The following is a 72,089-nucleotide window of genomic DNA, read 5'->3' as shown; positions in this document are numbered from 1 at the left end:
AACGCTTCATAACACTAAAAAACAACACCCTTTGCAAACGCTTCATAACACTAGAAAACAACACCCTTTGCGAACGCTACATAACACTTGAACAACACCCTTTGCGAACACTACATAACACTAGAACACCCTTTGCGAACGCTACATAACACTAAAACAACATCCTTTGCGAATGCTTTATAACACTCAAACAACACCGTTTGCGAACGCCACATAACACTTAAACAGCACCCTTTGCGAACGCTTTATAACACTTAAACAACACCATTTGCGAACGCTACATAACACTTAAACAACACCCTTTACGAACGCTATATAACATTTGAACAACACCCTTTGCGAACGCCACATAACACTTAAACAGCACCCTTTGCGAACGCTTTATAACACTTAAACAACACCATTTGCGAACGTTACATTACACTCAAACAACACCCTTTGTGAACGCTTCATAACACTTAAACAGCACCCTTGGGAACGCTTTATAACACTAAAACAGCACTCTTTGCGAACGCTTCATAACACTTAAACAACACCCTTTGGGAACGCTTTATTACAACACCCTTTGCGAACGCTTCATAACATTTAAACAGCACTCTTTGCGAACGCTTCATAACACTTAAACAGCACCCTTTGCGAACGCTTCATCACATTTAAACAACACCCTTTGCGAACGCTTTATAACACTAAAAACACCCTTTGCGATAGCTTCATAACACTAATACAATACCCTTTGCGAAAGCTTCACAACACTAAAACAACACCATTTGCAAACGCTTCATAACTATTAAACAACACCCTTTGCGAACGCTTCATAATATTTAAAACAACACCCTATGCGAACGCTTCATCACACTAAAACAAACCCCTTTGCGAACGCTTTATAACACTAAAACAACATCCTTTGCGAACGCTTCATAACACTAAAACACCCTCTGCGAACGCTTCATAACACTAAAACACCCTTTGCGAACGCTTCATCACACTTAAACAACAACCTTTGCGAACGCTTCATCACACTTAAACAGCACCCTTTGCGAAAGCTTAATAACACTAAAACAACACCTTTGCAAACGCTTCATAACACAAGAAAACAACACCCTTTGCGAACACTTCATAACATTAAAAAACAACACAATTTGCAAACGCTTCATAACACTAGAAAACAACACCCTTTGCGAACGCTTCATAACACAAGAAAAAAAACACCCTTTGCGAACACTTCATAACACTAAAAAACAACACCCTTTGCAAACGCTTCATAACACTAGAAAACAACACCCTTTGCGAACGCTTCATAACACTTGAACAACACCCTTTGAGAACGATTCATAACACTTGAACAACACCCTTTGAGAACGATTCATAACACTTAAACAAAACCTTTTGCGAACGCTTTATCACACTAAAACAACACCCTTTGCGAACGCTTTATCACACTTGAACAGCACCCTTTGCGAACGCCACATAACACTAAAACAACAACCTTTGCGAACGCTTCATCACACTTAAAGAACACCCTTTGCGAACGCTTCATCACACTTAAACAGCACCCTTCGCGAAAGCTTAATAACACTAAAACAACCCCTTTGCGAACGCTTCATTACACTAGAAAAAAACACCCTTTGCGAACGCTTCATAACACTAGAAAACAACACCCTTTGCGAACGCTTCATAACACTAAAAAACAACACCCTTTGCAAACGCTTCATAACACTAGAAAACAACACCCTTTGCGAACGCTACATAACACTTGAACAACACCCTTTGCGAACACTACATAACACTAGAACACCCTTTGCGAACGCTACATAACACTAAAACAACATCCTTTGCGAATGCTTTATAACACTCAAACAACACCGTTTGCGAACGCCACATAACACTTAAACAGCACCCTTTGCGAACGCTTTATAACACTTAAACAACACCATTTGCGAACGCTACATAACACTTAAACAACACCCTTTACGAACGCTATATAACATTTGAACAACACCCTTTGCGAACGCCACATAACACTTAAACAGCACCCTTTGCGAACGCTTTATAACACTTAAACAACACCATTTGCGAACGCTACATTACACTCAAACAACACCCTTTGTGAACGCTTCATAACACTTAAACAGCACCCTTGGGAACGCTTTATAACACTAAAACAGCACTCTTTGCGAACGCTTCATAACACTTAAACAACACCCTTTGGGAACGCTTTATTACAACACCCTTTGCGAACGCTTCATAACATCTAAACAGCACTCTTTGCGAACGCTTCATAACACTTAAACAGCACCCTTTGCGAACGCTTCATCACATTTAAACAACACCCTTTGCGAACGCTTTATAACACTAAAAACACCCTTTGTGATAGCTTCATAACACTAATACAATACCCTTTGCGAAAGCTTCACAACACTAAAACAACACCATTTGCAAACGCTTCATAACTATTAAACAGCACCCTTTGCGAACGCTTCATAATATTTAAAACAACACCCTATGCGAACGCTTCATCACACTAAAACAAACCCCTTTGCGAACGCTTTATAACACTAAAACAACATCCTTTGCGAACGCTTCATAACACTAAAACACCCTCTGCGAACGCTTCATAACACTAAAACACCCTTTGCGAACGCTTCATAACACTTAAACAACTCCCTTTGCGAATGCTTCATAACACTTAAACTACACCCTTTGCGAACGCTTCATAACACTTAAACAACTCCCTTTGCGAACGCTTCATAGCACTAAAACACCTTTTGTGAACGCAACATAACACTTAAACAGCACCCTTTGCGAACGCTTCATCACACTAAAACAACACCCTTTGCGAACACTTCATAACACTTAAACAACACCTTTTGCGAACGCTTCATAACACTTAAACAGCACCATTTGAGAGCGCTTCATCACACTAACACAACACTCTTTATGAACGCTTCATTACACTTAAACAATACCTTTTACGAACGCTTCATAACACTTTAACATTACCTTTTGCGAACGCTTCATTACACTTAAACAACTCCCTTTAAGAATGCTTCATTACAATAACACAACACTCTGTAAGAACGCTTCATAACACTAAGACAACACCCTTTGAGAACGCTTCATTACACTAACTCAACACTCTTTAAGAACGCTTCATTACACTTAAACAATACCTTTTGCGAACGCTTCATAACACTTAAACAACACCTTTTGCGAACGCTTCATAACACTTAAACAACTCCCTTTGAGAACTCTTCATAACACTAACACAACACTCTTTAAGAACGCTTCATAACACTAAGACAACACCCTTTGAGAACGCTTCATTACACTTACACAACACTCTTTAAGAACGCTTCATAACACTAAGACAACACCCTTTGAGAACTCTTCATTACACTAACACATCACTCTTTAAGAACGCTTCATAACACTAAGACAACACCCTTTGAGAACTCTTCATTACACTAACACAACACTCTGTAAGAACGCTTCATAACACTTAGACAACACCCTTTGAGAACGCTTCATTACACTTACACAACACTCTTTAAGAACGCTTCATAACACTTAAACAATACCTTTCGCGAACGCTTCATAACACTTAAACAACACCTTTTGCGAACGCTTCATAACACTTAAACAACTCCCTTTGAGAACTCTTCATTACACTAACACAACACTCTTTAAGAACGCTTCATAACACTTAAACAATACCCTTTGCGAACGCTTCATAACACATAAACAACACCTTTTGCGAACGCTTCATTACACTTAAACAATACCCTTTGAAAACGCTTTATAACGCTTAAATAACAACCACTGAAATCTAACAATTATGGAAAGCCTTACTATACTTCAAACGTTATTTCAAGGCGAATTAGTATTTGGATGTCCCGTTTGTAACTTCGGGTAGTATACTTGAAATTGACACTTTTTGTGACCTTAAAAATAAAATTAAAATTCTATAAAAAAAACTTTAAATCAGTACAGTTTTTACAACGTAGGTATAAATGAATACATGAATTTATTGTTTAGTTTGTAGTTAGTTTTAGTATGAGAACAACAGCTGTTGCACAATAATTACCAACGTAAATTAGACAACATAGTATTTATACTGCTTAAGCAAGCAGTGAATGAACAAAAATCATGACAACAAAAAACAAGAAAACGTGATGTTATAAACGAATATAAGGAAGTTTGACATTTAAATCCGCTGTTTTCTGCACAAATGACATTTTGATTTCAAACGGTACCATCTTTAGAAGAGATAAATCGTATAAAACAGAATCGTGTACAAAATATAATGGAAACGTGAAAGACATTGTTTACCATTACGTTCAGCTAAATGCTTAATAGCGAGATCGCAAAGTACAGTTTTGACTTATTTTAGCTGCAAACAAGTTATAAAGATTAACCGAATTATGTCGGACTTTTTAAAAACTGCATACAATGTATTTCGTTTCAGTTCAATTTGCTCCTGTTTGCATGCCATGTGATTGTATAGTTTTCATACGAGCCGGTGTTTCCAGATCTGCTAAACAACACAATAGCCACATTTCGTGTTATAAATAATTAGAAATGATTTGTTTAATTCATAAGTTCATAACTGCTCGAATTTTTTGTCAATGTTAGTGCTTCCAATTATTAAACGCTGTTTTGAATGATAAAATGAAAACTAGCACATTCAACCATTCAAAGGTTAACCCGGTTTAGGAACAAGGTAAGGGCGCAAACGACACTGAGCTAGAGACATAACCATATACACACGACCAACAGACACACACACGCATCACAACAGCTTTTCTAATAAATGATGGTAGTATCGCCTTGGAACGGTCAGTGATACTGGAACATGTGTCAAATCATTACGGTCTTTCACAAACGTCCACGACGTCCTTCACAGCAAATAAACAGATGTGCCTGTTAATTGCGATGCGGGTTGTATTAAAATGAAGTGTGAGTAGTTCCAGAGTTCGCCTGAGTCCCAGCTACATCCTAAATCATCGTTAACGATTTTTGCTCCTATCCAGTAACATTGCCCCCATGCCCTCTTGTTAAATTCTTTTGAGACAAAATCATCTCTAGAAAATACATAACAATAAGCCCGAAAGGGAGTCCATGTTCACTCTGATGGAAATGATATATTGCCAAGCCTGGTGTTGCTGACCACCTTCCAGCGCCCTTCTCGTTCGGAACAAACAAACCAGACGATCACTGTAATAGCGTATGGTCGCATCACACTGAGTAGAATTTGTAAAGGCTTAAGCAGCTTACAATTGAACGTGCTGGTACAGTTGTTATGTCCATTTCCGACAACACCGATGATTCTTTGAGTTTCTTGTATTTGGTGAAAGGAAGGCATGTTGCAGTTTCCATACAATATTATGCAAATATTGCACTGAGCCAGGCAAAATTCAATGTACTATAAAACCAACGTCTCTCCTCGTGAGTGTTACAAGGGTTAATGCTGACTTCAGTTGTTATGTAATCCGCCGATAATATTCGCACGAAATATTTATGGAAATTGTTTTTCATTAAGTGCTAAGATATATTCCTCGCTGGTGACATTCTATATTTTCTCAAAATGTCAATTTATGCTAATGAATTGCGAGTATAGTCCTTGCGGGCTGATGCAATCACTTGAGATGAGGGTGAATATGGTTGTGAATGGGTGATTTGTTAAGCACGTTCAAATGATTAAGTAATCAGTTTCTAGAATGTAAAATTGGGCTTGTGTTTCTTTTGTCCAGGGTTAGCAATGTAGATTGTTATACAATTACTTTCAAATTCAAAAAAATAATATTCCAACATGTTGGCAAATATGGGAACAAATTGTGTTTATTTCAAATGTACTACAAGTTTTGCATTGTTTACGAAATTTGTTTAAAAATATCGTGCATTTCAAATATTTCTATCTTTAGTTTATTTACAATAGCAGGTGTTGATTTAGTTTGTACATGTGCAATAGAGTGTGTTTGTTATTACAAATAATTCAGTGTTCCGTTTCAAAATAGATTAATAATTTTCGAGGGGAAATATTGATTTTCGACGTAACATTTATGACGTAATTTATCACCTGGTATACACACACTGTCATTTTCGGAGTTAATGTATATACTTAACGAAAGAAAAACAATTTTAAGCATGGTACAAACGGTTAAAATGATGAATGTTTGAATAAACGCTGAATATATTTTAGTTAATTAGATTATTGTCTAATCCATGCCCTGTAACATTAACAATTGATCAAATTGTAGAACTTAAGTCTCATCCGTCTTTCAATTCTTTAAAAAGTACCGGATTCATCCGCTTTCTAAAGTCCAATATTTGTATATATGAACCCGTAATGCCAGTATCAGTTACTTGAATATTTTGTGCGCTTGCTTTCTCAGAACTTGTACCATATTTACTATGGTTATACTTTGAATTTTGTTTCAGAAATTTGCGTACAGTAATTATAAATATGTATATGAAAACTACAGAATCAAGGTAGGTAGCCAAACGTTTTAAGAAAAACAACGTTTAATGGTTCACGGTAAACGTCAAAGACATAGAACTTCATCTTCAACCATTACCCCAACATAGGCATTATACTGATATACCTCTATAGTTCAACAGGGTAATTCAATTTTACTATTAGTGACGATTTGACAAGCATTTCATTTATTTTCATTTACAATTTATAATTAGAAATAAATGAAATTTAATAAAGCATCGTACAACACAACATGTGTCTTGAATAACTAAATTATAGAAAAAAAGTCATTGAAGTGAAATTGAAGTATCTATTATAGCTTATGTTTAAAATGACACTCTTATTCAAAATCAATACATACACATGTATAACAAACATCAATTTTGACTGATGATCCTTTAACTACTTTCTAAATAATGCATTTATGGAAAATATTAATTACTGATAACAAGATTGTAACTGTGTATTTAATAGAAGAAAGCGCAAAAATATTAAATGATTGGTGAATGCTAAAAGATTTACTGTGGTGTACTATTGTCTCATAAGGTAGAAATACCGTGTTTTATGCTCATTTCTTTCAAATTAAACTCGGTATCCTTTATAAGAACCATTGTTTTCGACATTTATTAATCCTGTTTGGCATATTAAAACAAAATTATTAATTGTAGTAAATCTTATTTGGGAGTAAGAGTGCATCTTTAACATATTGTCAATATGGTGACGAATTGAATTGTTGTGTTCGTTCAATTTGTTATACCTGATCTAAAACTGACCTATATTTTGAACGTTAAAACTCGGGTAAATATTTCAGTATAAGTAAACGGTGAGAGCACAGTTCATCTCATAAATCGACTAAGTCAAAAACACTTATAACCGAAATGAAGTACACAAATACATAGCTCTGATTGTAAGCTGATCTGGGTTTTGAAGAACAATAGTTGAGGTATGGTCGTAAATTGGTTTCATTGTCGTCGTCAGTGTTGTAGTGCAAAGCTTTAACAAGGTCCATAAGTCGTGCAATGTTCAATATTTATGCGAAAAACTAGGGTTAGGGTTAAGGTTAGATGGATGGATGGATGGATGGATGGATGGATAAATGGATGGATGATCAATAGATGGATAGATCGATGGATGGATATGTAGATCAGTACCAATCAGTGGGTATCATCATCATCATACAGCAGTATATTATTTGTGTAACAATTTAAACATGACAGACAGTCACTAATAAATTGGTACGATATCAGTAAACCTCTTATTGTCATTGATGTCAAGCAGTGGTGCTAAAGGTGCACCCATGAGTTTCATAGTAAACATTGATTCGTCTAATCGAATAGTTTCTGATAGAAACGCAATGCCGAAGCACGAAATAGCAGACACATATTAATTCCGCAATGTAGATGTTGCTGCACATTCATTGATAAGGTGATCATTTTTTCCGTGATTTGGACATGGAAGTTTTGACAAAGTGTTATAATCTAGTAAATCTAGTCGGCAGCTGAGAAACCATTGTTTTGCAACCTCGTACATAATGATTCTCTGAGAAGCACGACCACACGTCATGTTCACAAAATTCTTAAACGACCAAGGGTCAGAGTCTGTCATAATTCTGTTTCTCAACATTTCAATCTCGTGTGCATATACTAATTGCTTGACAGATCTTTTCCATACATATTATGCAACAGTCAGTTGTAACTATGCCCCCCCCCCCCAGGTCCGGCGGTATACCGGGGATAGCCGGGGAAATGGGCCATGTTTTTACCTTCCAGGTGGCCCCGCAGTGCTGGGTGAATGCGATGGTTTTGTCTTGGTGCCAAAAATAGCGGGGAATGGGCCTTACCTAGGGTCCCTGCGGAGCGGGGGCATTTGGCGGGGATTTTACAATCAATTTGTCCCCGCATCACGGGGATTTTGCCTGGGCTTGGCTGGACCGAAAGTCAAAGTCCCCGCTATTCCCCGGACCTGGGGGTGGGGCGTGGTTACATTTGATTGGTGCATTAACTCGGCAATATAGTCAGGTCGACTACAACATTGTGTATAACAGAATGAAGATCATATTTACAGAGTGTGTTACAAATATCTGGAATAAAACCGCACTTTATGGTTGTGTTGCAAGATTTGAATGACAGGTATCTACGTATAAAAATATTTCGACAAGTACTTTTACAAACAAGGCTCAATATCCTGTGTAAAAACACTAGTTTCCTAACAATCATATCGCAGCTAAGCTTTTGCAGTCCAACAATTGCTTCACACATATCATATCTTGTCGAAATATTAGTGGCCATCAGTCGTGCAAAGTTCAAGTCATGCCATCAACCAAGGCGCAAAATGCTGGCATATATATATGTAGGGTTATGCACATTTATCAGCTTAAACATGACATAAATAATAAATATGATGCAATTTCAACGTAATTTTCTCTTACAAACGCGTTTTATTCAAATCAATTTGACTACTAATTAATAAATCATTTAACCAAACCTCAATGTTTGTGTTCATGTATGTAATAAAAGGTTTTATTCTTTATAACGCCTACAGCTAAAGGGGAAATTTTGACTAAGAAAACGTTCTAAATCAAGAGTTCATGTAAGGTGGTGGACTCCTTTTTGGCGTTTTCTGTCTTGCTTGGGCATGCTCATCAATAACTTGTTTCAATAGTCGTTCTTAAGCCCAATATATATCACCCATGTCCTTAAACGGGGAAACCATTCCTCTCCATTTTCAAACGAGAAAATTCAGCTAATATGACAGCTGTGGGGTCCGACATTATTTTGCGTTTATTATTTGAATCTTGTAAAAAGATATACTAGCTCGTATCGACAAATCTAGGCTTGTTTTGAGGAAATGCTGTATATGCCGATTTTGGGACCATCTGGCGTCTAGTCCCTTTAACTTAATACGGAAATGTAGGTTTGCTTAGAATGTTCAGTGCATTTGGCTTTATTCATTGATCTGTGCATTGTCATTATCATGGATGGATGTCAAAACCAGCGAGGTCAACCAGAGCGACACGAGCGAGTAACAAATCATTCATCAATATGTTTCACATTTTCACCCAAATGCATGAACTTAATGCTGTTCTTTCGTAAAAAAAATAAACAGTGGGCCGATGGCGTAATAATTTGTTAACGTCGTTATCTACATCGATGTTAACATTTAAAGGTTTACTACACTGAAAGTTTCAGGGAAGCACTTCTCTGCAGGTCTCTAAACCTATTTGTCAAACCTTTTTCAACTGTTCTAAATTGATTTAAAGATATGAAGACATCATGTATATGTGTACTTTATTACAAATGCCAAACAGGTTGAAGATACTCATTTGTTCTATAGTTCGTTAATTATTGATGAAAACGAAAACGTTAATGCTGATTGATTGTGTCAGATATCAACTATATAAGATATATGACGAGTCATTAATCATAGTGGCTCATTAAAAACGCATAATAAAATTAATTCAATAGTCAAGATAATGAGATCAAATTGCTTTTTAATGTCCTAGTAAGTTTGAAATATAAGACAATCTATTTTAATAAATATGAAATACGAAACAAATAATGGTCTGCGAAGAAAAATTACGAGAACACTTTAAAAATTGAAACAAAAAATATTACAACACTGTATCATTGAGGCTACCAAATATTTACAGGAATCGCATCACACCTTCCAGGCAAACTTAAGCTACAAACATATTTAACTCAACTCATCTCATTACATAATGTAACATCATTAATTACAAAACAGTGGCTCCATTGCTGAATACAATTTTGGTATACAAATTTTGATCTCAATATTCAAACTTTAACAAATTAAAAAAGTTAAGAATTACCACTTGTCTGAATACAAAACTTACTGATACTGAAGGAATCTGTAAAAGGCATAAAAGTCAGAACGACAAGTTACCTAAATATAGAAATCTTATATGTATATAAGGATAATTTTAATTACATTCTCTATACAGAATCTATAGCTCAATATTGTTGCTGTACCTGCTAGTTACGAGCTGGTAAAAGGTGCGGTAACGAGGCCTGTGTTGATCCTCATATTAAAGGCATAAACACAGCGCGACTCGCGTTTAGTGGAATGGAATATTACGAAAATAGATTACGAACCTAAGATACAAATCTCATGCAGATGATTCCTGAGGGGTACGAATTGGCTAAAACCGTTTTTATGGTACTTGACTCGTGGATATTCTTTATGGTAATAAGCGAAAACTCGTAGTTTCACGCTTCAACGGTTTTACTTCAGGTCGCGTTGGTAGCCAATTGTTCCAAACGCTTTAATGTAGATCGATAGAAGTATATTTTTTTATTCTCTTCAACGGGCCCCATCAAACGGAACATGTACCTACCGAGTCCGTAGGAACGAGCTGAGGAAATAATGAAGTCACATATGATCGGATCTTAAATTTTCAGCATCACCCAAAAATATCAAATGCTTTAAAATTGATAAAATGTTGTCAGTGAATTAACACATCATTTTGAGTATTAAATAAAGACGATACAAAAACAACTCACGCTTTAACAAGGGGGAGGGCGTAATTTCGTTTCATGCAAACATTAAGTGAGAAAAATGTTTCATGGCAAACAAAATGGCGGATTTAGAATGAAATGTACCGATTCAGGTACCAACTTCTACCTGATAAGTGGACTTTTTTTCAAATAAATATAATGAAAATAAATAAAATATGTAATTATTAAGAGTTTGTCACACTCATACGGTGTGACACTTTGCGATTTCAAATGAAACATCTGTTGGTGAAGAAACTTAACTAAAATAGATGCGCTTTATAGAGTCTTATTATTTAGTTTGTAACCAAGCGTTTTGGCTGTTGCATAATAAAGTACTGATATTTAGAAAAGACGCACTTTATAGTCAGTTTGTGACTTAACGTTTAAGTGGAAGCATCTACAATTCTCATTGGTTGGTTTCAAAACATGTTCGAACTCACAGCTGTTGATTTGTTTCCGACTAACACCACCTCGACGCCGCTCCATTAGGTTCAGGACTCCGACGAGCTAAGTTTAACTTTTTTTATCATTTTATTCTGACGAATGCGTTGTTAAAGAGTCTTGTCTATCTGATGTCACCAATGCGTTCTTTCACAATGACTCGAAAAACAACACACGTTGAGCAATACATAAAATTACTTGTGAAACACGTAAGGTAGAACTCGTTTCCGCCTAAAGCATCCATTATGATCGAAGTTTTTTTCGAAAATTCCGACCGAATTTTTTTTTATTCTCAGTGGGTTGTGATGTTTTACGTCTGCGAATGTGCAGAGTTAGAGGTAAAGAGGGACTATTACTACAATCCCAATGATTATTATTTGAATTTTAAGTTGAACTAATTAAATATGTATTGCTTCCTGGGGAAGGTTTATATACTACAGTTATCGTACATATTTTGAATTTTATGGAATAAACACAAGTGACTAAGCGAGCACCGTAATATGCTTAATAGAATTCAAAATATGAACTATAATATTTTTACAGTTTGACTTTTTTCGTCACGCACGTAATTAAATCACAAACTCACTCAATTTGATCATGTTGAAAGCATTTAGGAAAAGCAAGTATTTTTTATCTATATCAAGATATTTGGTTACTTTAGGAGAAATGGGTTTTAAATTTCAAACGTAAAACAGCGATTTCATTGTCGAACAAAGAAGGGCAAATTGTGAAATAATTTTATAGGCTCCGTCCTTCCGTATGTCCGTTGACAACGTGTCTGAACTTTCATCTTCTATATCGAATAACGACTAAACTTGACATAACAAGGCCATTCCATTTTTAGCTCTTAAGTGCTTAAGGTGAGCTATTGTGATCGGTCTTTGTCCGTCGTCCGTTCGTCAGTCAGTCCGTCCGTCCGTCCTTCCGTCAACAATTGCTTAAAAAACATCTCCTTTGAAACTGCCTGGCCAAATTCAATGAAACTTGAACAACAACAACATCAACAAAATGGCAACTTTCTGTTTTGCTTAAAAAACCACATCTCCTCTAACACTATCAGTCCAAATTCAATTAAACTTTGCAAGAGCTTCCTTGGGTGACCCTCTACAAAAATACAATAAGGGGTCACAATTGATCAACAACAGCAAAATAGCCAACTTCCTGTTTTGCTTTAAAAAAATATCTTTTCTAAAACAACCAGTCCAAATTCAATGAAACTTTACAGGAAGGTTCCTTGGGTGACCCTCTGTAAAAATACAATAAGGGGTCACGATTGATCAACAACAACAACAACAAAAAATGGCCGACTTACTGTTTTGCTTTAAAAAAAAATCTCCTCTCAAACTATCAGGCCAAATCTTTACAAAAAGCTTCCTTGGGTGACCCTCTACAAAAATACAACGAGTCACGATTGATGAACAACAACAACAACATCAACGAAATGGCTGACTTCCTGTTTCGCTTTAAAAAAACATCTCCTCTAAAACTACCACTCCAAATTCAATGAAACTTTACAGGAAGCTTCCTTGGGTGACCCTCTACAAAAATACAACAAGTGATCAGGATTGATAAACAACAACAACATAAAGCAATCTCCTGTTCTGCTTTAAAAAACTCATCTCCTCTCAAACAACCAGTCCAAATTCAATGAAACTTTTCAGGAAGCATGCTTGGGTGACCCTCTACATAAATACAATAAGGGATCACGATTGATAAACAACAACAACAACAACAACAACAAAAAGCCAACTTCCTGTTTTGCTTTAAAAAAGCATCTCCTGTTGAACAACCAGTCCAAATTCAATGAAACTTTACAGGAAGCTTCCTTGGGTAACCTTCTTCAAAAACACAACAAGGGGTCGCGATTGATAGACAACAACAACAATCTGGCCAACTTCCTGTTTTGCTTTAAAAAACATCTCCTATGAAACTGCCAGGCCAAATTCACTGAAACTTTACAGGAAGCTTCATTGCATGATCCTCTACAAAATACAACATGGCATTAATATTGATTATCAACAACAACAACAACAAAATGGCCGACTAACTGTTTTGTTTTAAAAAAATCTCTGAAATTGCCAAATTTAATGAAACTTTACTGGTAGCTTCATTGCATGGCCCTTTACAAATTTAAAACAAGGCATCGTCATCAGAAAAGATATGTTCAAACTGCAACATTTTTATTAATGCTTTATCACAGAGTTTTGCCCTTTGCTTAGGTGAGCGTTTGAGTCATCATGGCCCTCTTGTGTAATGTTTATAAGCATCCGCCTGGTTTTGAGATGTATGTGCAAAAGACAATACATTTTTGTAAGCGTAAACAAATGCTATTTTTCCAAGGTCTAATGATTTGATAACGATATATTTTAAATTAGTTGATCCGATAACGATATTATAACAAACATAATTTACACCATACTGCTATCAAACAGACGATTGAATGAACACGTAAGCGTCATGCGACACTGTATTTCTCTTTTTGTGGTTGTTTAACAATACTATACAAGCATTAGAAATCTCCAGTGTGGATTTTGGAAAACCAAGGTATAGTTAAATAATAAGAAAGTTCATGTCGCCTGTGTCGGCCTCGGTTGATACTTTTTTCTAGGCTCGACAATGTATCCCAACCTTAAAGTTGCACTCTCACAGAAAAACAATTTTTGATTTTGATATACACTTAATTTTTTATAATAAATTATTATACCAATAACTGCCAAACTGTTGACTTTTAGTTTAGATCACTGAATGAAATTTAATGCAGTAGCCTCGTTTTCCATGATTCCACCGGTATTTGTAACTGACAACACAAAAAGATGGCGATCACGGTTGGTAATTAAGACATTTAAAATCGATTGAGGTGTTCCCTGGTATATTAAAGCTGCACTTTAACAGATTTACCATTTTTACACCTTTTTTATTTTTTGTCTGGTTTTTATTTTATTAACGCAATCATAACAAACATTGAAAATTGTAATAGGACATGAGGTCCTGGGCCCCGTTTTACTAACAGTTCGTAAGTTGTGCGTAAGTTTTTACGTACATTTTCAACTTACGTAAATAATACGAATTGCGTACGTGCGTTTTACTAAAATTTCGTAAGTGTAAATATTTGCGTAGGAATAAATTATGCGTAACTCTCCGATTGGAGGTAGAAAGCTCTCTTGGCGCGCACCTGTCAAAAAAGATAAACAATGGCGACGCCGCAAAAGATTAAAAGGAAAGAGAATTGGTCCAGAGCAGAGCATGAAATGCTGAGGTATTCATTCCTTGATGAAAGCCATGCCATTGAAAGCAAATCCAACCATTACTCATGTCGATGAAGAAAAATCGTGAAAGAGGAATGAAGAGAGGTGGGGTATTTTTTTTAAAATATTGTTTTGGAACTTTGACTATGACAGATGACGACAATAATCAGATACTATGTTACAGTTTTATACTGATTTTTGATATAGGTATAGTTGTTTTATGTTTTATTCAAATATTGTAACGATTTGTTTCACAAAGGTAGCCATATATGTTAATTTGTAAGTTACACATGTATTTGTAGTGTCAGCCATTCGAGCACACACTCTTTCTTTCACAATTTATTGTTAGTATGTTTTGACCATAGCCCCCGCCCGCCCCTGATATTCTCCAAGAAGCTTTAATAATAAAATTTAAAGATTTTTTTTTTGACTTTCAGACTGATTCTTTTTATGCCCAGGGTGTTTGCATTAGAACTCTTGATGAGTTTAATAAGAAATTAACCAACATCAAAATGGACATGAAGAGGATGCATCAGATGGCAGCGCAGACAGGTGGTGTGACTCTGTATCTGTTCTGATACTAGAAGGGCCACTTCTGGCATATATCTACGGGGTGACTCCTCCAAAGTTCAATGAGCAGGAGGTGAAGGTAAATTATTACTTATTTGCAACTTATCTTTCATCTTTAATTATTTCAGGAATCGTACAATTATAGTTAAAATCACGTTAAAATTATTGTTTTGTTAATACATATTTAAAGCTGCGCTCTCACAGATTGAGCGTTTTGACAACTTATTTATTTTATTGTCTTGAAACGAGCCAATTTTTGCGAAAATCCTTAGAAACCTGTTATATAAGACAGCTGACAAAATATTAGATCTCAGATTTTTATAGTCAAGTTCCAAAATTGATGTTTTATGCATTTTTCATTAACCGTTAGTAACGGTCTAAGCCATAAAATATTAATTTTCGGAAGAATGAAAATCTACGATCTGTTTTTTTTTCAGCAATCTTCTATCATTGGTTTACATATATCTATGCAAAACATTGCCCTTTCCAAGACAAAAAATAAAAAAAAGTTGCCAAAATGGTAAATCTGTGAGAGTGCATCTTTAAAATTCCATTACAAGATGCTTTTTTTTGGAAATTTGGTAAAATTGTTTTACAGATGATTCAGCTGATTGGTGATTTAGCCATAGTTTTTTTTCTGGGGTTGACACTTTTGCTTAAAATAGTAAGATTTCTTACCTGCCTCAAATGAATTTCATGGATGTATCTGTCAATATTTTTTATTATAGGTGTTATTAAATTTGAATAAAAATGAGTATATAATGATGTCATTCTAAAAGAATTGGTGATTCTCAGGTCATTTATATATATCTTATTTTATTTTCAATAACACTAATGTATTTATATATATATATATATATATATATATATATATATATTTTACTGCAGAAACAAGTCCATCATCTTTGGTGCTGCACCATACTGCCAAAACAGCTACATGTGCATCGCTTGCAGTGGAGTTATGTCAATTTACCTCCAAAGTGTTTCCTGGAATGTCCCAGGGGGCTGCCATGATTCCAAAAAGGTAGAACACAAAATATGACTAAGTAAACATACAAACTTGAGACAGACTGTGTTATGGCAGTGTATTCATGCCAAAAGAGTCATGCAATGGATACAAAAGGTTAAACAGTTACTATCAAAACCCCAAAACTGTGAAAAATATGTATTAAAATGAAACTTTAAGCCACACCAAAGTGGTCACTGGAGCAAGTACTCAGATTTTTCTACATGCTATTAAGATATTTATGCATAAAATTATAGGTCAGACAGTACCTTTCTGTCTAAATATTTTTACATTTGAAATTCTTTTTAAAGACTTTAGTAAGACTTTTAAAAAAGTACATATAAATGTGTGTATTTTTATATTTCAGTACAACACCAACTGCAGCAAAAGTGACAAGAGTCTCCACGATTCCATCTACAAGCAACTTGAAAAGACTTCTTAAATGCCAAAGTGAGCTCTATGAGCAAATATTACATCAACAAAAACTGACAATTGACTGTCTCCTTTATTACAACTTATTTCATGAATGATAACTTAAATAAAATCTGACTCAGCAACTGTTTTAAATCAACAAACATTCTTACATAAACCTTTAAAGTCTTATAATAGAATCATATACCTGGAAGTCTTTGATTATTTTATCTACTTAAAAAAACTCACAATCCACTTAAATATTGCTGACACTTGAAGCTTTGCATATTTTATTCAGTATTGTATTTCATAAATCATTATTTACCTGTCAACCTATTCATATTCATGTAATTTTATATTAAAATACATATGGAAAAGCACTTTAAAGTGTCATTTAAAGTGACATCTATCAAACATGGTATTCACAAAAAAGGGGCTCATAATCATACATTTTATTTGTTTACTAATAGCTGAATTGGTTATTGTTAAGAGAGATAATATGTCAATTCATTTGTTTTGTAAATGTGTTTTTAAATTGTTATTTGTACTGTCAAAACTATTTTAACATATTTATGATTGTCAGCCTTCATGTACTGTTTTGTTCATTGCTATAATCATCTTCTCCATAAGTAATGTCAGTCATTATCAAAATGATACAGCATCAAATTCATGTATAATCATTTTTAAAGGGACTCGTTCATGTTTTATATGGTTAGACATCGATTTTTTTTATGTCCTATGAAATGTGAACAAAATGCTTGTAGCAATGATAAAACACTACAAAAGTTCAAATAAGCTCAGAAAATATGGCATAAAATGCTTTATTTTGCCAAAGTCAGGCTATTTAAAATTAAATCATTTTAGGCTTAGATTTACTATAAAAATGTTGTTTATATGATTATAGCAGTTGCTTTTTGGTCTTTCTTCATAAAAATTAGTAAAATAATTAAATTTCAACAATTTGAAAATTAATAATCTAACAGTCCCTTTCTGATAATGACTGCTACTATTGTGTTGTTGTTTTTCAAGTTGAACTTTATGTAAAATGTCAATTTTAAATTCACACAAATAAAGTGTTCACTTATTTCACAGATAGATATGTTTTACCTTTGTCTTTTTCACTTTGTTGAAATGATAATAATGATAACTCTATGGAATTCAAATATTAGCACAAACACTTCATGTTATTGAGATATTGAGATGCACACTTTCTATTTTGTATTGAATAATTAATCAAATCCCTAGAATGACAGTTTATTCCTCTTGATTGCTTTTACTTCAATACATACTGCAAAAATGGTGCCATCATCAATGCCAAAAAACTAAGTGCAACCACTACCCTTGACAGTATTATGAGTTTTTGTTGTTTGCCATATACAGAGGAACATTGCCTGCCTACAAACTATGAGATCTTTGATTCAATCCTAAACTACTTTTGTGATTTTCCACATCAACACTTAGTAATGTTGACTTGGGAAACAAGACAGTTTATAAACCAAACATATACCTTATGTCCATAAGTATTTTACTGTATATAAACATATCAAATTAATAAATTCACAAGTGGACAAGAAATCAGAACAAAAATCACATTACATAAATACCGTAAGAGAAACATCATTCAACAGATTACAAAATCAGAGTATTTTTTAAGTTAACAATGTTTAAAAAAAGAACCTTAAATGTCTATTCATTACAATTCAAACAATTGAAATTGTTCAAAATATTTATAAAAGAAAAATATAACAGTATTTAATAACAAAATGTTCATTAAAAATGGAATGGTAAGCATTTTGACACTTGTGAAGACAAAAATAACAATAAATGTTTAAATAACAATAAATGTTTTGTATGACTAACTAACACATCCAGGGTATTTATATTGAAATCTGGCAATGGGGGCTGCTCTTGCCCTCTGGGCATTGGGGTCAACTGGCCACAAGTATGGTGGTGCATTTCCTGGTGTAACTTGAATCTGTCCATCAAACTGCACCCCTCCATCAATGCACAATAATGTTGTGCAGCAAACTTCTCTGGGGTGATCTGCAAAAATCCTCCTGTTTTATGAAGGCATCTGTTTCAAAATAAATGATGTTATTTAAATATAGAAAACAATGTTCATTGGAAAATAACATATAACAGATGAAATGCCTTATGGCTTTCTATAATATGCTTCCAGGTGAACTAAAGAATTTTATCAAAGAAATATATTTTTATATTTGGATGTTTATAACACAATTCCACTACATTACATAAGCATTAAAACTATTGGTAAAAAATTTCAAGGGAGCAGTAAAATTATAATATTCAACAGACTTGCTAACTAGCTTTCCATTATGATTAAGTTACATTGAACAGGAATGGTTTATAAAAAAAACCTGTTGAACATAAAAATAGCCTGCTTGATTATTCCACAAGTTTTAATGTAATTCATTGAAAGACTGTATGTCAACTTTTAACTGAAAAAGGTGATTTAATTCATTTCATGAATAAGAATGTTCCTAATTGTCTAAATTGGCTTTGCTTTTATAGGTATAACAACTATTTAGTAAGCCTGTCATAAAGTTGAATACATTTCTGAAAGAAGACAATGGAATGCGCACATTAACATTGTCATTGTTGCTCACAAAACAGTATCACCAACTTCAAAGTGGAACCCATCCAGGCTATTTATATTAACTTAAATTATTATTTTCTATGAAATATTTATGATTAACAATTACACTGCCCATGCTTAGAGCCTATATTTTCTTGATGAGAAAGAACATAATTAGTAGGAAAATGTATAGGATTTTTCAAGATCCCATATCACATATTAAATTTATTTATATATATTTCAAATGTCTGTTAAAAAAATGTTTGAACATGAATTTTTACTTACTTGCCAAACAGATAGTATCATACACATACAGAGCTTCTGGAGATGCCATGAACAAGTCCACCCTCACTTTAGAATTACCCTTTCGCCAAGAACTGCGGTGTTATGAGGAGCTTCCGGTACAACAAAGAACCAAACAATTTGATATAATATTACACTTCTTTTTGAAACATACATATATAAAATGAAGGAAATATGTATTTATCAAAATTTTGAACTAGACATACAGTATTGTTTGTTTCAGTTAAAGACATCCAATAAGTTCCACCGAGTCAGCACCAAAAGAAATGTTTCATGAGTGGCTTGCTACAAGTGTAATATTTATCTTTTGTTGTCACAAGATGATTTATATTGCAATCTTACACTGAAAAAAACAACAAGTTTTATGTTTATCGATAGCTTACCTGACCACAGCTAACCACATTAAATTTTAGCCAAATGACATCATACTGCAAACTAAACTAAATGACATCGTTGCGTTTCCTTCCCGGCATTAAATGTTTGTATTAATGTATCATTGTATGCATTTTTAAAATGAAACGGTAGAATTTGGAATGAAAGGAGAATATGAGGTTGATTACAGAAGAGGTTGGAAGTAATCAAGGCACCAACGGTTGTGTAGCAACAAAATTTTTGGAAGAAAAGCGCAATAATAAGCGAAAACCCTACCTGAGTGACTCCATTTGTATCAATTACCGGTCAAATGATGTTTACCTATGTGCCATTGCGGCAAGAGCCAAGACTACAATATTTCCAGTACACAGCACATTTCAGTTTGTAGATTATAAGTTGCAAATAAATGAATGTCATGCAATATCACATATTGGGGATTAAATGCCACCCAAAAGAAATAAAGCACAAACACTATTACAAACAACTTTTTTTTAAATCTCAGACACTCGTTTCCTTCCATCCGGGTTACTCTTAATACCGAATAATACCGGATAATACCGAATAATACCGAATAACTACCGAATAATACATTTATTTTGCAAATAAAACTTATATTAGTATAAATTTATGTGAAGTATATATAAATATGACGTAAAAAGGTACATTTTTATTGTTTTTATTGCTTTTTTCAACATTTTATTTTATCCAAGATTTGCCTCCCTTTGTATTTTCCCGCTCTCAGTTCATGAATAATAATATCATATTATCAAGATGGAAGTCCGCGATCCTTGTTTCAACATTCAATAAATATAATTATACTCAATTGCAAAAGAAAGTGTTCATTTTTATTTTTTAAGTATCTCCGAATTGAAACACGTACCAGTTTGAAATTAGGTGTAATATATGTATGCAGCATTTCTTATCGCTTAAGCCAGAGCCATATAATACATATCTTTATTTTATGTCTCTGCATAAGCGTATCAATTCCGATATTAATCGTAGAACATTCAATTGTAAAGCGATGATGGTATTTACAATATACTTTTACCATGGCATAGTAAAGCCAACGTCAAGTTATGATACCGTAAATAATGGCAACATCGTGCGTAACGGCTTAATGACGTAACGTCACACAAGCTTCCTCCTAGCCCCACACGAAAAGACACAAAGAAGTTGTGAGCAGAGTTGTTTGACTAAGACCTTAGACCTAAGTGGGGTCAATGGGAGCCTGGTGTTTGACCTTCTTGGATGTTCTTGTTTTGATGTTGACCTTGCGCTTTCGCGCTCCAGGCTTTTTTCCATTGGTGCGGGGTTCAACAATTATACAACGTCCATCAGTAGAGTTAACCAAGGACTTGTTTGTCCTATGTGACCTAAACTTCTTATACAAATTTGACCGCTGAGTAACTGTCATGGCCAGTCACTCAGTCTTAGTAACCTTGAATTTGCTATGGGACGGGGCAAGACGAAACTCGCCAGTTCCTAACAGGGCACGTTTGACCTCTTTGAACTGACCAATTACTAGATCATGAGCTAACTGGGCAAATTCGGTTAAACCTTTTGACTTCCAATTTACAGTTTGCTTCAACAAATGGTTGATGGATTCACAATTGTTGTTCATCCACTTTTGGCATAATGGTGCTTTCCAAGAGGGTTCGTTGACCTTGGTTTGCAAATTTGCTTTTAACTGTTTCCTAAAATACTCCAATAAGGGCCCTGATGTGGAGGAGTATTGTTGGGCAAATTCGTCACAGCGCTCCTCAAAGCAAACTGTGTCATCTGCACTCACTATGCCATCATGACCAAAGATGTTTTTCATCATAGTTTTCCTATCGTTCCTACCTAACCCTACATCAGTCATTTTTGCTTAGCATTTTGTTCTAAATGCCGGGTACAAAGTATATGGGTGGACTCAGGGAAAGTTGTCGTTATTGCCTTTACCAGTGCCCTTTCATCATCTGACCCAATAACCAATTTTCCTAAGTTGGCACCTGGTATCTTTAGCCTAAGATGGTGGAAAATTGGGCGTATGTTTCATAATCACTGCAATCGTGAATGAACATAGGTCCTATGCAGATGGGGGGGTTCTCCTGTTAGAGATCTGGTGACTGTTAATTGCTTGTAACACATCACTGTGACATGCATTTTGCAGAGCATAAATGTCTTATCGACACCGAGAACAGTTTGACCTGAACAGCAGAAAGTCTTTATATCTGCCAACTGCTCATCGGTGTAGAGGAGGATTGAAGGGGGCTTTCCACTATTTCTGATGATGGTCTTAATAAAGGGATGACCTTCAGAGACCATGTTCTCTAACTCAAGAATTTGGTCCGCCATGTTATTTGAGTGACCATTAGACTTCTTACTTTTGACTCGTTTATAATACTGCCTATTGTAGATCTGTTTACGATCTGACGGACCAGTGACCTCATCAAAATTGTTCTTCAGATGGTTGTAAATTTGGTGGGGCTTGACCTTATCTGGCATTTCATCAATATTTGTGAACACCTCTTTGTCGCTTCTTACATACTCACTAGACTTACTAGATGCCTTTCCGTGTGGGGCAAGACATGGTAATTTCCCCAAGTACTCGACAACAGCTAAGGAACTTTGAAGACCCCTATCACCAAGCCAAGTGACCCTTTTTTGTATTTGTTATGAAGTTTAGAAGCTGTGTAGTACCTGTGAACCACGACAACATTAGCCTTTTCTGGCTGCGGGTTCACAGGTACGTACACAACCTTTTTCTGGACAACTTTTCGGACACAGTACTGTTCCTGGCGCAGGAAGACGGTACTTAGCGAACCATCCGAAGCTAACAGATAGTAGAACTTGATGGTATTATGACAAAATGGCAAATTGACGTAATTTGTAACAGGGGTATCCATACTTTTCAACCCCTACACTTCTCAACCCCACCGTCACTCCCCCCAGTCCTTTCACTTCATATTCGAAGTCGGCTGTACTATCGTTATACATTATATATATATATATCGATGAAAGGAAAGATGTAACACATACCTGTTGTAATCGAAGAAAGCCGACAAAGAAGTCAAACCGCTTTCCGTCAACTGTGCGGCAAGTGGTACATATGTAGCCAAGTTCAATGTTTTTCCACTTGCTATAGTCAGTCACTGATACATCCTCACAGACACGATGGAACGCATTATCACAAGAGGCACACTGAATACTGTCACTTAAACACTTAATTCCACATTCACCACAAGGTAATTTCCCAGCGCGTCTACTTCTGAATTCCATCGTTATGATTAACAGATAGAACAAAACAATAGTAGCAATGATGAATTAACAGGCGTGTATTCGATAAACGAATGAATTGATGATGAATGTTCGGACATTATATAGATACATATTACTTCAAAAATATGGGGGTTCAAATGCCACAACGTTGTGTGGAGATGTCTTGTAAAAACATGCCAAACTACACATGTTCGAGCCCCAACGTTGAGGTACTGTCAGTTTGCTTATTGGCACTGGCATGGCCCGAGTCTTGATACCAGATACCTGCCTTTGTGTATTTCCCCCATTGTTTTATAAGAGCAGGTATCTAGGGCCGGGTATATAGTGTAAAGGAAACATGTGAGGGCCTAGCCCCTCGGTGGCAGGTAAGGACCAAGCTCTTTTGTGGCATGTTGAGCCCCAACCAATAGGTAATGACACCAGTGTCACCATATCAAAAATGTTGTTACAAGATGACGCCATATTGTCTACTGGATATATATGACAAACTCCAGAACTTGTTGTAGTGATAAGAATTTGATTAACTACTTATGTATTGTCTTCAAAACATCGGATGATCTTACATTATAATATAAAAGTCTTCATGGAAATAATGTTAAGATTTTCAGACTCCGCCGATCTTTCCCGCTGTTTTATTAGTTATACGATGTTACATTATACATTCCTCAATATTGCCTTTGTTGAATAGAGATTAAAATCCGATAATTTCTGTTTTTCGTGTCGGGGCGTTCAATTTGGACTAAACCCAAAAAAGATTTACCGCCTACGGAATTGTACACGTGTACCACGTGCCAAATGGTGAAAATCGGGTTTACCTTACCGCATGTCAACCATGAAGAGATCGTGGTTTTTTCTCTGTAAAATAGATAGCGTTCTATGTATAAAACTAGCACATCAAATATTAAATCGATACGTTAAACCGTTCTTTAAAAAAATGTAATTTAAACAATGGACGTTTAGAAATTTTGCTCAGTGTATACGAATGCTACGCTGATACCACTTCTCTATTACTATATTTCATTTAAGATGTTAAAGGCATGTTTGGTATTGAGGCTTAAATTTACGAATTAGTTGATAAAAAATATGCGTATTTAGTATTTTTCCATTAATCGAAACTTAAAAACATTCTTTTCATGGTCCAGCCTCCAGCTGATCTGGTCATACAGCGTGCTCCCTGATTGGATGAACGAATAGGGGTTAGCAGAACTTTTGAACAGTACGATTGGCTAAGACACGCCCATCAATATTCCTCTTAATCCGGGTATCAGTAACGCGCAGAAATAGGATATTTCAACGATCAGATAAGGGGTATTAGTGGGGGGGTCAATACACAGTTTATTGAGTGGGTCCAATAAGTCACACACTTTTTATCGTCGTGTTAAAGAATTCATAACGATTTATACCATATATGTTCTATTCACAATTATTTTACCATTTAGTAAAGCAATAGCATATACACATAAAATAAATGCAATGGACAAAGTCATTAATATTTTCAAATAATTTATAAAGGGTAAATTTTACATGAACAATACTGCTGACATTTCGTGTTCGCCTCCGTCCAGGTAGGATTCTTCTTTTTTGCCTGGAAATGTTCAATTAGTCTCACGTGTTGAGTTTATAACATTTTCAATTATAAATACAATGTTATATTAACACTATTCGTCACTGGCATAATTATTGGATAAAAAAGTATCAATATCTGATTCGATTTTATATTATGTACAAGTCCTCAGAAGTTCGACAATGCTTTATTAACGCATATTGTTCACGTAGCATTATAGCTCCGTTGAACGAGAATGACGTTAACATGTCAAATAGAAAAAAAATAGTTTGTGCATTAAATAAATAAACTTCGTAATATTTCTTCAAACTAAAGGACACAGTTTCATAATGGTATAAATTAGCCAAATTTATTATCTCTATGGATTGCATTCGTCACTTTTTAACCCTTCAATGACACAAATCTGACGTATTCTTCATTGGTGGTTAAACTGTTAATCAATAATAAACAGTGTTAATCAATGGACATAATGTTTAAACATATGGCTTATATTTGTGGATGATATTTTTTGTACAATATGATTTTAGTTCGTGTCTGAATTTGAGCTGTTCCACGTTTCATGTGTTGCTTATGTCCCATGCGTTCCACGCGCACTGCTATACGCAATCTGAGTACGTAACCTCATGAAATCATATTTACATTTACACTCAAACTCGTGAGTTTCAAATGATATGTAAACAAGAAGCTTACCAATGAACTGAAACATTTTGCTTTTTACGGGTCATTTCGACGCTCATTATATCATATCCTTTAAAAACAAGTCATCATTTCAATTTAATTTATATTTTTACATGTATGTCGTATGCTTATTCTTTAATGGAGACCCCTTTTCTATGAACAATCTCTGATATGACAACCAACCTGTCATCGAAGATTCTCATGAACAGTGTTTCTAAAAATGCGCAAATAAATAGAACAATTCCAGAATTGAATTCCTTTCTAAATTTATTTTTAGATATTGTCATAATCATTTAGATCACTACATAATCATTTCATACGTGCTAATACCTTAAACAACTTCTTAGTAGTTTATTTTGCAATGTTGTTACATGCTTATATTCAAACGAAACCTTTTACATATGACTTCAATATGTTTTATTTTTCTTTCACAATTATTTTATATAACTTGATACACAACTTAAAATAAACACTTTGAATCTAAAGACTTCTTGATGGACTGAACAAATGGAAACACTCTTATACATCTAAAGGGAGAACACTCAAAAATATATGAAACAGACATTTTGAACAATAGGCCTATATGCTCAAAAAAGGGTTTTTTTACCAAATATTTAAACTATTTATATATATTTCACCTAAATTTATACTAATATAAGTTTTATTTGCAAAATAAATGTATTATTCGGTAGTTATTTGGTATTATCCGGTATTATTCGGTATTATCCGGTATTATTCGGTATTAAGAGTAACCGCTCCCATCCGGATAGAGCGAATATTCGGATAAAAATTTAAATTTCACATTACGTTGATACAAACAATCCACACTACCACAGTCTTTCTAAACACGTTTAAACCATGATTTAATATCTACGATGTGCCCCTCCGATGCCTTTGTTTTCAAATCAGTTGGAAAAGCAAGTTATGTGAAAGTTTGTAAAACAACAGTTACAAGCGTTGACACATCCAAGGTGAAGGTCAGATCTGAGAAAGGGAGACTATCGTGAAAGAATATAGGCTATTGAAACGAGCTATAGAAACGAGAAGTTTTCCATCAACTATTACCTAGTCAAATATAAACATCGCTTGAATGGCATGACTTCGCATTGTTTTCGGTTATATGTCGTCCTCAATGAGGTCGTGCAAATCAATTATTTGCTGCCTGGATAGTCTGTAATTCACTTTTACTTCATTATCATTCAAATTATTTAACAAATAAACTCTATCCCGAAAATTACGCGGCTGGTGACGTGGGAGATTTCTTCCGTCGGCCATATTAACGCTATGTGGAACAAACTTACGGATGCCTTTTTTAACGTAGTTTTAGGCAAAAACTTACGTGCATACGTACATACGAACTATTAAGTAAAACGCAGTTACGCTAAAAATTTGTGCGTACGCAAAAACTTACGAAAATATTGGAGTTACGCTTACGTAATTCCGTTAGTAAAACGGGGCCCTGTTACTTGCTGAATGTGACTAGACATTTACAATTTTACAAGACCGAATAATACCACGGCATGATAAATCGAAATGCTGATAATTTTATTTATCTGTTAGATAATGCTTGTATAATAAATCTTTAATGAATTTGATAACAAATTATACAAGGGAACACACGAAAAAGAAATGATTTATTTTTCGGCTAATGAAATGTGTACGGTTACACACATTTTTACTATCACAACCGTGGAAATGACCCTTGCAATATTAAGATGAATTTGCCTATATTTCAATGGATATTTTTAATCAATTAGGATTATACATCTGATTTTTTTGTATCAAAGTATGTTATAGTTTTGTCGTTTTTTTTTGTTCTGCATCCATCAACAACCTTTAATATTTTGATCAAGCACAACTCACTGTTGCATATTTGAAACATCTGAAAATTGATGAAATAAAACACAAATCTACATTAATTAAAACATAAAGATCAAGCAAATTATAAAATATCTCGTAAAGTGTTCATTCTACAAGTCTATTAGATGGCTAAGCCTTATGTTATAATGTGCACTGTTGTGTAAAACAGTGTTAAGCCTGACTTAACATTTAACCACTCAAAAGCAGCTTAGTAGTTATATATCTATATATCAATCAGCAGTTTTTGGATTACAACAATTGTTCGTTGTACTTTGCAACAATAATAAATTTTAACAAAATATGCATGTTAAATGTTAAATCCGATAAATATGAATGCATATGTAACATATTGTTAAAAATATATCAAAAATGTACAGATCAACAAGTCATACCTTTTTTTCAAGAATTTACAATAGTAGTCAGGTATGCCTAAACGGTATTGAGGTATGCCTCTACAGGAAAAACGGACTGGGTTGACCCCTGGCATATTGATGTGGGTCCTTTTTTGTTCGGTTTAACTAAGGCATATGCGTATAATATGCAGCCCCTTTGATCGTACTTTAGGTGCTTCATATGTTAAACCTCCGAGATTGTCTCCGAAAAGCGGCGCCAACTGTCCTGAAGATGTGGTAAACACAATCGGATCGGCGTCACAGTAAAGAACCCGCTTTCCTTATTGTTTTAAATAGCTATACAGTTTGAGGCGTGTAGTCGTAAAGGCCGCTGAGACAACATCGGTTCCATCGGACGCTTCAATAAAGTCATCTTCGTGAACCATCCTTACTGTACGGCTTGGTCGTTTACCAATCGTACATTATGTCGAATAATTCAGTAGGATCCGACATGTAGGTTGTTTGTGTAAGATTTGATCGTTGTCCGAAAATTCTCTTAGAAAGAGTTCAGCATCAATTTGGCTAGAGAACGTAGGTCAGGGTTCTTCACTACCTTGTTGTACTCAAAAAGCTAAATGACAAATATGTATAGTCGTACTCTGTCCACCAGTTTTTGTATGGGGGTCATATTGGTATACTTCTTCGAAAAGCCAAACTTCATACATGTTTTGTATCCCTGTGACACAGCTTTTGTCACCTAATCAGTGACCGATTGCCCAATAAAATGCGAGCCTTGAAGAAATGATTCGGTGCTCGAACGAAAGAAACTAAACAAGAGTTCCCAATGAATTTCGTTGATAAAACATGAATATGCAATTGTCTTGGTGACTTGATGAGATCTTATTACCGACTGATTTCCTTGATTTTCTCCGTAATGACCTGAGTGTGTCATCAGTATTCCCCCTGCCTTGTTTACAAAAGGATTAAGTGAAGTGACGTTATAATACTTTATTTACTTCTCTTTGCAATTTCGTTGTTAAGTTTCCTTCGAACGGGCGCAAAAAAAGCATCTAGCGGCTGTAATGGACTAACTAGCCTCAGATCTTTGAAATTTTACATGTCGATTTACTTCCTTTTCTTTTTTAAATTCACATTCCCAGATAGAGGTATAGGAATTACCATTGTCTTTTATGAACCCCTTTTCTTCAGGGTTCTGTTCTAAAAATATCCCATACTTATGTCACTGACCGGGTTTAACGAAGTCTAAGAAAAACATAGTGGGCAAGCGTGCCAGAAGCAACCGTAAAACTCCAAACTCCAAACTCTGTCCCCTTTCTGTTCTAATTATCCATCTACTTTATGAGGCCCAATGTTTCTCCCATGTTAAATGGATAGTTATACTAAATGAATAACTCGTTTTGTGAGCCAAATAAGACATCCACTGGTATGCCGCAACAGACTGTGTGATTTTTCCACTGGACGGTAACCATGCAGTAGTATAATTTCAATGTTTTCGTGTGATAAAAATTCATCCTGTATACGAGATTGCAAGCAGAAGCAGTTGTATTACTTTTGTCATAAGAATCAATTCCATGACGGTAGCATATTTCGTTCAGTTCATGAATAGCTCACTGAATTTTAGGCAGCACTTTTTGTAAAGCATCTACATCAGGTCGGCGGTACCGAGCAAGTTCGTCTTAAAAATTGAATAAATCATTCTTTTTCTGCTCATATCACTTCGAAAACATTTGCCTTTACTCGTGTTTCATTTCATTATGGTGGAGGTCTGGGAGATGCTGCAGCACTGAAGTTTGAGGTTTCTTGCGATTGAAGACATGAGGAAAGTAGCCCTTGGCTAATACTGTTTCAACAAAAAAAATATGGCATATACGCCAATGGCATCGGAATAAAGTTATGTGAATCAGTCATGCGAATGCTATAATCAGATACGTACATCGACGTGTACTTGGATCCTGCGGTGATCACCTTGGGAAGAACAGCGTTTTCGTGTGGATACTAAAATATAGGGTCTGAGTCCTAGGATTGAAATTATGGCAGATGAGCGTGGCTCCGGTATTTTCTTAAAAAAAACCGCAATTTACGAAAACCTGTTGTCTTCGACTTTTGAAATACTCGTTCGTTCATGCCACAGGACCTTCAGGATGACTTTGAGTAGCTTGACTGTGAAGACACAATTCACAATTTTAATGAACCCTGCAAAGATAAGGCATGTTGAGTAGTCTTTATACGTTTTAGAATATTGTTGATGACACACATGTTCGTTTTCATATTGAGAGTTCCTTTTCCTCGCATTTGAAATGAACTGCACGTATACTTTTACCATTTGTTTTCAAATGCATTTGAAAACAGAAGTCGTTATTTTAAATGTCTATTGCATTTGTCACATAACATCCATTTTCATCTTCAATTGTGTTCAACTGATAGCAGTATACACAATGATTGTTGCAAAAGTGCTTCTCCCTGTGAGAATAACCCTTTTGTACAGGTTTTTACAAAAGAAGCTTTGGTAAAGAAATCCCGTTATCACGCTGATCACGTCAAAATGTTGATCATTGTTGTTTTTATTCGAACATTACCATCAGGGCCCTCGTAAATGCTTCCATTGAAATGTTCCTTGAACAACACATGTATCTGGTATTGTGACGGAACGGTTGGTTTGGAATCTTTTCACTTCTTTTATCCCGAATTTTTGCATGGACACTTTAGCTTTCCAGTGTAATTTAATAGCCATAATCCTTTGAAGTTGTGTATGCTATCCCGCTGTTGATGATTTTTGGTCTAGGGCACTTGTGGCCTAGTTCATAGCCATAAACGCGCTATCTGCATTCTCAAGCCGCATCTGGGGATTCACTGACGTAATGTAATCATACGCTGTATTTTGATTGGATTGCCGTTAGCGAATTTGAATAATCAATGTAGTACCAGAACTGATTACAATGAAAACATCCAATACAAATAGTTCTCCTAACAATTCAAGCTAACTGTATGTTCTTTAAAGGAAGCACAAGAAATTCATACGTAGCGAGTGAGTTTATCGGGTTAACTACATTAATATTCTTGCATACGGTCAGATTATATGCAATAAGAATATGAACATATTGGAAAAGTACGATCGAAATTTTTTCGTTCAATGCTCTGTATTGATAGACTGGTACCCTCTTTCTCTTTTATCCGAAAATAAACCAGTATCAGCTAACCACGGTGCTCGTCGCGCATTCGAAATGTCTTGTGAATTCATACGTAAAGCGAATAAAGCGTGCGGTCTAAGTAAAAAACAGCCAGGAAAGTTGGTTTAAAAAAAGTATTGTTATCCTTTGCATACAATGTTAGTATTCCGAAGTCGGTCCCTGTTCTTTTTTTCGACATAATTTGCATGTTTCCGTGATATTTTCTTTTCGATAAAAAGTTTTTTTAACTAACCATCGCATGGCACTTAGCACATTTTTAAATAACACATGATTTTTGGTATTTATTGTTCAAATGTTAACTAAAAACCATATGCCGCGTACCTGTATAACATTTTTATTTTTGAGGATAAGTAAATCAGGGTACCAGTCTACTTATTTACCTCAAAATTTACTCTGATCAGAGCGGCCGAATGATTCAGACATACATGTATGTTAGCACTACTTCCGGATGCTGATGATGTGAATTTGATAGTGTTTTATTGAGGAAAGTTATCAATGAAGCCGCCATTGAATGATTTCCACCATCAAACGGATTTATTTTCATCTTACCGTGGGTAGCATTTTTAATTTGACACGTAAATTTTCAAGCAATACAAGTTCGTTTGAAAAAATCATGTGATTTCAATTTTGCAAAATGGACATAAAAAAATATCAAATATGCGCATATTTATTTATGAAGTTTCATTCTAAATGAAGCCAATTGTATGAATATGTGCACAGCATCTGTGAATAAGATGATTGTTTACCTATGTGCATAGAAAAGTCTTGGAGCCACTCTCAGTGTAAGTACATGACATTGTGATAAACCATCGCCATTGATAAAACATTCTTGCATGCTCAATTTTGATTTCCTCTCTTAAGTTACCACAGGGGCAGGTTGCGTTGTTTTGACACAAAAGTTTTCATAAAGTTATGGCTTCTTAAACAGGGTCATGTCGGCAAATATATGGAAATTCAGGGTCAAGTCGTCACCCTTTACAAAGATAATAAAATAAAAATAAAAAAATGTTTTTTTGGCCTACCGCATCATATTCTGACTAAAAATGATAAAAAACAACAAAAAAAAACACAACAAAACGGACAGGGGCGTGGTGTGTCAAAACAACACAACCTGCCCCTGTGGAATACACCAGTCAAAAATAAATATCAAGTGGAATGCACCAGTCAAAAATAAATATCAACATTAAAGTTATGGAAGCCAGAACAGGTGTCATCACAATGCCGGGTGAGTGCGGTGGTTTGGTCTTCCCTCAAAATATATCAGGGAATTGCTCTAACCTTAGATCCCCGGGGTCCGGGGGGTTATTCACGGGATTTTACCACCAGTTCATTCTCGCAGGACAGGGATTTTACCGGGGATTGGCTGGACCGAACGTCAAAGTATCTGCTATTCCCTGGGGGGGGGGGCGTGGTTACGATTGACTGGTGCATACTTTACAAGTTCTTTTTCTGAAGACGCTTTGTGCTCACATTTTGTTTTCTAGCCAAGAATGAAAATCAAAAATCAGTCAGAGATACTGTATGGTGATGCATTGTTGTTGATAGATCAATATAAATTTGTGAAATATTTGAGGGAAAGGTATTTGGTTAAATAATTTACAAGCGTAACTTTTCAGTTTTATTTATCAATGCAGTGCCGAATATTGTGTAGATAGAATTGAATTTGTATTAATTGATCAGTTGACTTGTTGCGTTTAAGGAACAAAATTAAAATCAAAATATTCAATAAAGTTCCCTTACCACCCAATGTTGTGGAATAGTGAAGTAATGAAGATTTAACCTCACAACAGTCTTTCTCAAATGCTGTCCAGGCTTTTTTATGCTTAAGAATTATTCTGAATAACTAACCTCGCGATGTCAGACCAGAAATCATCTTGGCATGAGATTGGATTACTATGGATCATTATGCACCAGTTAATTGTAACCACGGCTCCCACATCCGGGGGTATACCGGGGATAGCCGGCGAAATGGGCCATGTTTTTACCTTTCAGGTGGCCCCGCAGTGCCAGGTCTTCCCGGAAAGTACAGTGTGGATGGGGCTTAACGTAATGTCCCTTGGGTGCGGGGCATTTGGTGGGGACTTAAACATCATGAGAATCATGAACCTACAACCTTTTGCATCTATTGAGATAGGGAGCTATCAGGACAGTGACAGAGGACAATACAAGAATGGCCAACTGCTGCAATTATTCAGTTATCTAATGCATACAAATTAAGATAAAATATTTCTTAATTTTTCCAAACTACTTCCTTAAGCATCTTGTATGCAGTTTTCTTTTACAATGATTGTTCAAAAGTACAATGGCCCTGTGGGTTAAAGATGCTCTGTCCACGGGGTAACAGGTTTTGTTGTTCCTGCGTTTTGATCCAGGAGGTTGTATTTAACTCAAGAAGATTTTTGCAGATTCTGATTTCACAAAGCACAAGCCGAGTAAAATCAAAATCTACAAAAAAAACTACCAGAATCAAATATGACATTCCGCCATATGCGGATCAAAACGCAGTACTAATAACCCTTTTATTATATACATTACTGATTAGATCACTTAGAAGCCACATCTTTGCATAATAAATTTCATTTTAATGATGCACTCATTGGTTTAATGACGTCAATTTAATACTGCGCAACATACTTGTTATGACGTGACGTCACAAGAGTGGTATATGGCCGTATTGCACCAGAGCGGAATATGGGTTAAAGTATTTTGTGATATGTATTGCATGTGGATTGATGATGGGTATATAATAAAGAATAAAATTATGTTTGGTATTCCATTCTCACTAGCAGTGTGATGAACTGCTGACACCATGTTATGAAATTTGATGGTCAAAGTATTTAAAAGACATTTCAATATTTCATACTTTAAAAACGATATTCATCTCATCTTAGTCTACTCAACTTGCTTTGCTATGTACAAAAGTCTGCAGCAGTAATATGAATAGCATTAGACAGAAGGCAGTGCCTAATATTTATCAACAGCACTAAGTTATTATGGTAACATGTTATATGAATTGAATACCAAGCACAAATTAAGAGGGAGAAAATAATTCTTCTTTTTTTAAATAAAAACTACTTCCTAATAGCATTGTGTATGCAGTCCGACAGAGGTGTACAATGTAGATGTCTTTTACAAAGATTGTTCTAAGTATGGCTCTGTGGTTTAAAGCTCCCCTGAAAAAGAGGTGACAGGTTTTCTATATAGTATATAATAACATAATTGAAAATCTTCTCTGAAACTGCAAATCACAGACCTTTGATATAAAAGGATTTGATCAAATTAAAGAAGTATGTGTGCCCCCCGCCCCCTCTACCCCCTCACTCTACACACAAACTAGATTTTTCAAATTTCCAGCTTGCAAGCAGTTTTAGTCTACATTTTAAGCTAGCCCATTAAACAGTGACCCCTTGTGATGTAAGCCGATTTTTTCAATGCTTAGAATATGGTTGTCAACATTCCCCTGAATGAAGCCCTAGTCCATCAGTGCTTTCAGCACTTTGATTGAGTAATGCAATGGTTGTCACTGTGGCGCTGGCACAACAAAGTTTGTCCATGTTCTTTAATTGATTTACATTCCTTTTGGTTTCCAACATTCTTAAAATATCCACATTTGGTTTCCGTTCATACCCTTTCCCATAAGGTGCATGGTCATGCATGGTATCGATGCGGAAATCATCGATGCCAAACTGTTGGTATGACTGGAGAACACGTTCACTTTCAGATGGTATTTTGTCAACGGTCTATGAGTGACGTGTCATGAATACTAGCGTTATTGGAAAATCTAATAGTGGCTTGTCTGTCGCACCAAATCAGTCAAATGTATAATTCTCTGATGTGTTCGAGAATAGACCTAAAATAGTTTTTAGTGTCTTCAAAAGAGTTGATAGTCCTTGTTTTTCTTGGTCTGTAATCCTGACCGTGTAGTGGATGGCTGTGGTTTGAATTTCTCAATTTTCCTCTCACCAGTTTTTTAAATACTATAAAATGTTGCTGAATCAATTTCTGTTATTTTTGTTCATCATACCGCCTCCTTTTTGAGTACCGGATGAATGTTTTACACCCTGCCGAGCATGTTGTTGATGATGTTGTACACGACGGTGTTTGAGAAGTTGACTTAGTTTAAAAAAAATCCTCAACGCATACTTCTCACTGGTTATCCTTGTTTACTCCTTGCAATATGGAAATGAAAATACTAATGTTCAAAAATGAACTCCTTTTAAATGTTGGAGTAGTATGAAGGTGTATTTGATTGGAAAGCCCGCCTAGATTTTGATTGGACAATTAAGCAGTACAGTGTTCAACTGTAGAGCCGTTTCCAAAAGCCAATCGCAGTGATAATAAAACTCGAGATTACTCAGGCGTCATTCTCGTATACCAAATATTAACGTAAAAGGTGGCAACCGGACTATATTAACCTTCAGGTATCACTTGGTCAAGCGTTTGTATAGTTCTATGCATGTTTCTTATCAGGGATGTTATCAGATAAATGATACAGCACAAGAAACAAGAGTTTGAGGAAAATTCAAACTGTCAAATTTGCCTGGGGAGGGGCTAATTGGTGGTCTTGGGTCATGCACTGTCTCTTGTAAACATATCCCCGTGCTGGTGTTTACATTCCTAGCAGGCGGTATGCCAAAATATTAATATATTCCACATGTTTAAGCACATCCAGAAATAATTAGTTCAATTTTTTATGTTCTTTAAATGAAGATTATAAGTATCTTTCATGGCTGAGAGTGTAAGATAGGTTCATCCCGACCCGAGCGCAGGGTGCTTTGCGGAAACGAGGTTTACCGTGGCGACAATTAAAAATGAGTTCCATACGGGCATTTTATCTTCGCCCGTGGGCAAGATAAGAATTTCTAGCATGGTTAAATTATTGGATCTACTTATCTGAGGTGGGAAAAAGTATATAATTTTAGGGTATGAACAAAATGCTACAACGCCAATTATTTGCAATAATTTACTTGTAGCATTTTAGTCACTGAATTTTATTTTATAAGAATACATATATATTTTGAAATATTCAAATGTACATTGCATATTAATTTTACAATGTTCTTTTGTTCATTACGTATCCACCACGTTACAAGTACATGCTTTAGATATTTATCTTTAATGCATATCGCCCTAAGCGCATTTTGTTGTTAAAACGTCTTATTTCTAAATGCGGCGGTCCAGCATGGAAAAAAGTTATGTAATATTAACTTATTAATAGCCTTGTGACAGTCACGTGGTAGATACTGACCAAAAGATACTGATAAAACATTATTCTGGTTTTGACAAGCGTCGAGGATACACCTCTGTTAGGATTTCCTATCAAAATTACAAAATATATGAACATTTTAAACTAGTGAAAAGGAATTGTTACCACTGTTTTCATTATTATCACAAACAAATACAACACTTAAAACTTGTATGCTGTTTTACTTGGATACTTTCGAAGTGAGCGTTGGACAACTAATAGTTTTAACAACATTGCTTCATAGTCGACTAAGACTTCGTGACTAACCGTGTATTCCGGACATTACTTTTACTACTACTACTTTTAAAACCCGTGACACGACCAGTTTTTCATCCTGTCATCAAAAAGGTTAACTTTGATGATTAATGAATCAATGTTAAATTAAAAATGTATCTTTGACCGTTGTGTCTTATGAAAGAATAATTTTCATATTCTATCAATGTTTGTTAATCCATGTGGTAATATCATTTTATTCTCTTAATGTGTTCATAAATAATTCCGCTGATTTTTTTCCCAGGCTTAAATATGTTACACAAATGTCATATATCATATGTCTTTTTTTATCTTTTTTAAAACCTCATATGAACACACATGCTTGGTTATTGCCCTTTCACTACTGAATAAAAACTTTGTCATCACTACAAATGTATATATCCCAGCTAAGAAAAGTGGTTATCCCGGAAGTTATATCCTTTTGTTCTTCAGTCATGTAAACTATACATCTAGTTTCGTCCTAATTATCTTTCCTAATAAAATTATTTAAACAAAAGGAAGTATTTAGTTCCATACTTTGCAAATGTTTATGTTTCACTGTCTTTGAGTTCCCTCTTTTTTTGCGTTTGTTTTCCAGAGTTATCAATACAAAAATCAGATTCCACACAGAGACAAATTAATCAATTAAATGTGTCAACATTATCTGAATTATATTATGGCAGACTTAACTGTTTTCAGGCTAAACTCTTTCACAATTTCTTAAATTATACTAGGGTTGTGGAATCATTCAACAGTGCATGATTACAGTATATGGACAAAATAATTTTCTTTGGATTAGATGATCACAAATTGAGGTAAACCTTGTTTGTCTTACCGGAATGAGATTTTAATTCGACCAAATCAATGGAGATGGAAGTCCCATACAAAAGAGATCCTTGCTGAAATTACAAAATACCAGTCAGAAAAAGGAAAATAATCGATTTCAAAGAAAACGTATGGAAAAGGTGGCTTGGACATCGTTATTGCATATAGTAAATAGTAGTGTGAAGAAATTCATTGTATGCTGCTATCAGTCACTGTTTGTTTACATTTAGCCTGTCTATGCTAAATATAGGACACTGCGTATAACAGACAGATACACAGATAGCTGAGAGAATTTACAAAAAGCCATTCCCCCTTTACACGCTGTCGTGGCAGCTAAGATTGCAGGTTTAAATAAATGCCATAGCAACTTAAACTATATATACACATACTAAATGTTATACGTTTCAAGTCAAAACATCAGTGATTTTTTTGAGCGGGATTGTCGGTTCACCCCCCCCCCCCCTTCCCCTTGAATAATTTCCTAGAATCGCCACTGGCTTATCAACCATGCTTTAACATACCTCACACTGCAAGACGCCTGAGTGCATATATTATGACAAAAAAGTACGTCGTAAAATAGCGAATACTACATGGATTGAAAGCAGCCTGGTTTGTTGTCACGTTATGTGACTAGATTAAGCTAGTTGTAATATGTTATATGGAACAAATATTGGAATTTTGTTTGTATATATAACGTTCATTTATGCAATGTATTGAAACAAATGCGCCGTGTTGAGACTAAATGTAATAGCTCGTACGTGAATTTAAGAATGAGACGGTGGGATATGTTTTAGAGTGTGACATGAATATTGCCATGATAATAGGTTATACTATTGTGAAACCTACCTGACCAGGATTAAAGGGATTGTTTGATAAATATAGACATAAAAAGGTCGTCATCATACACGGATATGTAATGAATGTTTGTTTCCGACGAAAGAAATAGTGTGGTATGTTTTATTTTGATTCTTTGATATGGTATCTTCCTCATTTACTTTGGACGAGTTGCTTTATATCATGTTACGTTTTATTTGAATGTGGAATTTGCAAACCATGACTAGTTAATCTATAAGTGTTGTATAGCTAAAAAGGTGGTAGTTCTGGGAACTTTCAAGCCCGTTTTTAGTCTTATGATATTTATCGTACCAAAAAGTATCAAGAATGTTAACTAGATAGCTAGATAATTATCGCGACAATTAAGTGGTTAACACGAAACAATTCGCGAACGCTATCAGGTTATCATACGACAGTAATATGCCACTATACTTTATCACTCATTTCAACAATGAATTAAAGAGTATTACCCAGTTTATTTAACTGGCCATGGAAATATAAACTATTGCATAACGCTTCCAAACTTACATGCTCCAGTGGACCCAAAATTTTCCTCATTTTCCAAAATATCCTATTGATATAGAGGCATACCTGACTTCTTACAATATGATACCACATGCAGAAAACGTAGTTTATTAAAGTCACGTATGCACAGGATGTAAATATTTAAGTTCATTTTCGATATCTATGTATAAAGATAGTGTCTGAGGTTCTTACAAAATTGTTAATCAATTGAGGTGTGTATTAAAGTAACTTGCATACGAGTGTTGTCTGTTTTCAACGTTGAGTTATCATGTTTATGACCTAAATACAGTTAATCAGTTATCAACGAGGTTCAAAATTTAGATCAGGTTTCAATGTTAAAATATGACCCGTCATCTGTTGAAAAATGACCCGGTGTCAACTTTAAATGTTACACCGTCATATTATTCTTCTTCAGGTGGTTGTAAATTTGAGTTTAATTTTGCCTTCCACAATGAAAAGTGGATGGGGAAGGCCAAATATTTCATTTCGCATCGAAATACAATGATTTGCAAGACTTAAACTCGATAAGCTTCAAAAAGAAAACGTTTTATGGACATTGAATATGTATTTGCTTCAAAATGATCCAGACCATCCAATCAACAATGCATTGAGGCTAAATGATCTTTTCAGATAGAAAGTTCTTGAAAAACTAGTGACTTAAATTAATTTCCTAGTTACAAAATAAGCGAATATCTTTCTTCAAATCGAGTCAATCACAACAAGCCCATCGGATCCTCTTGGTCATTTTCCATCGAAAACAACCTCGGATATTTATGGACGGTTTAAAATGTCCGAATTCATTACTATAACATTAAACTACGCTGCAAGTAGTCCGCGCAGTAATTTGAATTTAACAGAAAAACCTAGGGACTTCATCCTTAGCAATCTTAATAGTTAATGCAATAAGACACCTAACCAAAAATGAATTTGAATTTATTTTAGTATTACGATTTATACGTTAAAACACTACAAATAATTAATATTATTAAATCTTTACGATCTAATTCTACTAATGCACCAGGAAACATCCTAGGCAAATAATCATGTTTGATTATTTTCGAATATGTTATAATATTAACAAACGATAGACACGTAAAATACACATCACAACAAACTACATGCCTTTTATATATCTATTGCGATTGTTGAATTTCACGACTTGATTTTATTGTGATTCATGAAAAATAGTTCATCAGTCTCAGTGACTCAGTCGGTTAAATCGCATTCATTCTTTTATTAGCCACGCCATTACAACCATGCGTCTGCTTCAATCTGGGACCAACGTTCAATAATTAGTTTAAAAGAATAATAATTTATATTTATAATAACGCATTTTAGCACCCATCAGTGGAATAATAAGGATATGCATTGAAAGATGGAAAACGTCCGTGTACTTGATCAAATCTAAAATGTTCGTGTACTTTATCAAGTTATTTTTTGCCCATTTTCCCCTTTGGAATAACTATTAGAAATAAAATCATAGCCATTGAAACCTACAAAATGCATTAAACATTTGATTATCGTATGAACTATTTACGGCTTATCACAATTTTAGTAAATATATTTGTCAAGAACCGTATACTATGCCGAATGTTTCAACTGAAAAATAAATTGGTCAAGATTTTCAGAAAAACTTTAAAATTTTAGAGAATGTTCTATAAAACCGTGGAAAGTAGTCTTTAGTGCTGGGTTTACAGTCTTTATATGACAATAGTTCTTCCATATATAGATTGTTATCCTTAAAAAACCTAACTGAATCGAGACCTATTAGTTACATTTTGTGCCATACACTTGATCAAATAGTCAAGTGGGTTCTCCACCGTGAGGATTATTAGTACTGCATTATGATCCGGGAGGTTATATTCGACTCGAGTACATTTTTAAAATTTAGAAAATCCACCTGTGTCGAATACGACGTTCCGGATCATACTAATAACCCTTTTATCATACACATTACTGGTTAAATCACTTTTAAGACACTTATTTGCATATGCATGTCGTAGTAATGACGCAATCTTTTGATTTATGACGTCATTTTATCATCGCGTAATGATACGCATATGCTGTGACGTCAGCAGAGTGGTATACGGCCGTATTGCACTTCAATGGAAAAATGGACCACCGATTTTTTTCGATATGTATTGCGTGTGGATTTATGATGGGTATATAATGAATATATATATATATATATATATATATATATATATAAACTGGATTTCCTAAACATAAGGGGTTTTATGGGATACTTTGTTTATTTTTATTCTTAACGTAGCTGCTAAGTGATTTAAGTTGCATACATTTACATGTGTATCATGTTTATAATTGACAATGTACGCTTTCTGTTTCTGATTCGTCTTAAATATCGTAAACAAACAAAAAACACACAAAATCAACAGTACTGCATTCTTATGTTAAGTAAAATAAATCCATGTTTTAGACAATGTACTTCTGTATAAGTCTTGATAAAGTTTGTTATGTTCTGTTCTTTTTTGACACATGTATAGTATGGAAATAAATCATTGTTATCATTTGATATGCATTTCTAACTTTCTTTTAGAAAGATAGGCCATGTATTCCTTCACTGAACGACGACGTCAAGAGGACGTTCCAGGTGGCGATACGGTGTTATATGACGTTGATGACGTCACCAACTATCGTCTGCCTACATTTGGAAACACTTTTGAAGAAGCAAACAGTATTTACAACCATTTGCCGGACCTTAAACTAAGAGACGATGACATTTTTCCTCAACTCCTACCCCAAAACAGGTTTGAGTACTTTGTCAGTTTACATGTGTTTTTAATTGATTCTTCATTGTTTTCAAGATGATATCTATGTGAAAAACTACAGAAACAAGTCCAGTAGTCGAAAGCGTAAACATAAAACCCGTTTAACGGCACAGGGTCCAAGCCCGAAGCACAAAACAACAAGCTAAAAACACAGAACAATACAACAGACATGCTTGCACTTATAAGGTGTATATTTTTAGTTTGAAGAATTGATAAATTTTGGGACTGTTGTCATACAAACTAGTTATATTCCCTGGTAGACTCGTGTTCCAGTGAATTCGTGTTTCACTGGCCATTCCAAGATGGTTATCCCGTCATTTGTGGGTAGATTAAATTTGATGAGTGTGCTGTATGTCTTCTGTGTTTGTATTGATGTATGTGGTGTTTATAAATTTGTGTTTCAAGTTCATTGTCGTTCGTGCCCATGCCCTTTGCCTCTCAAAAGGGATTAATTTTAATTGTTTAGACTTCTGGGCTTGTCCCTGTAATTTTCATTGTATTATATTGTAATGATTGTTAAACGCAATCTCTTGGCGGTTACATAAGCCGTTGTGGGTCAATAATTGGGTCTGTGTTAGCCTTGAGCCTTGTGCAACTACACAGGGTTATCGTTGTTCGTTTTGAAATTAGTGTTGTCCCTGTAGTTTTCATTGTATTATTGCATAGGGGTCGCAGTTTTCTTTTAGTGTTTCATTCCTATATTTATCTCTCATGAGATTTAAAAAAAAAGTTACTGCGCTCTCAACCTGAATTGAAGTTTAGTTTTAATCACTATGTGTGCCGTGGCGGTACTGTTTTGTTGCAAGGACAACATTCAATAAATTATGTGTAATATAGTAAGTGAAGTGCGTTGTAACTCATCCGCACAACATTTACTAAACGGTAATGCCCATTCTAATTGATTTACTGAGTTGACGAAGACAAAGAATCACTCTTAATCATGGAGCAGGTACTGAGATAAATGAGTGACAGCTTTTTAGTTTTTACATACACTACTTAAGTAACAAATTATGAAAAATATCAAATTCTTTACAATCAAGACGTGCCTATTATGATGTTAGACGTAATTGTAATCGAAAATAAAACTTACCTTGTAATAAATGTCATCTTTACGTGAATTTTAACAAGTCTTTCTAGCATGTGTATTGTTTTGTGTATACAAATCTCCAATAGTCCATGACACTATCAACAGCAATGCTTGACCAGCTGTCGTCATAAATTCGTTTTTCGTTTGACTAACCAGGACCCCAGTGGTAATGTAACTGTTCAAGGATAACATTAAATATATGACGTGCCGGGTATGAGCGAAAAGCGTTGCAACTTATCCGCTCACAACAATTACAGTATGGAAAGTATTTAAAATATTTTTTCAACGTTTCGTTTGTTTTCGTTTATATATTAATTAACGACCATGTCGTTTCAGTAAAAGTATACTGTCATTATAAGTTTACTAGTTCGGTAACTAGCATGCGGACAGTTACAGCACTATTAACTTTAACTATTCAGCATGCTAGTTCTTAAATGTTGTCCTCGACATCATGGTACAAACAGTTACAAATCTCACTGCTCTCCTGATTTTATTTATTAACTCACACTTATGTGCCAGTGTGTAATTTCAATAAGTCGGGTTATTGGTTTCGTAACTATTACTTTATTTTTAGGTTTACTTTTATATATAATAATATTTAAATTATGCACTAATTCATGAGCTAACTGGCTATTGGGGACGATGAACGCATTCGGGCTTTTTAAGCGACATTAACTGCCCTTAGTTTCAATTAAAATAATGAAAAAGAGTAAATATCTTTGTTTTAAGTCTTCATTCGAAGTATTGCCTTTCGACGTTGTATATATGACGTAATTTATTATGTGGTATACACACACTGACTAAGTATGAATTATATATTTATGCACCGAACAGGAGCTAACTGGCTATGGGAGATGATGCACGTCATTCTCAGTAGGCTTGATGACGTCACAGGGGATGTCAAGGTACCCTGTATGCCTGAGGGTAATTCCGAAGCAAGTATGAACGCAATACCTTCGCCAAGAATCATCAACACGCATGTCAAAATACGTTACATGCTAAAGGTATAACAATTAATAAACAATACCTGCCTCATTTCACTTTTTCAAGTTAACTTCATATTCGGCCCAAATTTTAATGTAGCCACCATTTTGATGATTAAGATTGTTAAATAGTATCACTTGGTTTCCAATTTATTTGAACCCTTTTTAACCAATCAAATCAACTTTGAACAAAACAGACCAATGAAGCTAATAGTTTCTAGATAGTCCGGGCGTTTTTGTTGATACGACACTAGTTTCAGTTTTGGTTTCAAGGGTTTCGGCGGTTTTGAGACCGAAAGTTTTGCTTGAAGTAACAAATGGACGGGTTTTTGTACAGCTCTAAGTGATAGAGTTTCTGCATGTAGCTATTATTTCTCAATTTCTTCAAAACAATAATACCACTGATGGTCGTTCCACTATTTTGACTAAATGGAATTTCAAAAGTTGGCTAGTTTTCGCATACAACATTATCGGGGAATGAACGCAATTTGGCTGGTCAAAGTATGCGTGGAGTCCTTCGGACTCCACACACTTTGACCAGCCCAATGGCGTTCATACCCCGATTATGACACCAATCCTGCAATTCATTCCTTAAATATGTATAACAATTTTAATTGTACATAACGTTGTAGTGAAATTGCTGGTCAAACATGCTGCTTGTCGTCAACCTCAGTAGCGACGTTTAAAATGTCTTCAAAACCTTTAGTGTGTTTTACTATCTCTTACAGGACGCCAAACGAAAACGTCTGAAGTGTATATTTGTGTTGAGGAACCCTAAGGATGTTGCAGTCTCTTTCTACAACCATACTGTCAATCTCTCCATGTTCGACTATACTGGAAAGTTCGAGAACTTTTTCCAGATGTTTATGAGAGGCGAAAGTAATCAAATTTAGCACATTCTACTTTTTACCACTTAAAAAAAACGTATCTTACTATATTCCATTTTTTTTTTACTCAATTTGCTTTGAAAAACACTTTAAACAGACATTTTTCGTTTGACATAAACTCAAATACATAAACCAGAACTCGTGTACGTACCATTTTCGATAATAATAAGTGTTGTTTCAAACGAAAACGAATCTAAAGAATGCTTGTTTAACAGCAGCCTGCAATCGTTTTCAGTAGAATATGGGTTATGGGTAATATCAACAGTAAACCTTCTTTCTATTATGTACCATATTAGACTATAAAGTTTTGTTTTAAAATTGACAAAAAACACAACACAAGGCACGTTTGTATTACAGCAAATTGCAATAACATGTAAAATCAAATTTCTTAATTTCGTTGCAGCGGACTACGTGTAATATCACTTGTCAACCCACTATCAATGATGTACCAATTTCGACTATCAAAAAAAACAAAAAAACAACAACAAAGAACACTTGTAAAACAGTACACTGCAACAACAAGTGAATTTCTTTTTTCCATTTTCAGCGGAGTACTGGTCATATCCAGAGTATCTTCTTGAATGGCAACAGTTTATAACTGAGAACCCCGACTGGCCAATTCATATCATGTACTATGAAAACATGAAAACGGTAGTATATATTTATAAAAAATATTCGAAAATTATAAAACAAATACATTTATATCTCACGGCATTAAAGTCCTGTTTTCATTGGCCGTACCAAGGTGGTTATCCAAAATTTACCGACAGCGATATTTGTTAAAACTGTACATATGCTTTATCTTATGACATTGTATTTCTCTCGATGAACGTCTGTTGCGCCTGCATGCTTATGCCTTAAAGCAACTGTGCATCAGATGATCAATTTGCAAGAAAAAAAAGAAAATTGCCAAAAACTGTCATAAACTTGGTATCAATGTGTACAATGCATTGAAACTTACTAACTGAAGTACCAAATAGTTTACAATTTATTTAAGTTTAGCAGTTATTTCGTATTTTTCCATTAAAAAAGATTACTGGGTATGTCTACCTAGTAGAATTCATTCCTTATGCGTGATTGGCTAGTACACGGGTTCGAACCCGGTTTCCGACACATTTTTTTTTACATTTTAGTACTTTTTTACAATTATGATATCAAAGCGTTACACATTTGATTAAATAATTGTCCTGAGATTCGTTACAGAAAAAAACTTTTTTTTGGTGCCAATCTGGTATACGGTCCCTTTAAAACCAAATCCAAGTTAATTTGAGCCTGAGCTTATATTACCCCAAAGATTCCGTTGTATCTTAGGCTTTGTCTTAAATATTTTGTTTCACATGGCAACTTTCATCAATGTCTTGGGCGAGAAAAGCGCCGATTGCTTAATGCAAAGATGAACTAACATTCTCTTTTTGTAACTACAGCAACGCGCCACTTTGTGTATTTTTATAAAAAAAAGTTAAATTTTAAACAAGAGTCAATAAATGATTTGATTATTGAAAACAATTCTGGTTTGGGAAACAATTCCTTTCTTCTGTCATATATTTATTGTTGAAATTGCAAGAAAAACAACCTCTGGGATTTTATTTGTTAGCCATCATTTACTGATTTTTTTTTATGTGTGCTTGGTTTGTATGTGGTTTATTTACGTTTGTTTCGCTCGTTCATTTTTAGTCTTAACCTTGTGCCTCTATAACATGGTTTATATTTGACGGTCTGACTACTTGACTTGTCCCTGGAGATTTTATTATATACTTGTAATGTAAAATTAGTGATTTCACTACAAAATGAACAGTTCTTCGCTGATCAGATCTGACTTAAGTAGCTACTTTGTGTACCGTTCCGCTCGTGATAATCTAAGAAACTATTGAACCCACTTGTACTATTTCTTAATTACAGGACTGTTTCGGAGAATTAAAGAAACTGTTTAAGTTTCTCGAACAAGACGTTAGTGACGATGACATAGCTGGTGTCGTCAAGAAGTGTGACTTCAAAAGAATGAGACAGATTAAAGGAACACTGTTTACTGCCGACCAGCAAGAGAAATTTAAAGGAGTTTACAGAACAGGATTTACAGACATTATGCGTAAAGGTAAATAGCATTGCTACGTTAGTAGTCCTCGCTTATTTTCTACATATTTACGTATTCTTTTAACCCTTGAAAAATCATTGAATTACTGTGCTATGTTCATAGTCTTTGTTTATTGGCCATAAAGTATTCATACAAGCCGTGAAGAATGGCTGACCTTGCTATGAGATATGTTTGTAGTCTTTAAAGGGAAATCGAATATATACTTCACAACAGAAAAATCTAATTGTAAATATTAAGTTTTCTATCGTTATGTCCGCAATTAAGAAACACTAAAATGTATTTTTTTATAAATTAATTCGTGTACGAAAGTATAATGTGGACAATTATTTTTTATGGATTATTGGCTTTTCTTATGTATTTTTTAAGGCTATCTCTGCAATTTTCTCCCATCATTACAGCTATTACAGAACTAACTATTATGAACAAAACAAGCAACAAACCTGTATCCTCATTAACGCCTACGTCGTTCAACATTCTAACGTTACGTTTTCAGAAATAAGCTAAATTTGAAAAAAGTGATTAATTCTAATATCTAATCTTTTTCATTGCTGTCTAACCTGATTAATAATCGTGAAAAAATATAATAGTAAACTTGCCAGTAGTTTGCATACCACATATCACGGCTTCTTATAGCCAGTGGTTTACACTTGTAGATTAAATGGACAGCTATAAAGGTGTGCAATCCTTCATTTTTTATTAGTAACATAAATACAATGCAAACAACAGGGACAAACCAATCAGTCAAAACTTTACTTTTTTGCTGTAGTTGTTTACTAGTTAATACATTATACATGTTTAAATTCAGGAGAGATTGGAGACTGGAAGAACTGGTTCACGGTCGCCAAGAATGAGATGTTTGATGCATGGTGGGCTGAACAGGCTAAAGACTTGAACACGTTTTCTTTCAAATATGAGTAGATAATGCAGTGTATGTATGTATTTATTTTGTATTTTAAGCATATTGTGAACGAACTTTTAAATACATCATTATATATGTAAGCATATGAAAATACCAATGAATGCATTGGAAATTACGAATTATGGAATATTACCAAATTAAATGACAATTATAAATTTTGGTATCCATTTGGCTGTATGATATTATGTTCTAATCTTTTGCAAATGCTAACAGTGTACATTCATAAATAACTTTAAATAGAACAAAAATATGAAATTAGCAAGATAAGCTTCAACTACTTATCTAGTCCTAAACCTATTAGGATATGTATATGAATAAATAATTTAAAAAAGCAATATATATAGAGTTTGAATGTTTTTTCGTCAAAATTCATTTGCTGTTCATAGTATGGAAACATATAGGACCAACTGACTGTTAACATAATATGCCTATTGGAAACTTGATATTGACAAAAATCGAACTTTATATCGTGTCTTAGCGTTCAAAACGCAGCTACGTCCCATGTCATATAAATAGGATATTGATTCGGATGTTCAGAACCATTCAAACATAATGATGTTGTACTTATTAATTACCTAGAAAAGCATGTGTGTGTCATTTTGGGAAAACAAAACGTTCTTGATCAAATCAGAACTGCAAAAATATGTTTTTTTTAAAGCTTTCCTAGTGTAGAAACTATGTTGACATTTCTGATTGGTGAGATAAAATTTACATATTGCATCCTCTGTCTTATATCGATCAAGAAAATTGTCAAATTCAGTTCTGTAAATTCGTCGTAAAACATTTTGCCTGAAAGGCATTGTAACAACATTGTATGTTGCCGTTATGATAACGCTTCCATACATTTGTGTTATTTCATCGTCTTCCAAAAAATGGTATAAAACACAAGTTGGTAACAGAAGACGATATAACTGAAGGTCACGGGTATTGGAGCAGTAGGTAATCTTTATTGCCTTTATGGTCCATGGCAGACGCCGAAACAGTCTAATAACTCAAATGCAGGTTCGAATACTATTGTCTGCATAAATCCTTCAGAGCGGTTGACTTTGGAACATTAACTTTTATCAGTATGTCGTAATTGACAAGTAGACGACCCTTTTTGTTTTTGATGACGGTGATTAATATTGGCAAGTTTATCTTTATTTACTGTTTTACCCAGAGGTACCATATGTGATGTAAAAATGCCGCGAAAATTTTATGCAAATATCATCATTATCCTGAGACGGTTCTGACTTGGGCGGAATTTTACGAGTCTTGGTGAGCTGTTGGTGTTTCACTCGCTACTCCGTCGCATCAGTTCAGGTTTAAAGGATCGCATCGAAGTTGCATCAATAGCATCGATTTTTTGCAAAATTTCATCGCTTTCTTCATCGTACCTTTTTAGGAGGGAGAGAGCGATATTCCCACGTTCATGAGTTTTCCATTTCTGAGGGTACCCAGTGTGCGCCGATTTCCCTCATTTGCATGTGTTTAGCCAGAATGTGATATGCCTACCCGTCACTCATGTCCAACTCATAAGTTATCTCATCGCATGTGTATCTCGTCTATCAGAGTTAGGCAGTTTTGCTATGTGTTCAACACTTCCATTATTTGTCGCAGACAAAGTCCTTCCACAGGTGCTTATTGTTTACAGTATTTCGCCCCGAACTAAATTCTCGCACCATCGCTTCATAGTACTACACCCGAGTAGAGACTCTGAAGTAACTTCTTAAAGCGCTTTAGAATATCCGATGCGCTTTTTCCTTGTCGAGCTTCAACTTTAATGTACGCAATTTGTTCTTCACGCATCAGCATGAACGGTACCTCCGCCATGACTTTTTCCCTCGCAAAAGATGCACAAGATATTGGTCAACAATTGTATCAAATAATTTTACCGTGTATTATATAATGAAATAAAACATGAGGAATGGCTCAGCTATTCTACTTATCCGGGTAGTTTGACGAAATTATATGTTGTATATGAACTCCATTGTTCGTTGCTTTTCTTTGTTTTGGTACCGCCAATACAGTTAATATACAAAATGTTTCAAAATGGCTTGTAGGAAATATATATATGTTTTCAATATTCTCTTCGGTTAAAATAAGTTACGACTATCAATATCATCATTAAAACAACACTTGTAAGGCGTTACAGTGAAATCAAACTTCTACTTGTTTGATTTCTATATGTTCATGATGCTTATTAAAAAGTCAGATCTTGTCTTATTATTTTGTAAAGTTGCAATGAAAACAGGTATACTTGCAATTGTTATCTATGCAAAAATGATTGTTAATAACATGGTATTTCTCTTCCCTGTCTATCAATACAGTTTTATTTAAATATTTAAATTGACGTCTTTATGATTAAACATTGTATGAGCCCTTAGTATCATCATCTTAACATTGTATAAGATAAGTGTATGTGCCACATTGTTTAAGTGTATATAATTGATGTAAATGCTCGATTTTTAATTAAATTTGCCAATGCTCTTAATGAAATGCACTTGCTGCGGTTGTATGTACCAACTTTCATTGATGTTGTATATATTTCTTTATAACTAAACGTTTTTAAATCAGTGTGTTTTGCATACGAAACGGTTGGATCACGAAAACGAGAAATAAAAACAAAAGACGTTCCAAATCTTTGACTTTCAAGGATTTTGATTCGAAACACCTAAGTGTTTAGGGATACAGCTATACACAATACTAACAAACATTCATACAAGGCAAATTCAGTACAAACACTGATGTACATGGTTTTCTCTGAGATTTAATAGTTATTTCATTTTATCAAGCAATGTTTATTAAATACAAAAGATTGAAAGTTTGTCTTTTACTCAAAAGCAACTTCGCCCTCATACAGTAATCCTGAAAAACAAATTCAAATTATGTCACGTGCTATTTCACCAAGTATGTGCAAAGCAGAAATGGTAATTTGTTAAAACACTAAGAATTATTTACCTGCAAAGCAAGCTGTTAGATAACTGGCCACAGTTCCAACAAGTAATGCGCGGAATATGTTTTGAGTAATCTCCCCTATGCGGTGTTGCACGATGGCTTCGAATGACCCAATGATCAGACCCATGATGGCGAACGAAGCAGAACCACAAAGAGCGTAGGTCGCAATAATCTCGGATCTAGCCTAATAGAAGATATCAAAGTATATAACAATTACTGAATGCTGAAAATACACATTATAATGTGACTCTACACGTATATGTATTTGAAATGATTTTGTGATTGATGAAAACACTTAAACAGAATTCCGCTAAAGGTATTCACTGTACGATGCAGTGAGTTTAAGCTTTATTTTTTTTTCTCAGAACGGTTATAGCTTTCCTTAGAGGAAAACAAATCCAGTTCATAGAATTTAATTTTGATATTTGCCAAACAAAGTAATACAAAACCAACTTACGTCAATAACTCCTCCGACTAGTGTAGTATTTGTTTCGTGAAGAAGAAGATCATTACCAACCCACGACCATGTATTGTTTGGACTCGCAGCAACGTATTCTCGAAAATCTTGTCCATTCTAAATCAAGAAATTATAGTTCCGTGTTCAATATTGATGCTAAGATCAAAACAGAAGTTCATTTTTGAAAAACGATTACTATAAAAAAACAACAGGTGAAGGACAATTACGGTGAGAAACATACTTCTACGTTCATTTTATAATTCACTTAATATTTCAAAGCAGTTCCCTACTTTGCGACTTGAAAAAAAACACATATACCAGCATAATGGGACCCAGTTTAGGATACGCCACAACAGCAAGGCTAAATGTTCTGATACCCAACAATTGCCCGACAAAGAGACAATCATCGACTCGTGTGCCCATCATGTAGGCAAATGGATAGAAAATATATCCAAGAAGGTACTACAACAGAATGAAAAAGGCATATGTATAGCATGTGTCGGTTACGAAACAATAATGTATCGTGAAAATTGGCATTGCCATCCATCATTGACTAGATAATATGTTTTAAGAACTAGATAAATTGTTGTGATATTAAATAACAACTTTAAGAAGTCTGTTGCCGCTCGTAAAATGGACTAAATTATGAATAAGATAACACTTTTAACAGAAATCATAGTTACATTGGATACCAAAAGTCTTTACCTACAGACAACATCCCCAAATTTCCACCAAAAAGGCGATGATTTAATTTTACCTCTGCTGTCATTTGTTCTACCCCAATTCTGTCACCAAACCAAATAAGGGTGTTGTTGATCCACTCAAGAATGATGACGAAAGTCATAATGAAGAAAACAGCCTGGCACATCAGGACAACGCTCTGATTTATGCCAATTATTATACTGTGCATCAGCGAGGTTGGTTTTCTGCAAACATGTTCTCAAATTTATATACAAGGGTTTGATCAGAATATTTGAAAGAACTGCTCAAGTAAAAGAACAGGAAAAACGGTTGTTCAACGTAAGAAACTAAACTCTAATTCTACTATTTGCAAATGAACTGAGCTTGTTAAGTGAATCGCTTAGCGTTCGTCACTTTAACTTCATTTTATTCCATTTAGTGAATTTTTAATCAAGTGTAATGTTTATAACTTGTCAATCACCTATCAAATGATAGCAAACGAATGCGTTAACATATGTTGGCGTATACTTGCACATATCACGTGGAACTAACTACTGAAAAGCATCCAAACATTAATTGTTTGCCTTGTTGTTTTTTCAACCGACTAATTAAATCGTAGCTTTAAACTACGTTCGCAAGACCGGCGCGATGACGTAAAAATGTAAATGCTAATTCGAATTAACAAATCTGTGCCGTCCTGTATAAGTAAGCCTCTGAAGTTTCGTTTTAATTGTATTTATCTGTTATATTATTTAATGTGCTTCCATTACAATTCTTCTCTTATATATCCGATTATCACAAAATATGAAGAGACCCAAGTTATTATTTGAAATAAAAAGTGCATACTGTAAGAAACTTGGTTTTTCCCTATTTTTGCTTTCATATGATGGAATGGGAACTTCCTCTTGATCATATGACGGAAATGAGAGCTTGGCAGCAGCGAGGGCAGCGGGAGCGGACATGGCCGAGGCCGCCACTAAAGGTGCAGCAGGTACCTAGAATTGAAAGCTAACATAACAATGATGAAACGGTATAAAAAGGCGACAAGGGAACACTTTATAAGTTATAAGTGTACACCATGATTTCATAATTATTAAATGTCCTGATATAGATCAATTTAATAGAAAAATAGAATCAAACCCCTGAGGCCATAAAGATGACGAGGGCTGTTCCGCCAACAGTAGATAAGCCTCCAGCGTAGGTTACAAAAAGTTCAGATGGGGTCATATCGGCTATATACTCTTGAATTAACATCGCGGATTCAGGCTGAAAATGCAACGGCGGTTTTGAGCAAGTGCTTATGATTTACATTCTAAGAAACATTCGAACATTCAACAAAAAGACAATAGTTTGTAAAGGAACACACAACAAGAACTGCAAATAAAAGGTAAGAAAAGTACGGGATATAAATTATTGTGAAAAGCAGCAATAGCTCGTCGATAATTAATTGTGATATGTTAAGATTTTTTTTAAAATTGACTTATTTTATCACGTAATACTTACAACATGTAAGAAAATATTTCCAACTGCATTTATCCCTTCTGCAGGACTGATTCCTAAGAAGAATGCCAGGCACCGTCCGACGGTTTCAACGATGAACTTAATTGCACCGAGGTACGTGAGCACCGACATACCAACTATAACCGCTATCGCCTGAGGTAATGCCTGGAACGGTTACATGAGTCAAAAGTGGCCGGTTTGCAATGGAAATAATAAACATTAACACAATGTAAGGTTTTATAAAAAAGTCAGCATTTCACACAAAACGTTTTGCTTAGTAATAAATATTGAACGCGTTTCTTATCATGAGCAGTAATTGACATTTAAATGTTGATCATGACAGTTATGTGTACATATGAAAACACATGTCTTTAATAGATGTTATTAAATTTAAGCTTTGAACGCTAGGTGTTTAATGGTAATCACATTTTTATCTATATTTAAACTTACTCCAAACACAAATGGATGGTCTGTGTATTTCTCTCCAAACATAAACAAACTGCCAGCTCTTCCGTTCCTTGTGAACTCTTGAAGTCGTTCACCACACCATTGGATGATGGAGGCGCCCCAAGTTGTCTTGAGTATCAACAAGGCCATGATAAACTGCAGCGTCATGGCCCAGAATACGGTATGCCAGTTAACCTTAAAACGAATACAGCTTAGGAGATTTACTACTAACAGAATAGAATCGGTTGCCTGTAGTTTACATATATACGTCATTTTGAATAACATTTTAGTCTGCAATATTTCAAGTTTCAATGCAATTTGCGTTGCCGACTGCTGACTTTGTAATAGGTTTTTGATGTTTCATTTGAGGCTCATGGTGTTGAAAGGTTTATCACTAAGTGAAACATGAACTGAAATAAATCATGCATAATTTTATTGCATTAAGAGTATTAAAAAGAACAACACAACTGTTGTTCGTGTTGTGTTTGAACTGTTGTTGTAACTGATAGCATGATGGCATAGCATTTGTTAATACTTAGATAGCTTACTGATTACTAGTATGTTAAATATGTGACTTCAAATACATAACGGATAAAGTTTGCTTCAATTTTGTTCTTCATTTGAGTTAAACGAATTGCCTGTTTTGTATTTTCCAAAGGTCCAAAATGATTGTTTTTAATGTTTGTTTCCCTATAAATTTTACAGATGTATTTTCTACTCTTGTAATGGTACCAAAATAATATGGGATTACCAGTCATCCAAAATTCACATCATTATACATCGAAAACCCAAAGCAACTGCATAATTTTACGTAATTTCGCTCAAGTGGAAATCTGTTACCGTTTATGCTATAAGCTTGCCCCGGTATTTTCCACCGTTTTACTAAGATCAATTCATATTACCGTGTCAACACTCGATCATATTTCGTAAAGATTTGCTAATTGAAGAGCGCAATTTTAAATGAACATATCCAAAATAACAAACCTTTCTCCTATTGTTTGAAGATACAAATATAAGTAGAGGAAAGCCAAGAAGACCAATCAGCGATTTGAGATTTTCTGGATTCTTCATAGCAACAAACTTGACTACATAAATCACCATAAACGCTACCATCGCTATATAAAGAAACCTGAAACGAATTTATGATAAGATGGTTGATCAGATATGGAACAATGAAGGGTGGAATTAATCGTTTGCTTTAAAGTGACACTCTTATTCAAATTCAACACATACACCTGTATAACAAAGATAAATTTTGAGTGATACACCTTTTATTACTAATTAAATAATGCATATATGGAAAATATTAAATACTGATAACAAAGGTGATGACCGTGTATTTAATAGCTGAACACATAAACATATTAAAGATTTGTTGGTGCTAAAATATTTAGTGAGATCTACCATCGTCTTATAGGGTTGAAATGCCGTGTTTTATGCAGCATCTTTCTTTCAAATTAAACTCGGTATCCTTCATACAAAACATTGTTTTCGATATTTATACATCCTTTTTGAAAATAACAAAAAACAATGATCAATCTTTTGATGGAAGTCAAAAGGTGATAACCAACATCAAAACATCAAACTTGTTAATCACAATCTTATCGCGTCAAAGGCATGTTTAACAATCTAAATCACTTCAACCTATGGTAATATCATGATAACCATTGCATCAATTATAATAATGAGATTCGTTGCAAAATTATTGATTTGTTTCTCTACAAACATTAATTGTCTGTAAGAGAAAAAACATGGAGTAAAGGCATGTTCGCGTCATTTTGCTAGACCAAAGAATTGAACAAATAAAAAAACTCTTCTTCCACTTAAAATAATAGCTGTAGTACATTCTGACAAACAAGTCCGAAAAACACGTTGTTATTAGGTTAAGGCTTTTGTTTTAGAAAACGTCTTACTTTTTACACAAACTATATATACAACAAATTACTAAAACTAAAATGCAAACATACTGTGACGAACATACGGAATCTTTAGTTAACTTTTTGTAGGATAAGACTTCCCGTACGAAAGAAAAGGTCTGATTCCGGGATGAATTTGGGCGTAGTTGGCACGGAATCAATGACTTCTATTCCAAAATCTATACTTGTTTTTTGTAAATTGTGGGCGTAACATTATTGGAAGTTCCAGGCTAAAACAAATTACGGGCGTATTTATATACTTTAGCAATTGTGTGACACGGAATTTCGTACGTTTTTCTATGCAACCTTTTTGGCGGATTATCCTACTTAAACATTTTATTGGAGAGTAAATTCTAACTTTATCAGACAAAACTCCTATGTTATCCGAAAGTCATGAAAAATTATTGAATTGTTTTGTTCCCTATATTATTTACATTTCACATAACAGTGGTTTAAGGTGAGAACATATTCTATGTTATTATCTGTACACCGCATACTCCTTGTAAAATGAAGGATGCAACACAAATATCAAACTAAAAAGGGTAAGTCAAAAACATAAAGAGAAAAAAACATTACCCCATGATATATTGTGAAACTTAGTTTCTATGACCGTTGAATACCACATAAAACGTTTCTTTACACTTTTTGGAATATTATAACTTCAGTTACTTATTGAACTAAACTCGGCCCAGACGGCTATAAACAATTAACTTGCACTCGGTTCGAGGCTATCATGGATAATTTTGTGCTACAATAATTGACTCACCGGTAAGCATCATGGGCTATCGTTAGAGTATAAAATCCAGCTGTTTATAAAAACTCGCCTTATTTTAGACCAATCTGGTTAGATTTGCCTCTGTGGACCTTGACCTTTATTTTTTCCGGTCTCGTGTTTCTCAAGATGCTTACTCGGAAACGCTTATTGTTAGATATACATGAACATTCATAACAGATAACTCGAATATTTACCAAGAAAACTTATAACGACTATTTACCTTATATATATTCTTACATGTAATATAATTTTCACCCAAAAAACATTTGTTTATCTTTTAATTCGTGGACATCTTGCAATCATCAAACTTCGTTAAGAAATTTATAAGTGCAGCGAAAAAAGCTTTCAACATTAACCCTCGGCTTTTCGCGAAAGTTTCCGAGTAGATACGATTGCTGTCGATTTAATGACGCTTGCCGGAATCTGCCGAGTTTACTTATTATTATGTTCATTTGATATGTTCATATACACAACAGAATGATAATTAAGTTCTGCATTATGATGGAATAACGGTTTTGGCCTTATTTTTAAAAAAATCAATCTTTAAATAAAAACATACTAAAACAAAATAACTGCACATACATGTTTTCTTCTTGATATTTCAGGAGCCACTTTTCACACGCAGAATTCGATTGCATTTTCATCAACATATTTCGCAGCAAAGTTATTTAATGGCTTTCTCGATTAAATTCTTAAAACGTAAACATGTACCATGTATGTTATATAAAGATTTTATTCAATATAATGCGAAATAGGGCAAAAGAAGACAACTGATTATTGATGTATGACCTCCTAGACCAGGTTTTCACCATTACTGAACTGGCGAACTGCGTGGAGGACATATATAATCAGCCTAAGACTTAGTTTACCGTTCAAATAATTCAGCATTATAGCACTCTTTTCATAACTCTGAATTAAATAATGTGTTGTTTGTGAGTGTCTTTTTTATATCATCAAAAAAAGATAATGTCTTTATTGCTTTCGGTTATCTTATAATAGGAAGGTTTAAAATTTCCGTTTAATAAAATAGTTATTGTTGTTATCAGAGTAAGTGATATTACAGAAAATGCTGTCCTGACGTTCCCTGAAGTAGATTTAAATCAGGCCATCATTAAGAGGAGCATACGGTGGCACAGAGGTGACATCCGCAACACTTTTTTATTGTGGCCACAGCTTAGTAAATTATGATATAAGGCATTCCATGTCTTCGTTCATATTATGCACTTTTACTTGGTACAAATAGTGTTTCAAATAGTATCAGGGGTGCTTAATGTGTTATAACCATAAAGCGGCAGGGAATAAACGGCTGTTTTGATTGTCCAAACTTAGGCGTGGCCACAATTTACTAAGTTGAGACCACACTTTATTAAGTTGTGGCCTCAAGTTACTAAGTTGTGGCCACATATTACTTAGGTGAGGTCAAACTTTACAAAGGTATGGCCTCAACTTAGTAGGATGTGGCCACAATTTACTATGGTGTTGACTCAAGTTACTAAGTCTTGCGGATGTCACCTCTGTGCCACCGTAGGAACACGTGTGCGCGATACCGGTTAACAAATAATCGATTGAACACTAGGGAAGTACCCATGCTACTGTGAAGTGTACAAGTGACTGGAAGTATGTTTTATAGCCAATATGTTAATTTGGTGTAACTGTTGTTGTACAGCTCTTACAGTTTTACTCCTTTTTCGTTATGGAATTTTAACAATATTAAGCTTGTATTATTTGTTTACATTTATTTTTAATCTTAATTAATGATTGATTTAAATTTGAAATGCAGATTAAATTTAGTAAGCTGAAAGAGATCATTCACATTGTCTTTTTAAGTCCATTAAATGTTTTTAGCCTGTAAATTGTTGCGCTCATAAAATCAAAATTCAATAAACTCCATGTGACGTATGTATGAAAATCCGCCCGTAAATAAAAATTCTGCCCGTAACTAAAATCCAATCTACATCTGAAACCCGCACGTAATCTAAAATTCTGCCTGTAACTGAAATTCCATCTAAATCTGAAATTCCGCCTGTTAACTGAAACTCCACCGAAATGCAGTCTATATCGGAAAATCCGCCCGTAACCTAAAAATCCGCCCGTTATTTGAATTCCGTCCCACTTCATTTACATATTTCGCCCCTAGAACCCGACCGGATTCCGCCTCTTACACTAAAATACATATTATTCAAAGTACGCCTGGAAAAAATCTCCACCCGGAACTTATAGTTAAATTACATTGTCCATTCCGTGCGAAATATTTCTTTTAGGTTTACATAAGTTGAAAACCATAGTTGTTTTTCTACGGTGTTTTACCGTTAATGTCACTTAAGCGAGTCGTTAAAGAGTGTGAACTATGTGAACTTTGAACGTAATTTTTATGATGCGTGTGTGGTATGTGTGTGGTGTTTGTATCTCTGTATGTGGTGTTTATACGTTTGTTTCTCTAGTTCATTGTCGTTTTGGCCCCTGTCACGTGCCACTAAATGGGGCTTAGTTTTGAATTTTGGGCTACTCGGCTTGTTCCTGAAATTTCCATTGTATGTGCACAAAGAATACGTCATTAATGAGAAAGAATGGTTATTTATATGCTATATCAATGAATTTTATTAAGTTAGAGAACTATTTAAATGTGTGGGTTTAAACTGTTAACTATTAGTAAAACCAGAATTGAACTTACCAATTTACTACGAGACTTCTCTTTCCCTTTGCAAATTCATGCAAAGCATTCTCACTAAATTTTACGAGTATCACGTAGAAGTGCGTCCTCTTCAAGAAATGCCAGACGATGAGCCATATACCAAAAACCGTAGCAACAATTAAACGCCACGATCCTTCATCTCCAACATGATAGGAGACAGCAAACCCGAAATACACGAAGTAGGCAATCAAGAGTAACACTCTGAATGCAAACTCAAATTTGTCATGATGTTTGGAGGAGCAATTTCGTAGTTGCCGTAGAGAATCCATTTCAATAGTTTCTGAATCAATTTCTGTAGACGAGGTTGATGAACTCTTTGAGTGTTTCTTTTCTTTTAGTGTTTCTTTTCTTTTAGTCTCTGGCTGACTTCACGATATTGACAAGAGTCAGTGTCTATTTCATCTGTAATTTTGGTCTTGTCTGTAGCCCGAAAAGCATTGTCTTGCGTAATTACTGAATTTACATTGCTTTTTATACACTTTCCATCTATTCTTTCGCTGTTATCCAGCATGGATAATTCCAGTTTTTCTTTTGAAGTTAGTTGTTCAGTAAAAGGAGTGCATCCATAAATATCTGAACTTGAACTTTCATTCTGTAGGTTTGTAATTTTATCACTAGTCCGATTGTTACCCGTAGATACTTCATTAGTATTAACCATTGCGTTTCAGTATATGTCCAGGCGTGACTACCATTAACAACTCTTGATAAGTAGAATGTGATATCATTTATGATCATGTTCTGAAATATTTGCGTAAACTGCGATGCACTCTATCTATTGTAGTCCAGATATATTGTTTAACCTTTCATAACATTTTATGTGTAAAATAACACGCTTTAGAATTGTGTTGTAATTATGTTCTTCAGTGCAACAATCATTGTCTACTTTTTACGTTTAATTAACACATTAAACCCATTCATTATGCTCAAAATTTGAGTATCTTGTAATTGAAAATGTTTTTTATGAAATTTAAATTGTTTCAGACAATTGTTCGATAGTAGTGACAAATAGTATATACTAATTTACCTTTTAACGGAAGAAATGTCATTCTTACTTAGCGAACACACATTTGAGATGATTAGAGCGAAATGCATTTCAATTTCACTTAGCATGCTATGATCTAAGAAGGTAATTACGGGATGCATCTTCGCATACCTTAATATGAGTTGATACAAACGGAATGCATTTTAATGTCAATTAGCATACGTCCATATGAGATGATACAAACGGAATGCATTTTATTTTCAATTTAATAGCATACCTCCATATGAGATGATACTAGCGGAACGCATTTAAATCCTACTTAGCATACCTTCATAGGAGATAATAAGCTGATACGATCGACAACATATCCTTTTCATAATTTCATATGTAAAGGTCGTGAGTTTACCAACGTTAGTTGATATGATGAGATTGGAACCAAAGAGAATCAAAGTGCTGAAAGCACTGATGGACTAGGGCTTCATTTAGGGGACTGTTGACAACTATGTTCTAAGCATTGAAAAATCGGCTCACACCACAAGGGTTCACTGCTGAATGGGCTAGTTTAAAAATGTGAAAAGCTATGTGGGAGGGTTAAATTAGATAAAGTCATAGTTCTTTTGAATTTCTCAATGTCGTAAAATCAGACTTATACCAAGTAATTTACGTGGCTGACGTATGATAACCAAAGTACACATAATTCTTAATTTCCAAACAGTGTGCATTATGATTTATAATGTTATTGCATTAGTTTTACCTATCTGAAAACACATGCATACATTAAAGCACTAAGTGTGCTGAATGCGGCCATGCCTTAATTAAACTGACAGTAATGTTTGTTAAATAAAAAGAACATTTTTAAGCTTACTTTTTTAAATATATAGAAAAAAACTAGGCATTGGGCCAGGACAAGAATCAACCAAATCTTCATAATAAAATGCTTGGTAAAGGGCCTCTTAATGATATTATACATCTCTATATCATTATTTTCTCCCTCTTAATTTTCGTTTGGTATTCCATTCTAATAAAATGTTACTATGATAACTAAGAGCTGCTGATGAATATAATTGGCTCTGCCTACTGTCTTATATTATTCTTATTACTGGTGGAGACATTTGTACATAGCAAAGTTGTGTTAACTGTCATGAGATGTATATCGTTATAAAAGTATGAAACATTGCATTGTCTTTAAATACATTGACCATCAAATTTCATAACACGGTGTCAGAAGTAAATCACACTGCTAGTGAGAATGGAATACCAAACATGATAATACTCTTTATTATATACCCATCATAAATCCACAGGCAATACAGACTATCGCAAAATACAGTAGTCTGTAATCATCTCCAGTGCAATACTGCTGTATTCCACTCTTGTGACGTCACTTCATAACAAGTATCGTTGCACAGTGTTAAGTTGACGTCATTAAACCAAACAATGCGTCCGTAAAATGACATTTATTATGAAAACATGTGGCTTTTAAGTGATCTAACCAGTAATGTATATAATAAAAGTGTTATAAGTTCTGCGTTTTGATCCAGAATGACGTGTTCGACTCTCGTGGATTTTTGCAGATTTTGATTTCACTCGGCTTGCGCCTTCTGCAAAAATCCACTCGAGTCGAATACTACCTCAAAAAGCTGTACTAATAACCCTATTAGTATTATATAGAAAACCTGTCACCCCTTGGACAGAGCATCTTTAAACCACAACAACATGTATGTCAGAATGCATTCAAAATGCTAAGGAAGTAGTTGGAAAAAAATGAAGAATTATTTTCTCCGTCTTAATTTGTATGTATCAGATAGCTCAATAAATACAAAGGGTTGGCCATTCTTGTATTGACCTCTGTAACTGTCCTGATAGCTCCCTACATCATTAGTTGCAAAAGGTTGTAGGTTCATGATCCTCCTGGTCCAATGTGTCATACAGAAAGAAGACTTTAAAAGTAGAATTAAAAAGCTTTCTTTTCTGGCACTCCAAATAAAAGAGTACTGTAACATTTGGAGTGCCTAGAAAATATTTAATTCCTAGGCAATATAGGCAACATGTATAAAGGTGTTGCAGTTCATACTTTTCACCCGTCCTTGTAGATCTAAAAAAAAAAATAGTTTCGCAACGGTAATTCATTAGGTTGCTAAAACAATGTTTGAATAATTCTGATATCTAGATGTGCCTTTAATTGCAGCAATTTGAACTCAAACCATGATGTCAATTGAGCTGGTTAAGCCATACTGCAGGTCCTGGGTGTGGTGATTACTTTATTTACTTGAATAAACAAACAGTTCTTGCATTGGAAAGTACAATGTATGAACATGCCCAGACTCCATCCAAGCCTTAAATCTTATATCAACACATACTCGAGGCCATGTGTTATGTCAATGAGAACTATCGGGTATAAATTATGTTCAGTTATGTGCCTAAATTTACTTATGCTATTTGATTGCACATACAATAAATCTAAACACTACATGTTCTTTAAAAGGGCTGTACTCCGTATGATGAAATAGCGAAAAAGAAGAAAATTGTCGAAAACTGACATAAACTTGGTATCGATGTGTACAATGCATTGAAGTACCACATACTTTACAATTAATTTATTTTTCGCAGTTTTTTTAATATTTCCATTAAAAAAGATTACTAGTTATGTCTACCTAGTAGAATTCATTCCTTATGTGTGATTGGCTAGTCGATGTAATCATGTGATATTGCCAAGTTAGGTATATACCTAAAATATTGCAATCGTTAAGGGTAAGCCGTCGTAGCACAGTGGATACAACACTAAACTGCAATTTTGGCGATCCCGGTTCGAACCCAGTCTCCGACTCGATTTGTTTGACATTTTGGTATTTTTTTATAAAATTAAAATATAAAAAGTAAAACATTTTATTAAATAATTGTCCTGAGATTAGTTACAGACAAAAACATTTTTGGTACCAATCTGGTGTACTGCTCCTTTTAACCCAATAGCATTAATATGTTATGTTAACTTATGATATAAAACATGGCCAAGTTGGCAATTTGAATTTCTTTCTTGACAGCTGGACTTGTCTGCCAGTTACTTTGAAAATCTTCAAAAGCTAAACTGAACAAGATTGAAGCATAAAACCCTTAATATCATACCAAATGGGGTTTTAAAACATACAAGAACATTCTCACATTACCTATACCATTAGTTCTTATCTACAAACTTTAGTCAACATAATAATGTTTTACATAAATATTGCAATGAATAAAACATATTGCAATAACATAGCAATCAAGTTTGATTCGCTATAGGCCTAGATATGAGATTTCAACATTTTCCTGGCATACAATAAATAAATATACTATTAAATAAGCAATCTTAACAATTTTCTCATTATTTACAGCCTGAAAATGGTCTCTTTCTGAATAATTCTCATATTATGAGTAAAGATGGTTTTGATGTTCAAACTAACATTTCGCTTGTTGTTTTGTTTCATTATTCAATGATTTTGTAAACATTCATCAATGGTAGTTGAAATGAAGAATCATGCTTATCATACCTACCATAAGCATAACTACATTGTAAACTGTCATTAAGACAAGGCCTGCCAGCGAAGCCAGCCGATTGATACCCAACTGACCAATCAGTGTCCAAATTTTGCGGGGCTTATCAGTGGTTCATTGAAATCCACCATGCCCTCCCACAATCTGCACTGATCAACAATGCATTGTTTCCTTTGTACTTATATTTTTAAACTTAGAAAACAACTACATTAAATAAAATGTATTCCTTATCATTGAGAGAGAGTTTAGACAAATAAGCGAAGCCGAGTTACTTTTAAAATAGTAGAATATCTTATCCTCAAAATATATTCATTATTTCATGTAACCGTATATAGTAAATGTTGAATGTCCAATAGTCTTAAAATAGGAAGAATCATTTTTTGTATATCAAAGAACATTTGTGTGTATAATTTTGACGATATTTTGCGATTCATTCATACTTTTGTAAGAAATTTGTATCCCTTATTGTTCAATCCAAAGCATACTTACTTGTTCACATTTAAGTGCAAGAAAAGTCAGTTTACATTTAATTATAATTTAATTTATGATAATGTAAGGTCACATAAAGGATATATTGTGCTTATTAAAAAATACATTTTTTTATCTGTGTAAAATGATTTCAATCAAATGATGCAGTGTATATTGAAATTTGATAATGAGTTTAAAATATGACAGGGATAATTCAAGTGAGCGATTTTTGTGATTTCTAGCATCAAAATTGTCTGAATCACAATGAAAATTTATGAATTATGAATCTTAAAGGTATTCTCACATTGCTCACAGTTTGTGAACTTTGTACTGTTTTGTGTTTGTTTGTCTCAAATTAAAGCATTGGCTTCACTTGTTGTTTATTGAATTCTCTTTGAAGCAGTCATTTTAGCCAGCAGCCGGCTCTTTGATATCCCTGCCATTACTTTACTATGCCACAACAATGCGTGATAGGGAACTTTTTTGAAAATTTTGAATTTCATTTTTTTCCCTAAACGCCACAAGTCAACTGATTCATAAAAATCTGATATAAATATTTTTCAATTCTAACTCCACAATATTCAACACTGCTTTGTTAAATTGCTTTGTTAAATAAAAACTCAAAAGTTACACATGTAAATTATTTTACCGAATACCTGTCTCTTAAATATTCCACACTTTTATATCGATCTATCAACAAAATATCCATCTATCAACAGAGCATTGTCATTTCTGATTATTGATTTTCATTCTTGGTAAGGCAACAACTGGTCCAAGAATCACGTATAACACGTCTATTATTTAAGACTAGGAAACAACAAGTGGGATATGGACGCATAGAGTCGCCAGAACAAAAACCTTATGATTTATAAGAGATAAAATCAAAATTGAGCAGGCAAGACAGGTCCGGTGAATAGCGGGGACTTTGACTTTCGGTCAAGCCAACCCCGGGTAAAATCCGGGTAACATTAATAGCATTTGAACAATAAATACCTAAAAAACCCATGTTGTATTTAAAAAAAAAGTGCGAAGTGCCATGCAATGAATAGTTAGAAAATAAACATTGTATCGAAAAGAAAGTGTCACGGGGCATGCGAATTTTGTCCAAAAAAAATACAGGAACCGACTTCTGAAGTTATTTTATTCAACATAGGTAATCGTTTTGATAAGAAATACCAACATTCTATACAAAGGATAACAATAACGTTTTTTAAATCAACTTTCTTGGTTGTTTACCTCTATTACCGCAAGCTTGATTCGGTTTACGTAGTCTCAAGACATTTCGAATGCGCGACGGCCACCGCGGTTAGCTGATACTAGTCTCTTTTTGGATGAAAGAGAAAGGGGGTACCAGTCTATCAATACAGAGCATTGAACGGTATAGAATCAGATGATAGTCGAGATTATGTAAATTTTCGCAAGACCGTTGTATATCATTAAATCGATGACTTTCATTTTTATATACAAAACTTGAATACGTTTTTGTAGGCTTGCTGTCATTTCTATGTTGTTAAATTGACATAATCCAACAAATACAAAGGCCGCTTTAGAACTATTTCTCACGTTCCAAAATATTGAGTGCTCAAACCCGGTACTACTTTGATCATTCAAATTTGCATTCGGAACTCCTCAGCCATGTTGAAAATTGCTAACGGACATCCAATCAAAATACAGCGTATGGATACATTACGTCAGTGAACCCCTGTATTCGCCGTAAAGATGCAATTTGATCGTTTGACCACTACGAACTATGACACAAGTGCCCTACTCCAAAAATGACGGTTACAACAAGTAGTCTGCATTACTCCCGATTGAGGGATCGATGATACGTTTGGTTGTTGAAAAGATTGTTTGAACGTGTTTCTGATGACATTGTCCCGAAAGCGTGCTGTGACCAAGAAGTTTGAACATGACTTGATTTTAATGGGTCCACAAATAAATACATTCACTCAACTAGATCGTATATTTTTTACGTTATACACAAATTGAAAGGCCGGAGTGAGTGCCTTTGTGGGCAAAACATTCTTTTCCTCAGGGCAAAGTCTAATATGACAGATTTAAGCCCAGCACACAATGTTTCATTTGGTATTGCTTGAATAACTATTGAAAGAGTTTTAAGACTTTTAAAGGTATTTTGAAGATAATTACGATAAATAAAATAGTATTTCAAAGAGTTAATCAATGTCAACATACTGGGTCCGCTAGTGGATCCCCCGCCACACTTCTAAAAATACCAAAAATACCGATTGGCTACCGAGAATAAAACAACTAAATTAGCTTAATAAAATGTCTAACATGATAACATTAATGTGCCAACGTTGCAGCAAGCCGTAAGGTAACTAGCAACAGTTAACTCAACTAACATGGCATGGAATATATGCTGTGCAATCTCCCCTATACGATGTGGCACGATGGCTTTGAACGATCATATAATCAGACCCATTATGGCGAACGAGGCAGAACCACACAATGCATACGTTGCTATTATTTCTGAACATGGCTAGAAAAAAAGACTGCTTTATTCAAGTGAAAATAACTCGTTAACCATAAGAATTTAAAGCACTAATTGTTTTTTCTTCGTTTTCCGATATAGTTATCAATACAGTTTCGTTCAGTCTTATATATATAATAAACACGAGGTTCCAAAACCGTGGTAAAAAAACGATGTTATCGCCTGATAACAAGATCAACCATAATGTTTAATTTTGATGTAAGATGGTCCCGTCTTATGTTGTATAAGTTCAAAGTGTATAACCCTTTGAAATACCTGTTCAGCAATTACTTTGTTGTTGTTATTATTTCAACAGAAATCGGACGTAAAATGTGTTATTATATTAGTAACTTTTATATCCTAGTTATCTTTACAAAACCTCTTTAAATGATGTACGTATAAGGTAACCAGGTATTCGGCATTACCATATTTATGCAAATATATAGGTTTCGACAATCATTGCTAGAATCAACGGGGTGATTGTTAATGCTGAATGGAATGCCTTGTCCTAATCTATTGATCAATTTCCTCTTTTTGAAATTTTCGAGGGACATTAACTAGAAATCATTAGGAAGATAGTCATAATAAACTCTTTTGTTTCGATAAAAAATTAAGTGAAAGCAAATTTGTTTGTTAAATAAAATAAGACTTTTAAACCTGTAACGCTTAAGATGTGATCAACCAATGAACCATTGCCATTTATCGATGATGTTTTGCTGATTTAAGATGTCTTCAAATACACCAAATACATTTACTTGTTAATATTACATTATACAGTATTGTGCTGGATATGGGTTAACACTATAAGGCCAATAGTGAATACTTGCTAGATTGAGGAAGCTGTAGGTGACATTTTTCTTACATTTGCTGTTTAATGTGAATTCATGCTCTTTCTTATTTCATAAGGGACCACATACATGTATTTAGACGAACCATGAACACCATCGTAACAAATCTCTTTTTCGTATAGGTGTTTACATCGACACCGGCTGGTATGAATAAACGCCGTTCCCGGACAGTACCGGATACCGTAACGCAAATACAGAGCCCATAGACTACCAGTTCAACTTTTTATTTCAGTCAATACAATTTAAAAAAGTGGCAAAAAAGAGGGGACTATCGGGTAATTAATTTAACATAAAATCTGGCTTAAATGTAAAGTAAATTATTTGATTTCACTTAGTTACACTTACACCTGAGGACATGAATATAACCAGAGACGTTCCTCCGACTGTGGACAACCCCCCAGCATACGTCAGAAACAGCTGTGAGGGAGTCATATCTGCTATATATTCCTGTATCAACATCGCAGATTGCGGCTGAAATAATATAATAACATCATCAATATGACAAAATGATACATCTATGGATAATAAACAGATTAAACGAAGCGTGCCTAAAATGCACCTATGACGAAGTGCACAAATACCGCATAGCGAAAAGCATGCAAACATATCGATCAATGAAATATATTATTTACTTAAAATCAACCACAAACACGAAATCGTCATACTAATGCAATAACTCAATAACTGCATATATGAATAGAAGCCGATATTGAGTTCTTGCACTAAGGTGACGAAATCATAAAGCGAATTGAAACAGCATTTAAACGATTTAAATAGCAGTGGAAAAAAGATAAAGTCAAATGAAATGCACTAGTTTACAAAACAGATAACGAAACACATTAAGTCTTCTGACCAAATGATTTTAAAGGGGCATACTCAACTACACTCTAAATAGTTAATACAAATATATGAAAAAGGATATTCGGTTCAATATGCAAAATATCAGTGACAAATTGTATTGTTAAAGTGCTGGTGTTGTCAACAAAGTCTCCAATGTAATATTATACTACTTACCCAGTTAAAACCCAGAATAATAGTATTGACGTACGACTATAATATTTTGGCTGCGATACAAATATATTTTTGAAAAATAAATCCTTTCGAAGCAGCGAATATGAAATTAACAGTGCCGGTAACATTGTGACGTAACACTAACAGTTCAGTTAACATGTATGACGTCATGCCAAGTTCAACAGTGGTAATGACCACCCCAGAAAAAGCTTAAGCGGTTTTCTTTTTTCCAAAATGCGTTGGAAATTACAGGAAAAACCCAGTTAAAAGAACATCAAATGACCCTAAGGCACAAGGTTACATGTATGACAGACACACGGCGCCACATTACATAATATACAGACTACAAACATTTCGTTCATGTTGATTAACATTGAAACATATGTTGTTTCACGTATAGTAGCCCCTTTTACTGTAACAAAACGAACGTAATCGCACGCAGTTTCGTCATTTCTTGTATGACGACATCTGACTAAACAGTGTCGCTATGCTTGTCAGTGGAATATCAATAAACAAATGAAAAATTAGCTCGAAATAAAAATTAATAATGATCTGTGTAAGCTTGTAGTTCATTTAACCAAAATAAATATTTCATTCGTAGCTTCGCCAATCGTTATAACTTATACATATATGCTATTATTACAATGTAAAATACAGGTATGACCCAGCAGTCAAAATGTTAATGGCACAATATTCATATTCCCGCAATTACACGATACAGGGGCGGGTCCAGGATTCACATTAGAGGGGGCGTAGGTTAGGGGCGTAACCTTTTGTCTTGCGCCCCTCCTTCAGAACTGACTTATTTGGTAAAATAGTTGGCAGGGGCGTTCGGGGGGTACTCCCCAGTACAATTTCTAGCCCGAAAATTTCTAGAAACAAATTCTAGCCCGAAAGAGTGAATTTTGGGCGCATTTATTACTTTTTTTCTGCTTCATTGAAATACAAATAAACTTGGACAATTTTAGGGGGTTGGGGGCGCCTGAATCCGCTAAGTGCTTTATTAAATATATCACATATTGATCTTACCACATACAGGAAGATGTTTCCAGCAGCGCTTATGCCCACTGCAAGACTGAGTTTCAGACAAAATGCCAAGGCATACCCAAATGTGTTTACAATGCAGGATACCACGCCCAGGTAGTTCATGACGGACATGACGACGACAAAAAACGCACTTTGAACCAGAGCCTGCGGATTATGAAAAGAACAAACACAGATTTTCCTGGCTAAAAATATGATATACCCTGGATGGGTATCAAACGTATATGAATAAAAGTTTGCAATGAAACCTTGGTATAAAACAATTCAGGGGCGGATCCAGGAATTGACGTGAGAGGGGGCGATACATGGGTGCGCAACCCTTTGACATGCGTCTGTCCATCATAAACGAATGCATATGGCATAAAACTGTTTACATGGGAGTTTGGGGTTACTCTCTCAAGCAAAGTTTATATATATTCAGAAATGGAGCATTTTAAGCGTATGTTATCACTTGTTTTCTCCCATATTGAAAAAAGGTAAACTTGGCAAACTTTTTGAGGGTGTGCGCGCCGGATGCGCCCTTCTCTTAATCCGCTTGTCCAATTACGTCAAACGAAGCCTACGAGAACATTTATTTTAAAGGAATCAATACCGTTTTCGTTATTTGACGCCTTCCTCAATTATATGTAGGTCTACTTTAATCGGGGGATTGTGATTTTCAAATACACGGAAGTTTAATGACGTTCATAATACCTCAATGACGCAAAATGATGATGAGTACAAAACAGTTGCATACAAATCAGCGCCAAATATACAAATCGATGATTCAGTTATGCAAAGGCACAATCAAGCGTGTGAAATGTATGTTTCAATCCTCAAAGGATTCATGGTAATTCTGTACATCATAATAAACCGAATAAACTAAGACAATCAGATGCAGCCGTGGTCAAAGAAACAATAGTACTATAACTTGGGATGATTTTTGATATGTCCTTTTCATTTTTAATTGGTCATGTTCCTAACAAAAAGTATTTTAAAGATTTTTTTTATGATTTTTTTTTTGGGGGGGATATCGGGGGCGGGGGGAGCCAACACCTGTTACAAAATTTACTCAAAACCCTTTCAAAGGGTGTACTATGTTTTACTCTTTACTCTAAAATGTCCCTCAAACTTAACAAATCAGGAACATTTGACACCTTTTAATTTGTGGTCTTTAATAGCCACTTTTGAACTAAAAAACGGTCAGACAAATACTTAGACATAACTAACTAGAAGTAATGCTGCAAATGAAAGTTTTTGCCGACTAAAATAGTTGCAAAAAAGGTTTTGTCTGTTTGTCATTTGTTTACATTTATTTGGTTGCTTACAGCTACAGTGTGGCACAACTACGGCCATTTACATTTAACATCTTGGTGAATGAGAGATTCGTCCACATCGTCCAAACCATATTTGACGTCTCATAGTCGCCCATTAGTCGGCAACGGGTTCCCGACGGTCGTATGGGCGGTTTCTGATGGTTGGACGCCAATCGCCAACTGGTCGTACGACTAATTACAAACTGGTCGCCGACTAATTTTTATAGCATTTTCTGGGTTTTGGTCGCCAGAGTTGGCCAGTCTAAATTCTGATTGTCGGAGGTCGCTAGTTAGTCCTGAGCTACGTTAGACTAGGTAATCAAATATGTCAGATACTGCTGTGATTACACAGTTCTTCAATGCGAAACATTTTTTGGCGTAACTGCGTTATACACTAGCGGCTCCAGGAGGAACCCCCCACCCCCGACCGTCAAATCGTGCTAGTTTACTTTTTATAACAAAATAGGAGAAACACGTTAATAGAATAGGCCTAAAATGCACCGTTTCGGTCTCCCCAGACCCCTTTATCTACCCTTTAAACCAAAAACATTTAGGTTCTAAGGAAGGGTTTGCAAGTCAACGTTCCTTTTGTGCATCTTTCGAGTGTTAAAGCTGCACTCTCACAGATTTACCGTTTTGACAACTTTTTTTATTTTTTTGTCTTCGAATGAGCAAATGTTTGCAAACCAGTGATATAAGACTGCTGACAAAAGATCAGATCGCAGATTTTCATATTTCCGTTCGTAAATTTATGTTTTATGGCTAAAAGCGTTACTAAAGGTTTAAGAATAAATGCATTAAACATCAATTTTTGAACTTAAATATGAAAATCTCGGATCTGATTTTATTGTCAGTAATCTTACATCACTGGCTTCAATGCATTTCCGCATAAGTTGGCTCATTCCAAGACAAACAATAAAAAATGTCAAAACGTTCAATCTGTGAGAGTGCAGCTTTAAACTATACTGTGCCTCTCTGAACATGTTTTAAAATCTAACCAAAATCGATTGAGTATTATAAAAATAAGAACGCAAATTGTATGTAACAAAGCGTTTGTTGTTTCATTTTTCTTTCTTTAATTGTACGCAAAATAGCTCGCTATACATTCGTTGTTTTTAGTTTGCAAGAACGCTTTCTTTTTGTATAATATCATCGAAGTAACAACATTGTTATATGATACAACGCCCCTCTCCCCACACAAACCGCTCCAATGAAAATGAGAGCAATGACCTGTACCATGTCATCTTGAGTACAGAATGATGCATTACCGAAAAACTATTTAACTGATATACGTTAAATGGATAGACCTCACATAATATAATTAATTTAACAATATTTAAAGTGTTCTTTAATAGGAAAAAGACTTGTGTATCACCTCAAAACTAATTTGATAACCACATTTTTATAAAATATGCACGGTAATTTACATAATGATCGACAGTTGAATGGAGCGTTATATAAGATGCTTGAAGCGGCATGTGATTGATGTTATACAAGGCAGTGTATAGTGTCCATTGGTGTTTATATTTGCCGAAATGTAGCCTAGTTTTCACCACACAAGGTAATTTAGGTTTACAGCACCCGTAAAATAAAAAGAAAAGTAAACGTTTCCCAAACAAACTCTTTAAACACGCTTTTAATTGGTCTTAAAGTGACTCGCTCATGGTTTGTAAAATGCATTAAAGTGTGGCAAATCAAAAATCAATATTTTTAAAACAAAGATACCAAAAGCTGGAACC

General features: G+C 34.6%; 1 protein-coding gene and 1 pseudogene across 1 annotated transcript; one reads left to right on the top strand and one right to left on the bottom strand.

Annotated features, from left to right (window-relative positions):
- Positions 1-13,875: 13,875 nt before the first annotated feature.
- Positions 13,876-47,274, top strand: LOC128232743 (sulfotransferase 1A1-like; annotated as a pseudogene).
- A 2,743-nt stretch (positions 47,275-50,017) lies between these two features.
- Positions 50,018-59,194, bottom strand: LOC128230138 (solute carrier family 28 member 3-like). The gene is made up of 11 exons (XM_052942178.1): positions 58,660-59,194; positions 54,282-54,426; positions 53,301-53,492; positions 52,854-53,015; positions 52,491-52,616; positions 52,197-52,345; positions 51,427-51,595; positions 50,988-51,131; positions 50,670-50,786; positions 50,216-50,396; positions 50,018-50,122 (listed from the first exon to the last, which is right to left on the bottom strand). Exons 1-11 carry the CDS (start codon positions 58,947-58,949, stop codon positions 50,088-50,090), a joined length of 1,710 nt encoding a protein of 569 aa, XP_052798138.1. The 5' UTR covers positions 58,950-59,194; the 3' UTR covers positions 50,018-50,087.
- Positions 59,195-72,089: the final 12,895 nt, after the last annotated feature.

The sequence above is a fragment of the Mya arenaria genome, chromosome 4 (assembly GCF_026914265.1).
Source record: "Mya arenaria isolate MELC-2E11 chromosome 4, ASM2691426v1".
NCBI lineage: Eukaryota > Metazoa > Mollusca > Bivalvia > Myida > Myidae > Mya > Mya arenaria.
This window is presented reverse-complemented; position numbering and strand designations above follow the sequence as displayed.

Bases quoted from the DNA above. Each gene is read 5' to 3' on its own strand.
- LOC128230138 (XM_052942178.1), bottom strand. From the start codon at position 58,949: ATGGATTCTCTACGGCAACTACGAAATTGCTCCTCCAAACATCATGAC. The intron at 52,617-52,853 runs GTAAGTATTACG...TTGCATTTTCAG, and splicing joins GAAATATTTTCTTACATGTT to CCTGAATCCGCGATGTTAAT. The intron at 50,123-50,215 runs GTAAATAATTCT...TTTGTTTTTCAG, and splicing joins TCTAACAGCTTGCTTTGCAG to GATTACTGTATGAGGGCGAA.